This window comes from Carya illinoinensis, chromosome 11 (assembly GCF_018687715.1).
Source record: "Carya illinoinensis cultivar Pawnee chromosome 11, C.illinoinensisPawnee_v1, whole genome shotgun sequence".
Lineage (NCBI taxonomy): Eukaryota > Viridiplantae > Streptophyta > Magnoliopsida > Fagales > Juglandaceae > Carya > Carya illinoinensis.
The window spans coordinates 5,248,458-5,311,344 of NC_056762.1; the positions used below are offsets into that span (position 1 = coordinate 5,248,458).

General features: G+C 35.2%; 3 protein-coding genes across 5 annotated transcripts; 1 reads left to right on the forward strand and 2 right to left on the reverse strand.

Moving 5' to 3' along the window:
- Nucleotides 1-4,236: 4,236 nt before the first annotated feature.
- Nucleotides 4,237-5,708, forward strand: LOC122282995. 2 transcript variants are annotated; one of them, XM_043095108.1, is made up of 4 exons: nt 4,237-4,682; nt 4,803-4,957; nt 5,057-5,112; nt 5,349-5,708. In XM_043095108.1, the coding sequence occupies exons 1-3, from the start codon at nt 4,376-4,378 to the stop codon at nt 5,063-5,065; spliced, it is 471 nt and encodes a 156-aa protein (XP_042951042.1). In that variant the 5' UTR covers nt 4,237-4,375; the 3' UTR covers nt 5,066-5,112; nt 5,349-5,708. The 2 variants fall into 2 exon arrangements, with proteins under 2 accessions (XP_042951042.1, XP_042951041.1); XM_043095107.1 differs by lacking the exon at nt 5,057-5,112 and having other exon boundaries at nt 4,243-4,682.
- Nucleotides 5,709-9,880: 4,172 nt separating this feature from the next.
- Nucleotides 9,881-13,681, reverse strand: LOC122282996 (LIM domain-containing protein WLIM1-like). The gene is made up of 5 exons (XM_043095109.1): nt 13,335-13,681; nt 11,523-11,619; nt 11,399-11,439; nt 11,174-11,263; nt 9,881-10,408 (listed from the first exon to the last, which is right to left on the reverse strand). Exons 1-5 carry the CDS (start codon nt 13,470-13,472, stop codon nt 10,154-10,156), a joined length of 621 nt encoding a protein of 206 aa, XP_042951043.1. The 5' UTR covers nt 13,473-13,681; the 3' UTR covers nt 9,881-10,153.
- Nucleotides 13,682-20,980: 7,299 nt separating this feature from the next.
- Nucleotides 20,981-29,547, reverse strand: LOC122280539 (calmodulin-binding protein 60 A-like). 2 transcript variants are annotated; one of them, XM_043091485.1, is made up of 8 exons: nt 29,387-29,547; nt 29,070-29,188; nt 27,700-27,775; nt 24,215-24,267; nt 23,618-24,108; nt 22,908-23,068; nt 21,943-22,146; nt 20,981-21,849 (listed from the first exon to the last, which is right to left on the reverse strand). In XM_043091485.1, exons 1-8 carry the CDS (start codon nt 29,510-29,512, stop codon nt 21,277-21,279), a joined length of 1,803 nt encoding a protein of 600 aa, XP_042947419.1. In that variant the 5' UTR covers nt 29,513-29,547; the 3' UTR covers nt 20,981-21,276. The 2 variants fall into 2 exon arrangements, with proteins under 2 accessions (XP_042947419.1, XP_042947420.1); XM_043091486.1 differs by having other exon boundaries at nt 29,368-29,530.
- Nucleotides 29,548-62,887: the final 33,340 nt, after the last annotated feature.

The window sequence follows — 62,887 nt, forward strand, 5'->3', positions numbered from 1 at the left end:
TATTTTCTGTACTCTTATTATTGATTTTCCAACTTTTCTCTCATTAAACTACTCAAATCTCATTAATCAGGAGGTTTACTTCTAAAGACTCAATGGCTGGACGCTCCTAACATGACTAGCTTAGCCTTTAATATAATACCGTTTCTCTTCTCTCAAAATAAGATTAATAAAAGATTCTAACTTTATACATTATGAGATTGAAAGATCTACAAGAGTCAAAGTTGTTTGATCTTGAATAATTACTGTCGTTCTCTTCTGGTTGAAGCAGAATCTCTCTCTATTTCCTAGATAGATGTTGAAACTTTCCATGCTCATTGGATTTGGTTGCTTACAACTCCTACTTTATGCTGGTAACCAATTCAAAATGACCTCTTGCAGCTAAGGGGAAAAAGAAATTAAAGTGACAAATCTTTTAAGATATTGAAAAGTACAATTTGGCATGTGGTTAGATTGATTTCACATGGTGCAAGGATGTGCTGGCCATTCTTTTGTTAAATCTAAGAGGTCCTTTGTTTCAGAAGATAAAGTAAAATAATCCCCCACCACCACAACAAAAAATAATAATAATAATAGTGAAAAAGAAAAGAAAGGTAAAATGAAAAGGTTTAATTAGGGAGATCAAATTAAAAATAAATAAAATATAAAGGGAAAGATATTGCTTCAGAAATTTATGATTTCATTTATTTTTTTGATACAACCTAAGATCTTAAAGTTAGTGTGATTGGACATGTGGTGTGGAACAGATAAAAGTGGGACCAAATTATTTTCCAGTCATAAAATGTCAAAGAATTTAGTAAGAAAATTCAAAGTCAGAAAATGGAACAGTGCATGTGGTGGCTCCACCACTTGATCTGTATCTCAATTTGTGTGTCCTGAGTTTGAACTTTGAACCACTTATTATGGAACCAGGGAGAAAATGGAACTTCAGCATTGGAGAGATAAGTCAGGGATGAGATTATAGGAATTTAGAGACTTGGGGGACCATGACTAAATTGAGTGAGTTTTCGGAGAATCCTTCGGGATATAATGAGTAATATTATACATTATATTGTTAGGTTGTTTATACAGTGAGATGAGATGAAATGATTTTAAATGAAAGTTAAATAAATATTGTTAGAATATATTTTTTTAATATTATTATTATTTTAAAATTTAAAAAATTAAATTTTTTATTATATTTTATGTAAGAATTTAAAAAATTTATAATGATAAGAAGAGATGGGTTGAACATATTTCTCAATCCAAGCTAACTATAAATATGGTTTTAATAAGAAAACATTACTTCTATTCAATTAATATTTTTCAATTTTAAGATCCATTGAAATTATAATTTTGAGAAATAATATTTGTAATTGTAGTTGTGCAAGTAACGTGCAATCTCTTTGAAAAAAGAGAATTAATACGTAACTCACACGAAAAAAAATTAACTTTTTAATCATGGACTCCACTCATTTTCAAAATGATTTTGTGACGTTTACACATTCTATAACTGTATGTAACATTACTCTATAATTTTATCACGCATAATCTAGTAGTTCTCCAACGACTGTGTTAAATGGATTTTTGCGGCATTCACTCTCCATTTATTATGTAGACATTTAAACTAATAATCTTGCTTTTAACGAAAATGGAATGAACCCTTGTTTTTAGAAGACAAGTCCTCGATTTACGTAAAAATATTTTATAAAAATAATTTTGATAAGAAAAATGATATTCTAACCAAGAATATCTTCGAAAAATAAATTAAAAAAATGTTTTTTTAATGATTAAAGAAAGATTTTTTTAATAAATTTGTGATTTTTTTAAATGATTAAGAGTTCAAAAAAAAAAAAATGTTTGAAAAACAAATTTGGACATTCGGTGACTTTTTTTTTGTAGTATTGGACGGTGGGTATAGCATCACCTAATTTATAATATTTATATATATTTTATGAAAAATAACTTTACATATATTACAATAAATTATATCGTAAATTATATCTACTTATAATTTCTAAGTTGAGGTTGCTCTTCTCTACTCCCCCTTTATTCTTCTCCTCCTCCTCCTATTCTCTCCTCTTTATGTTCATGGTGCTTTGTAATTGTTTTTTGCACTTTTCTTCTCTACTAGGTTAGAAAATTTCTCAACCACTGTCTTTTGACCACAGATACTCTACATGCACCACACCACCACATTCCTTAGAGGCTTATTTATAAGAAGGGTTAAGAAATGTCAACATTGGATTAGTGTATGAGTCCCATGCATCGTCGTTATTATGAGAATTCAATCTCTATACCCATAATACCAACAAATTTTTTATCATCAAAACCTTCAAAATGCGTCTGATTCCAATTCATTCTTACTGGTGCATGGGTCCCACACGCCTGTACCAATCCTCATACAGTAAAAGTGGAGTTTTATTATAAAAAAATTTTGCTATATGCAAGTACGATTGCGTACTAATTTATAAATTAATACTGATTTATTCGTACATTAGAATAGTCGATTGCAATATCTTTCTACTAATTGTGTCTTAATGCCACAATCAATTGATGTATTTGTTGGATCAAATTAAATTGCTTTTTGCAGTCTCTTCCTTGGCTTTAAGGCAAGGAACATGGGCTTCAATCTATGGTTCGTTGACTATTTCTTTATTACTTTACCCCCATTTCCCCTCGAGCACTGCATACTGCAGTTACTTGTAAAGAAATTTTTGTACATCCCATCCCAGCTCATTCTTTTATGAGTAGTGCTCGTTTAAGACATTTATATTCCACATTGCTTATATATAATTTGATTTTGAAAATAAATTTTAAATTTTATAAATAAAATCTTATTATTTAAGTGGTGAATCTCCTTTTATACATATCTTTAATTTAATTTAATTTAATTTAAGCCAGTTTAGATATCCATCTAAGCTGTACTTTATCTTTCATCTGCCTATCCAAACAGTTCAAAAGAAATTCTTATCTCATTTCTGATTTTTCAACTAACGCTACAATAATGTTATAGTAATGCTAACTATCACATTTTTTTTTTAATATATAATTATCTATTAGAATTTTTTTATTTTATTGTAATATATAATTAGAAAAATATTTCGAATTTTATAAAATATAGTATAATAAATAGGTCTAATATAAAAATATATTTTGGGAAATTCAAAATATTTATGAGTTTTTAAATTAATAATAGATATTACTTATTTTTAATATATTCATAATATTTTCTACCTAATAATTAAAAATATTTTTCAATAATAAGTGGGACCCACCTTTTATCAAATTTCAAAAAAATTAAAACAATCTTATCTCATTATCTAAATACATACTTTTTTACAAATTATATCATCTCATCTTAATTTAAAAATTTTATTGCTATTTAAAAATGTTTTATTTTATTTAAACTCATAATTAAATGATGTCTTAATATTTTTTTGTTAAAAATAAAAAGATTTGGAAATGTAAAGGGGACGCACAAGAAAAAAAGGGACCCCAAAAGGATTCCACACGCGACACGCACTCATTACGTGTCGAGAGAAGCTCTCCGTATGTATGTATGCATGCATTGGGCCCCACCCCTAACCATAATACCAGTGCCATTCTCTCTCACCTTTATTTCTTCCTTTCTTTACCTTCTCTACAACACGAATTCAATGTGGTTTGGTTCGGTGAGGGTTATCAAACGTCTCTCCCTTTGCTTTTTACCACTCTTTCACGCGCCCTCAACTTGTTTCTCTTCGACCTCCTCTTCCTATTTACTTCTACATTGCCTTTTTATTTTTTATTTTTAAAAAAATTATTTTTTTTAAAACTTATTCTTGTTTATTTAATACAATTTTTTTAAAAATTATTTCCCATTTTTGCAATCTGAAGACGTGGCAGTCTCTCAGGCCAGATGGAACGGAATAGCGTTACAGAAGGGTGATAGACCAAAAGAACGTAAAAACGTATCCGAAATTTGGAAGGGCAGAGAAGATGATCATTTCTGGCCCCACTTCCTTTTGTCTCTTCAGCCCACCAACCAATGCTCACCACAGCACCTCACGTTGCACCACATCATCTCCCGTGGGACCAACACGTCTCACTCTCTAAGTAGCTTAATTCCCAAACTACCCCTCATTACCACACTGTTTGTTTGTTTAACCGTGATTAGCACAGATTATTTAATGTTTTTATTTTCGGGATCAGGTTGTTAATTGGCTTAGAAGTTGCAGCTTAAAAAGGCCTGGACTTTAGAATCTAGATGTCATCTGGACATTTACCCATATAGTAAAGCTTGGTGGGTAGTGGCTATAAAAAAGGGCGGTGCATTTCTAATCTTCTTCCTTGTTTTCTCAGAGGTATCTTCTTCTTCTTTTAGAGAGAGAGAAAGAGAGAGTGAGAGAGAAGAGAGATGGGGAATTGTCAAGCCATTGACGCAGCAACATTAGTGGTACAACATCCAAGTGGGAAAGTGGACAAATATTATTGGCCTGTGAGTGCTAATGAGATCATGAAGATGAATCCTGGCCACTATGTTGCTCTTCTCATCTCCACCACCTTATGCCCTTCTAATAATGACAAGGAAGAATGCCAGGTTAAGAATAATGACAGCAACCACAACAGCAAAAACCAGCAGGTTCGTTTGACTAGGATTAAGCTTCTCCGGCCGACAGACACTCTTGTTCTTGGCCAAGTTTATAGACTCATCACCACTCAAGGTTTGTCTTAATTTTCTTTTTCTTTTTCTTTTTTATTTGTTGGGGGAGAGAGTTTTGAGGTATGTGCTTAGTTTAGTGCTTAATCCGAGATGGAAATCCAATTTGCCTTGTGGGTTTCAGAGGTCATGAAAGGTTTGCGGGCAAAGAAGCAAGCAAAGATGAAGAAAAACTATTCAGAATCAGCAGAGAAGCCAGAGAGGGTGGTGAAAGAGAAGCCGGATTCTCGAACAGTCACAGCAGCATCTAGAACATCTGAACTGGAGAAGGACAACCATGTAAAACTTCATTAAACAGTATTTTTTTTTTTTTTTTCCAGAATAATTTCTGTACAATTTTTGTTTAGTTTTTTTAGATTTTATTTTTCCCTTTTAAAGACAAGTTGAAGCAGAGATACCTGATCAGATCCTTCGAGTCAGCTTTGGTCCTGATTGTTAAGTATCTTAACTTATTTTATGGTTTAATTAAAGTTCTTGAGCACAATGTCACCCAGACAACTTACATTAAACTAATCATATTATATTTACTGATTAAATTAAAAGATTAGGAACTCTTGGAACTGGATGAGCATATAATATGATATGCTTGTGCTCCCTTACAGAGGCTAGCTAGATGATTATTGGCTATAATTCCTAAATTTGTTCATTAATTATTGTGAGTAAACATCAGGTGACAACACATGAGAGACAACGATCGAGGACAGCAGTATCAAATACCTCTGCAACAGCCAGGCCAAGAACATGGCAACCATCTTTACAAAGCATCTCAGAGGCTGCAAGTTGACCATGCTTTTAACAAGTTGTTAAGGAGAGAAGGGCAGTGGGGTTACTGCATGACATCTAAAACCTCTGACAAATAATTTTGGGGTATTCTGGGAGGCCAATTGTGATCTTGAGAGATCAAGGACTTCTTTTTCGAATTGCTGATCTGGGTAATGTAATGCATAGCTGTGTATAGCAAAGGGGCACATATCCAACATTAGTGTAATTGAGTGCTTTTCTGAAATGAGATTAGACTCCATTTTATATAGATAATTGCTCTAGTGGAACACTGGATATAATATATATATATATATATATATATATATATAAATTAAAGAAGGCCAGAATTTAAAGAAACCGTTTTTAGTTAGCCGAATCCACATGATGGTTAAACTAAAATCTTCCGAAGAGTAAAAGCAGCAGGGATTAAGCGTTGTTTCTGCTATGGTCTTTTTATATGTCATGTCTGGCTAACCATCTCCAGCATTTGGGCACCCATGCATCCTAAGAACAGAAAGCAGTTGAGTGACAAATAGTTTTAGAGTTGCCGAAAGGTCAGTTTTTCAATGCCAGTGTACGATGATTCTGATATATAGAATCAAGCGAAGAACAAATTACAGATAACCGATAATATGAGGACAAAAGTTCTAATCATTGCTTTGGAAGTCTTAACTGAATATAAATTAGAAACAGGACAGCTGAAAGCAACTGATTTTCACCAACTTCACTTCTCATTTATGACAAAATAGATTCCGTAGTTGTGTGCCTCAAAAGAATTATCAACAAAGTGTCCGTGTTTATCATGTATATTACAATTTGGCTGGGCGCGTGTGCGTGTGTCCTTTTAAAGTTGATCTTCTTCTATGAAGACGAAGTATAAATTCTAGGCATTTTAAAGTGATAAAAAATATATTACATACCCAATAGACCCTTTAAGCCTACCAGCCGAATGTCAGTAATAGTCACTCATTCTGGTTAATTACCAAGAAAAGGTAAAAGATTGGTATGGTCCTATACATGATACTCGCACATTTTCATTTTCATTCTCATGTTATCTCATAAACTATAATGCAAAGAAGATTAATTGCAGTAGTTTTTCTTCAAATGCTCATCCTCTTGAGTGCCTAGTCCAAAAAGGCAAAGGAAAAACAAGTTCTGCATGCGCACAACTCTCGGCAACATAACTAGAACACGCCAAGATACAAAAGATCTTTAGAAGAAGAAAACATCAGCATCTGACTTCAGAAGTTTCTTCCTTGGCAGAAACAGTAAGCTTTACGTAATACCTGCAATAATCATGACTGTCCATTTTTGACCTAGAGAGAGCCATCAAATTGACCTTTTTTTAGCGCACGAGAAGAAGCGAATCTTCGTCACTACCCTTTGCATGATTAATTTCTCTTTGGAGCCTAGAGCATGACACGCCAAATCTAGTAAAGCAAAAGATGGCCTTTTTTTTTTTTTCCTTTCTTTTCTTTACGACTTTCCTTTCTTTACACTTAAGAGATATTACTACAATTTGAGTAGGACAATTGAATCCAGCTTGCGTTTTTGTTTTGAGTTAGAATCCAGGTGCATTGCACTCCTTCAAATTCTGTAAAGTTCATAGAATTCCTTCCGTGCGGGCCATCAATTGCTAGCCTTTGTTTAGCAAATACATAGCATCATACAAAGAAATTTGGCTCGATTTTGAACAATCAAAGAAAATGCCATCAGATTCTTTAAGTTGTGGAGAAGCATCTTCTTTTGATAAAATTGTTTAAGTAAAAAAAATCTTAATACAGCGCAAAGAATAGCTCCTTTTTTCATCACAAACACTAACTTTTCAAATCCGCTTTGGTATGTAAATTGTCCCTACACAGCAGTTTGGATACGATCATATTGTTTGAAAGCAACTTTCTACTGCATGTGTTGCTGACAATGGAAGAAAGATAACAATCAATAGTCATCACAAAAGCATATTCCGTCCAAAAAGTTGCAGGGACTAGAACAATCTCTAACTATTAACTTTCACGTTTTATTTATTTTTTCCTGGGCAGCCATAACTTTAAACTTGGGAGATGGCTTTCAAAAGTTGAATGACAACCAGAGCACCAGTCCACGCGAACACACTCAGGCATTCTATTGAAACTTCTCAGACATTTCCATTTTCCCAGGTACAGCATAAATGGTAAGCACCTCATCGTGATGTGGAAAATTATTCGTGGAGGTGCAAGTCATTTGAAAGAAAATAAGATTCGCGTAAAAAAATTTACTTTTTTATACAATGAATTATATTTTTTTAAAGAGATTACGCCAGGCTTGCACATCCTAACCACTTCAACTGCAACTAGTAAAGACTCTTCAGCTCCATGTGTCTCTGAAATTGGAGGTCATGGAACTGAGAACAGAAGTATCGTAATCAGAGCTCGGGCAGATGACACTATGAAACATATCGTATCTTATCATGTTATTAGCGTAACTAGTACTTTTGTTATTGTAATCAACATATTCATTGTAATCTGATAAGATCATGTCTTGTACAGAACTCTAGGTATACAGACTTACAGTTACTGATACAATTTTGGTGGTAATCTTGACCAAAACACTTCTTCAATTTGTTTCTTCAGCCACAAACAAATCTGATCTAAACCCCTGAATGATTTCCATATACCGTTAATTATTGACCCCAATACAAAGTCCATCACGAAGGTGAATGTGTACTTCATTACTGGCCCACTTAACACTAGCATGCATTTGATGACAAGATGGATAGATTCTTCGGAGTTCTTGTGCTTGGAATAGGCATTATCATGAGGACCAACAACTTTGATCAATAAGATTCTTAGACTGATGGGGGTTGTTGGCGAAGAGGTTCCACTTAATTGAGAAAGATGGTTAAGGAAGGATGAGATGAGAGCGAGAGACAACTTGGGCATGACTTTGCTTGAGGTGACACAGTTTTAGGCCCTGCGTGTGGTCGTTGAACATGAAAGAGGCTCAAGTTTCCAAATGGAAATGGATCAAATGAAAAAGGTATGTAGCTATGGGCCTTCTGATCACAAGCATTTGTGGTCTAAGCAACTGTGATTCAAAGGGGAGATCGGTAAAGGGGACTGTGATTGAAGCACACATTTTTGTTGACGCTGCTCATCAGTGCGTTGATTGGATCGTTACGTCTTCTTAAACCATGATGTTATTGGCTATTCGCCATTAACAAGAGCCAAGTAATTTAAAATGCATGTACTTCTGCATAAAATTTGGATCCTTTCATTTTATTTTTTATTTTTTGGAACTTCCAAATTCAGCTTCATTGACTGCTTTTTCACTTCATAGCTTCCACTGTTGGAGTACAAGACTAGGATATCCCAGTTTCAAGAATGGTGCAGAAAATGTATTGGGTGTCCGTCATACCCATCAAAGACGACTTCGGAAAGAAAAATTCTAGTTACAACCCTCTCATAATTACTTGACGTGGCATCAAGTGATTGGCTTAAAACATAACAGTCTCTAATAATTAAATACCACATTGTTGTTGGGTTTTTGGAGTCTGGTTTATTGTTATGGCGGCTCGACTTGATGATCCGACTTGACAATAATTCGTTATGATTTTTGAGTAGATTTTCAAGGAGGCTTGGCACTGTTTTTGACTCAAGAAGGGCCAAGACAAAAAGTTCGTTTAACTTTCGGCTCGAGCAAACATCAAATAGAAAGTTTGCTCGAGTCTCAATTGACAGTAAGCTCGAGCGAAACACAAACAGAGAGTTCACTCAACAGTGGGCTCAAGTGAAGGCCAGAAAGAGAGTTCGATCAATATGCAGTCGACACTCCACTCGAGTAAATGTTGTAGAAAAGTAAAAATTAGGAATTACGTCGTGTAACATTTTAAATATGTTTATTTTATACAGTATGACTGTTTTGAACAATGAAAATCGCCTCAAAAAAGTACCTTGTGATTCCTCAATATAATAAAATCCTCTATAGCTCCGTAGATATAGGTACATTGTTGAATCATGTAAATCTATATCGTGTGATTGATTGTTTAATTATTGCTTCTTTACTTTTGCTTTATTGTCATCGATTTCGCAACAATCGTGGGATTGTGAGAGGATGGTTGTAAAAAGGATGATGGCTAGCATTACTTCTTTGAAAATCTGCACCAGTTTCAATTTAAAATAAGGATCAAAGCATTTAGCATCCAGCCATTTGGAAAACGGCTGAAATAGGTCAGATCAGGACTATAAGCACATTTTGTAAACATTAATATGCCAACATATCAAGCATTGATTTTCAGGAAGTTTGTGTTGTGCTCCTGTGTGCGTGAAAGATCATAAAGGGAAAAGCCCATCAGCGTTTTGCAGAGCAGTACCAAAGATAACAAACACAAAAATGCAGTCATTAGCAATGAGAAGAGACACTGTAGCTATAGAACGTGAAACCACATCAAGGTTCAATCAAAGATGGAAAACAGGAAAACTGGGCTTGCCACATTGTTTATTAAAAGAAATGAACACCAACTCTAATATATTATCCCTTTCAATCTCACACTCAAAATATCAGCAACATGCTCACTCTTCTACCAAATAAATATCTATACCGGATTAACAGTTATAAATACATATTTATATATAAAAAAACCAAAGATTCTCGTATGCAATAACAATTGCTTCCAACTCTTGCTGAGAAATCCACCATCCGAGTGATATCATATTATACCATGAAATTCTCATATTACTATTCTGACGCTGCATTTTCGGATACCACTTTTTCTTCTTGCGTATCTAGTGGGGGGAGTTTCTGACTGACCACTGTAACTTCTTCACGCCTGTCAAGTTGGCTGAAGTTGCCTTTCGCCTTGAATAGTTGGCTGTGGTGGTGCTTGCAATAGAGACGATGCTCGTGGGCTACATAGTTTGATGGGCTGATCACACAGCCTCCATGAGTGCACCTGAAACAAGCCTTATGGTATGCTGAACCATCAACTGCCACCTGAAAGAAAAGTGAGAAAAATGAAAAACGAGAAAGGTGTCAGGGTAATGCACCATCTCTCTCTCTCTCAGCAACTCAAAATGTGCTGAAATGGATGCCACCTTCTTCAAGCACCAACACAAAGCAATCATTTGGTCCCAGGCAGTACCTTCATTTTTATTAACCATATTGAGCATATGTGCAGTGCTTCATATATACACTTAAAATTTTCTTGAGCTGAGATTTTCCAAGACTACTGTGAGATTTTCCCTCCAGCAATCAGGGATTGTGATTAATGTACAACTTCTATACTTCACACGTCAATGATGTTCTTATGGATTCTCAGATTTAAAAATTTTCAAACAAGTTTATTCATACAATTTCACATCATGTACAAGTTTCAAATCTTTTTCTTAGTTTTTATACAGGCTATTGTTTTTCTTTTGTTTTTTTGTTTTTGTTTTTTTTTTGTCACAATGACCTAATGGTTTCTGGGACTCTGGTTATAGAGTAGCAGGTGCCACAATGTTATACTGCTTAAGTAAGTCTTGTTAAAATCCTTTAATTGACAAAAAAAATCCATCGGACTGGTTAAAAAGTAAGTAATAATGGATCTCTATAAACATCTGCCGTGCACAATGTAATGGTTAAATGAGAACATGAGAGGTATTTGACTCAGGAGAATAAACTCAAGTGCTGAGTAGACACCCAAAAATCTTACGACATTAACGAAATACATCACCTTATACAGGGCTCATAATTAGATATCGAATTGCCAAAATTTACCTTTTCAATTGGGTATACAGTTTTATTGCATGCAATGCACTTTTCTTTGGTTCCACCAAACAAACTTGAAACTCTGCTGTTAGTCTGGACCTGCACAGTTCCATCCCAGTAAAAGACAACTTAAGTATTAAGGCCTCAGTATCAGCTATACGGAGCATTTCCCTCCACTCAACTGGAATTTCTATGACTAGAAAAGTAAAATAAGCAAAATAAGGCTTCAGCTACCTGATTAGCAGATCTGTCAACTCTAACAGTTTTTGGGGTACCTATAGAAGGGAAAACAAAAAAGAACCTATGAATATGCTCATCAAGCAGAAGTGAATATGGATGCTGAATGACAGCCAATTACCTTCAAAACTTTTATCCAAGCTGCCAGTCATCTTAAACAGTTGATCAAAGTGAGGCTTGCAATATAAAACGCCCTCAAAGGAGGAATAATTACTTAACTGCAAAGATATTGAAGAAAATGAGATATAACAGCCAGGTAGAAACAGAAAAAAATGATTTCGATGTACTTTAAAACCTTTTAAGAAACAGTATAGACCAGAATTTCAAGACCTCTATATCATTAACAATAAAAAGTAAAGATAAAAAAATAAAGAGAAGTAAATAAGTGTGTATTGTGACCAATCAATGAAAAGCAGATAATGTAATGACCATCATCAAAATTTTGAGACAAACAGGTTAATAGTAATTAAATTTAAGATTAGATACAAAATACGCTCATCAGTGCTCCAGCTGTTGACCAGCTGAAAAGGTAGAAGAATCTGGAGAAGATTAAAGTGGTACTTATGTAATGATAGCAAAAATTCTAGAAGTTTAAGGACAGCAAAAGATGAAAAGGATAGGGTGTCAATGGCCCAAGGCATTGTCTAGTGGCTAGTTAGAAGCAACTCCTGCTTCTCTCAATCACGAGATAAGAAGGAAATTCCTAATTTCAATTTCCATTAATTGATGTAAACAGCTAAAAATGTTTTACACGATCCCTCTTTATTTGTACAAAAAGCCAATAATTGACCACCTAGATTCAAGGACTTCAATATTATGTAACAATTAATGTCATGAACTCAGAGTACCACTTTAAAAAAATTTTATGCCACAGTTAAATTTCAACTTACATGTCTGAAATGCAATTATTCAACAAAGAAATCTTGCGATATTGCCGGTGATTCTACTCTCAACAATTCATTTTTTCTGTTATTTTGGCTGTCATGGAAATCCAGTTATACAACAGATAATCACAATGTATCATCTTGATCCTTCCACAAATATCACAGTTGTCAGATCAGTACTTGATAATTAACAGATCAATGGTGGAGATGGCACATTGTGAAAGAAACCTTATGAGAATAGCTTAAGAGACCAAACCCAAGGCTGCCATCTTGGCTAATAAGCCTTTAGTCAGTCATGTTCTCTAAACAGGAAACTAACACAAATAAGGGAAAATAAAATTATTCTTTCAAATTGCCTAAAGCATGATTTCCTAGGGCTACTTCTCAACATTCTGACTAAGTTCTACTTTTCAAAAAACAAAAAAGGACAAAGTTCTCTGATTTTTTATATTATTCTGCAATTGCATCCAAAATTTTTAAGAAAAAAATCCCTATCCTCTTTACCTCTTATACTGGCAAGGATTATTCACATATTTGCAAGGATTATTTACATATTTCCGAGTACTTTTCAGGATTTCATAAATCCCAATTGATCCAAAACTCTACATCAAAGTACAGCTCAATTGGGCTCTTGATGCAACACAGACCTAGTGTCAGCTTCTTAAAGAACAAAATCGTGAATAAGTCAAGCCTTCGCTCAAAGAAACTATTGTTAAAAGGATCATTCCAACATTAAAAATTAGCCCAATGATCATCATGACTCATGAACCCATCATCGACCAAACAGAGTATGCAATCCATTATCATAATATTTATTTTCAATACTCCATATAAGCTCCCTGATCGTGATCTCCAAACAAAAACCAGATTAAAAAGATCCATAATCGAGTACAAAAGTGATAAAACAGAGACCTGGGAACATATATGATATTATGTGATGGGATCATGTAAATGAAGCCTAAGAGCTCTCTACAGACCATGAAACTCAATGTAAAGAAGTGTGCCCATGTGTCTATCTACTATAAAAAGTATATTTTTTGGGTTGTCACCTTAAGGGTACCCTTGCAGTGGTGGCATCTGAAGCAGGCCTTGTGGTACACCTTGTTATCAGTAGTAAGCTGTTCAACCAAGTATACTGTTTTCTCACATGCCTTGCACTTCTGGGTAGTCCCTGCAAATGTTGCCATCCCAAAAGATCTTTCACCCCCAGAACCGGAAATTAAAAACCCAAACCCAATAAAATGAACAACTACAGACACTTTCCTAGGGTGAAGACTTTTTCTCTCTCCCCAAACACACTTTCTCTATCCGTTTCAAACTCCCAAGTCTGAGATTCACAGCTCAGAGGTTGTCAGATAAACCAACCAACTAGCCAGAAACTGGTCTATGTTTAGACTTTAGGCAATATATAAATTGCCAGTGGTGCACACCAGGGACAGTTTGGTCTAAATAATGATGGCTTTGACTGACAACTAATGATGTTATTACGATATTACCCTCAAAGGAGATACGTGTATCGCTTACAGCTCAACCGTGAAATTCGTGCCTTCCTACGGCTAAAATAATGGCACAGAGATTCGAACATGTCGCGGTTTTTACGTGCCTGTAGTTTTATACAACTCTCCTGTGCCAGCGCGTGAGTTATTTCCACTGCCAAAAAATTGGATCCAGGAACCTTCCTTTTAGACCATCCATATTAGGCTATACATATATATATATATATATATGCAAAGTAAATTTTACATAATATTAACATAAATTTATCTATATTAAATTATACATCTTCAAATATTTATATAGTTATAAACAATACTTTTACATATTTGAAAATCTACTATCCACTCTCCAAAATATATTTTATTCATTCTTTTTCTCTGTTCCCACTCTCTTTCTACATATTTTACTTTTATATATTTCTCTAAATATTTTATTCATTCACTCTCTAAAAAATATTTTACTCAAATATTTTACATATTTGATAATCAAACCCTATTAAAAAAAAGTAAAAAAAAAATGATAATATTTTATTATTATTTTGTCTTAAATTTGTATAAACCAGTGTGAAAGTTTTGATTGTATGACAAATTGGATATTCAAAAGATGTGATTTTACATATACACATGTATAAACCAATGTAAATGCTCTTAAGACTATCCATTGCATATAAGCTAAGAACAAACTGTGAATTGAAGGTAATTTTGTGGTTGATTTTTTTGTCAAGTGGAGTGTGAAGGCTTAATTTTGGAGTGGTACAAAGAACATATGTTATTTAGTAATCTAAGAGTTTTCGTATAGATAAATTGAGTCTTCTTTACTTGCAACTTTCGTAAGGCTGTATCGGATAAGTTGTTCTTTTAATATTAAAAATTTTGATATTCTTTTTTACGTGCTTTTCTTGCTTGTATTCTTTTTTTGTGTTAAGTTCCTTTTCTTGTAATTTCTAACTTTCTACGGCATTGTATTAGGATGTTTCATGATGTTTTACATTTTAGTTTTTTTTTATGCTTGGGTTTTGATTTCTTATTTATCTGTAACTTCCAGGTATCTCATTGTAACCACGGTTTTATTTCACCACAAGTAAGTATAATTAATAAAATTGAGGTACCTTCCTCTTTTAAAAAAAAAAAGTTAAAGAAAAATTCTAAACATAACTCACACATCAAACACTATACTTTTTATTTTTATTTTTATTTTTATTTTATTTTTTATTTTTACTAAATGTTTAGTATATGAATAATGAGTAGAAAAATTCAATTAGTTTAAGAAGAATAAACCTAGAAACAATTTTAAAAATTAAAAAAGTGCAATGTATAGTATATAGAGATGATAAGTAGTAATGCCCAAAAGTTATATGACTTATTATAATATGTTAGATTGTAAAATTAGTTTATTATAAATAAAAATTAACGTATTATATTAAGTTATATCAATTTATAGATTTAATTTTATAAAATCTTTTACTATGATATTTCTCTAATTCAAATAAGAAATTAGATTTTAAATTTTATAAATACAATTTAATATTAAAGTCCGAATTAAAGTATTTTTATAGGGAGAACTCAAGTTTTTTATTTTTTTTATAAGACGACATTAATTGGCCTATTCGCACGAAGGTGCAGCGGGTGTCTTAAACGCGCTTAAGATATGGTGGAGAGTGGGGTGACGCAAATATACCTTTTAAAATAAATAAAAATAATAATATTTATAATTATAAATTATATAAATACTGTAAGTCTTTTAAAAAAAAAAGTAAATTAATATAAAATTTATATTATAAAAAATTAATTTTTTAATCATAAATTTTATTTTTTTAAACACTTACACAATATTTGTGGATTTTATAAATATATACGTAGGATTATTTATAAATAAATAAATATTAAAAGTGAAAAGCATTGGCATATATTCTTTGTTCGTTTTATTTAATGGGTCCCAGTTCTTGTGACGAAAAAGCTGTGTTTTGTGACCTTATTTATCATCATTATGATGATGAATTCACAATCTTTCTGACCTTATTTATTCGAATCTTTTTGTCATTATTATAACATTTCTGTGATCAGTTCGAGTCCATTCACTATGGACACCTCGACTCAATCATTTCTTTTCCAAACTTCAAAAAATCTAACAAATAAATATAATTATATTTTAAATTAAAATTATTTATAAAAATGTTCTTAATCTAAATTAAAGTTATGTAAATAATTATTAAAAGAGTTTAGATGTATCATTTTTATAATTAATATATGAAAATTAAACTTTATCAAGATATTGAAAATACCATTTTCTCTATTTAATTATAATTGAGATATATGAAAACTCGTATATATAATTATGATTCAATCTCGTTATTTTTTTCTGTAAATTTATTTTTAAAAAAATAAATATGCAGTATATAATAAATAAAATTATTCTTAAAAAAAAAAAATGGTAATCACAAGAGTTGTATTGAAGGAGCTTTCTCCAATTGATAGTAACATTTTCTGTGTTTTATATTATCTTTTAAGGTTCTCTGACTTTTTGGGCGAAAGATATAACTCTCAACCAATCATCTCCCACATTGAATTATTTCCTTTTCTCATAACCCCACAATTAATCAATCAATTTCAAAAGACAAAGAAGTGGTCATATTTAGTTGGGCAGTTGGGAGCCTTTTTGTATAATCTTAGACCTTGCCAAAAAGTAACATAACATTTTCTTCTTCATCCTCTTTTTTTTTTTTTTTTTTCCTAAGGGCATGCATATTTATATCAAGAGGGTGCTAGAAACATAAATAGATCATACAAATTAATATGTCATACTATCAATATATTACGTGTATTTTTTTTGTTCACTCTCTCTTGTCGAGCCTTCCTCACCCCTCAACAACGTTGCTGCCACACTCATCACCTTCCTCGCCCATCGCCCTTCACCCTCGCCTCCATCATCGTTGTTGCTACTGTCGCACCATCGCCATCACCTCTGTCTTGGTTGGGCTAAGGGGGCGGGAAGGGGTTGAGAAATGTAGAGGAAAATGGAGAAGAAATGAGAGGGAAAAAAAATTTGAGGTACAGGAAAGAGAGTAGAAAAAGAGAGAAAAAAATTTAATAAAAAAGACACATGGCGCACTGGTAGTGACCACATCAATGTATGGAATTCCTTTGTGGAATTCATTTGTATGTATATTATTTTCCTTATATCAATAAAGAAGCAAATTGGACACAAAAACAAAAGGATTAACTCCCACCCTTTTCCATTATTTCGAAATAAACCAAGAGGGAAATTACCTAAAAATGTTATTTTGATATATTTGTGGACAGTACTGGATCAGTTGTGTGTGGCAGGTTAGGCAGCAATGCACTTTACTACTTTCGGAGTGGTTGCTTAAAAGACCCACCTCCTCTTTTTCTTGATCCAGAGAATCTTATAGCAAGAGAAACTGACGGGAGTTCATGATCCATCTTGTAAAGCATTGTCCGGAAACATCAACTCTTCCTTTGAAAAGTTTTGAGTGGCTGTCACGTCGAGGGCTAAAAACAAATAAGGAAAACATCACTAAAATGGGTAAGTATATGGTGAGAAAGAGGGAAGATCCAATGGGATGGAAGGGGACTTTGGGTTTCTTTTGGGTGGGTTCTGCAGCTATTATAACGCTTTCAAGTTGCACTTATTTTATTTTCTGGTTAGCTATTAATGAAGTACGAATATTGTTATCCGATTAGCAAATAAAATAGCATGATGGGAAAAGAAATAAAAAATAATGAAAAAAGTAAGTAAACAAGTGTTGGGCAGCCTGTACTTGGGGGGCTCTTCTAATTACCAAACTTGTAAAATAAAAGGTTGAATCATTAGACCATGTGCTAAAATAACAGGGAATACTGTAATTTCCACCTCCTCCTTCCCAATATTTTTTTCAATTCACGCTCTAAATCATCAAATTTTGATAATTTATATCCTACCTATGTCAAAATTCGACTCTCATGATTATACCACATCTTATTTTAGTCAATCCTAATAATCAGATATTGATTGATTGTATACGTTTGGATGTTAAGCTAAATTAAGATGAATTGAGTTTTTTATTTTTTATTTTTTTTATAAATAGTAGTAAGTTGAAATAGTAAAATGAGTTTTGTATGGTCTACCTAATATGAGTTTATATATATTTGGATGTTTAGATAAATTTAAATATTTTTACAGAAAGTTGAAAAGATTGTGAGTCTTGCATGTAAAGAGGTGTTGAGTTGAAAATAATTGTGAGTCACAATTATAAAGAGGTATTGAGTTGAGTAATGTTTAGTAATTTAGGAGTTGTGTATTTAAATATTAGGTTAGGTTTAAATTTGAACTCAACTCAGATGAGTTGAGATGAGATAAGTCATTGTTCCAAACAAAGCATAAATTGTCAAAACTTAATAGTTTAATATGTAAAATGAAACTTTTCATAATTTAGAGCATTCACAATAGTTCATGTAAAATACAATTTTATGTAAGATATAAAGAGAATTGATCAAAAATCCCTTCTCATGGATTTTGTATTTTGATTTTTATTTTACAGTTTACAACACTAACCCTCTAGATGTAGAGAATATTGTTCACAATTCTAAAATATTTTAATTTATTTTCTCTTTCCTTTATTAGTATTTCATTTCAACCCCTATCTCTCATCTAGACGTTAATTGGCTGTTTGAAGGTGGTGAAGAAGAGAAAAACACTTGGATCAAAACCTTGTAACAGTGGTTTGGCATTTAAATTTGGATTAATATGAAATTCAACACAATTATATAATATTCTATATGGAGAAATATTGTAAATATTAAAAGATATGAAGATATTACAAATTTATTGATAGTTAGAGGAAATATTTGAAATAAATAAAAATATTAAAAAAGAATATTTAAATGATATAAAGAAAATATAGATAAACTAATATATGATCTATTCTAAAAATCAGTATGTAAAATAGAAAAAATAAATTTTGATGATATATTTTGAATGATAGAATGCTCTTATGATGCAAATTGATAAAAACATTGGTCGTTTTCCGAAGGGTCCAGAATTAGTAATCTTTGGCACAAGACAACCCACCGATCCATCGGTCAATAAAAAGGCAACCGAATACTCAAAATATTTATTCACTGCATTGAAATTCTCCTCCACCCAATCAAATAAAGGGGGCCTCTCCTAGTACTAGTATCTGTATTAAAAGGTTTCTAATTAATTATCCACCACCGAGACTAACGTTACCTTGGCTTGAACACTTCCCTGATTGGGTCCATGGAAAATAAGTACTTCAGAGTTGTTACGCTTTCATCAAACACTTCCGCTGGCAGCCCTTGCTTGTTTGCGAGCTTCTGCCCGCATTACCGCTTTAACGTATATTTCATAGCCGCAGCCTGAAACAAGCACACGTCAAACACAAGAAATTAAAATTTTGAAAGTAGAAACAAGTAAAACAAGACTATACTTCCTAATGGTTTGATTAATGTATGCAGGTGTCTTTTATGCTGTTTATCTAAAAACAAACCACATTGATTCACAATCACAAATAAAGCAGCAGTCCCTCGTGTACTGGGGCTTTGAGCAATGTCTAGATATCTCTTGTCAACAGATCAACATATTCCATGCGTAGAGAATGATACAATTGAATTTAAAATTGAAGCATAAAGATAATTAGTGGTGATAGAAGACAACCTAGAACCAGCAGATTACAAGCTCATGCATAATGTTATGATAAAAACATTTGAGCAGCTGAGGGATGAAGTTTTGTCAAAGGATGAGGTCTAGATTGTGCTTGCTTAGAACAATGGTCACAACCCATTTCCCAGAAAGAGGTCAAAATGTTTGTGCCATAATGATATAGACTAGTTCCCATAACCAATTTATCACTTATAAAAAAAATATCCAATTTATCAGTTAATTAACAACCAGAGGCGTCCATATGTTGTGTGAACGTGTGCAACAACTTTCAAAAGAATCCCAAGCTTTAGCAACAACTTGGACAGGCTTCCCAACCCGCATCCTACAGGGGATTACAATTTCTGAGCTTAAAAGTGGCCGGGCAGAAGCTCTACCAATCTAGCCATAAATGAAATTCTGCTAGAATTGCATTTCCCTACGAGATGCAATTCCCTGCAAGATGCTTGAGGTGGTCACTTGCTCGGCTCGGTTTGGCTGTTGGTTGTTCAAACATGTGCCTGCATAGTGAAATACTCACTGAACCAACCAATCACCACCTGGGTCTGCATTGCGCTAATGCTGACAGTTGTCAGTTGGTGATTGGTTGGCTTGTCAGTAGACACAGGAACCACTCACACCACCACCACCAAATTAGGCAATGGGAGATCAATCGACTGTTAGTTTTTTGACACCCTATTTCTGACTTTCGACCTGATAGATATTGAAAATCTATTTATTATTATTAAATAATAAAAACTTACAACCTTCCATCTCAAATTATAAATATAGCGCTTGAGAAGACCCAATGTAAGCCTTGTATGGCTTATCACAATATCTCTCTTTTCAATTCCTAACTTTCTCGTTGGACTAGTCCATTATAGGTGACACGACTCAAATTCTATATTTCTAGTTAGAATTAGCTCATACATCATTTGCTACGTCTTAATAAAAGGTCTAAATCACATGACATACACTCTAAAAAGACTAGTAAAATTCTTATCATATGAGTTATCATAATAAACATTGTTAGGATTATAGTGCAATTCTTTGTAATGCTTAATTTTATATTTTGTGTTATACAAGTGGCTTATATATAAGAGACCAAGGGCTATAGAAATGTCTAACTTAAGCAATGTGGAACTACTATTCACACATTGCTTAAGTGAGACTCTTGTATAGCCCTTGACCTCTTACATATAGGCCACGTTATATAACACAACACATTATATATAGCCTTTGATACCACGTTGTAATACAATTATTTATATTGTTCCCTGTGTTGTGCTATACAATGTAGCCAATATATAAGAGGTCAAAGGCTATACGAGAGTAGAGTCTCACTAAGCAATGTGAGATTACCATTCACACACTAGCAAATAAAATTAATAATTTTGAGGTTCAACGACGGATGTACGATTTGCTTACACAGAAATTTGGAGGACGAAACCAAGTGAGCTATAAAATCCAAGGAAAGAAAGTGTTAACAATCCCATTATTAATCAAATCATTTCATCCAAAACTATATTCTTGGCATGCAACCTGGAAAATACTAAGCATCCTGGCATTACTGCTTTCATCTTTGAGCAGCAAACAATGCCAGAAACTTTATTAATTCTGTGACAAAGATCTACATATTTACTTCTTGAATTAAACAGAAAGATATTTCTCTAATCTTTCAGCATCTGAAGAAGATACTGGGAGCTATCTCTGTATATACATCTATTGAGACTTACAAATATCTCTCTACAACTGCATGCAAAATTTAATCGGCAGCACTCACCAACACTATTTTCCAAACTTACAAATATAATCAAACCATTTTGTTGTCACTTCTTTTCATAATCCAGGAATTTCCCGAATCGGGTTTCTTTTTAAAGCCACAATTCTCCATATTGAGAACCATTTTAGCACACTGAAAAGCTTTGTCCATCTCCTCTGAGCTTTACCAACAGGTGTAGAATGTGGCAACAGGAAGTTGTCGACAGCAGTGAGATCAGTATCAAAAAATTGTAGATGATCCTCATCACAGAAAGCTTGAGACATAGGCGCTGTGTTGCAAATCAGGGAGTTGGTGACTTGGCCTGGGAAACACAAAGCCTGGTCATATCTCAGACCCATGCCATCAAGACTGGGCAAGGCATAATCATCCAAACCACTTGTGCCCCCAACGGAATAGATGGATGAAATGATATCAGGAGAAGAGGCGCTTTGCTGTGTATAATCAAAGCCTCCAATCTTGTGAGAAGCCAAAAGCTTGCTCCCATTGGAACTCTCTGTCCTGGGTGAGCTCACGGCATAAAGAACATTGGTTAACTCTGAAGAGCCACCCACAAGAGAGGCTTCATCATCAAAAGTGATGACTTCCCCCCGGTGTTTGAGTGCAGAAATCACCAAGTTGTGGGCCTCAGCCTGAGGGAAAAAAGTTGATTATAAGAAGTCAGACATGACCAAGAGAAAGGGAGAAATCAATGAAAAATAAACCAGATCTGAGGTAATAAGTGCCTTCTCAGTTTCTGAAAGCTTATCAACAGGAACATATTGGCCTTCTGAAAATAGTCCCATCACTTGTCCCACAACATTAAAAACCACACCAGTTTTTTCTTGAGAATTTGGATGGTACACGTGCATCCTCTTATCAAGTACACACGTCCGAGCATGCTCCACGGTGACTTCCCACATCTTAGCTGACATACCTGTGCCAAGTACCTACACATGTCCAAAAAAATTGCCATAATTACTATATTCAATGAGAGGAGACTTAATCCATTTTTTCTGAAGCTTTTGAAATTCTCGTGAAAAGCACTCAGTGCTGTTCAATTTGTCTGCAGAAGCTCAATGTCTGAGCATTGGTTCATGGGTTTAACTGAGAACACTGATTAAGTCTTGATTCTAAGAGACAGAACATAACCCTAGCTGCAGACTTTACTCTAGAAATACACGCACACATGTTGTTGTCTGAACCATCAAAGAAGGATTCAACAGACCAATCTCAATTGAGACATTTCTATGTCATCCACCATGCCAACGTCAAAAATAACTGAAGATGCAACTCTAGCCATGTCTATTCATGTTCAACATTGACACACATCATGATCTGACTAAAACACAGACGCTAAAATCAAAATCCCTTTATCCCACTGGTGCACCAACAAAATTTTCCCTTGGAAAGCACCCAAGTGTATTCATTATCCTCAATAAAACAATAGGGCTGTTAAAACCAGCAAACTCTTTCTTGTTTTCAGATTTTTAACATGTATAGAAAAGTAAATCAATAGAACAGTACGCCATCCTTCACAGGACATTTAGACACTGGAAATAATACCTTTAACAAAAATTATGGACATTAAGTAGTAGATAGAGGTAAGTGTGGTTAAAGTGGTAGATAAAGTAGTACTTGCAAAAAAAAAAAAAAGTAGTAGATATTTTTCGAAAGGAAAATTAACAGAGGTAAGTGTACTTATAATTACATTTCGGAGCCTTGAAGGATCTATGAAGAGTAGGATCAAAAAATCCTTCACAGTGTTGATGTTTTCCCGACTCAAACGCTTATGGAAAGCTCCATCTTTGCCAATCTTCTCTAATCTCCATACTTCATCGAACAGAGAAGGAGGATGATGTTTCTTGTACACTGCAACCAGAATCAGAAGTTACAATGGAGTTTCATTTGATCTCTTCCTCTTGAGTTACTTTAGAAACCTAAGATGCTCACTATTTTTGTCAACTAAGTTTAGGTGTATACTTCATAAGCTATAGAAGAAATTCATGGAAGACACGATAATAACTTGTTCAAATCACAAGATCAAATTAATGGAATAATTTAACTTGCCAATTAGACTATATACATAATGATGTGAATTCAATATTTTTGGGTAGCTATTTGATACGCTGCATGAATCGATAGCACTAATGAGCAGAGAGCACAAAAGGATGGGAAAGTAATATAATTGAAAATAGTCAAACAAAGAACTTGTACATTCAAAATAAAATTACATCATGATGAAAATATATTTTCTTTTTGATAAGTAATAAGAGATTTTTTTTTGTGGCTGGTAATGTATATATTTTCATCATGATGAAAATATATACATTACCAGACATCAAAAAGACTAACGTTATACATCTTGAAGTTGGATTTTTGATAAATCAAAGCAAAAGAATATTGAAAACAAGTACTCACATTCTCCACGGTGATCCCTGACAACAAAGGATTCTGTCTTTGCTTCTCTTACTCTTATTCCATTGATGTTATCAACAACTCTTGCACCTAGCCTGAACTTCCGGCTTCTTGTCCAGCTTGAATTATCTGTAAAAGATATCTCACTCACTAAACCAGTGCCCTCTTTAAGATTTACAAACGCATCTCCTGTAAGTAGGGGTTTTTTTCCTTCCCTTTCTCTCACGATGTTGTTCTTAAACTCTTCACCTGTCCAATTCTCATTCTCATCACCATCAAAGTCACCCTCAAGAACTACAATTTCCACCTTAGCAGAGGATTCTGACCCAGATTTTACAGTTTGCCCAGTAAGAATATCAACTAAAGCCACTTGTATGTTCGAACAATCATATCCTTCGATTCGAGCTCCAGTAAACACTGGAAGAGAGAGGTTGTTGACGAACTTTAGCTGTAGGCTTCTTGACTCTGAGACATGAACATCATCCCCACAATTCCTGAACAGTTGGCAGAAATACATCATCTATCGAATCTTATTGCTTAGGGAAGTTGACAATATAACGTTTGAAAAAAAATCTTAATCACCAGAGTGTCATTTCTTACTGTTTCATGCAGTTCAAGTGCTTTCTTAGGGCCAATTCAACTTCCTCTCTGACCTGTTAACACATAACATCATTGAATATTGACCAACTATACAACCAACTAGGGCTAAGCAAAAATCCGACTCCACCTCCAACTCTGCACCGACTCCGCTCCGGCTCTTCTCCGATTCCAACAAGTCGGAGTCGGAGTTTTTTTAACCAAAAAAGTTGGAGTTGGAGGTGCGATGTACCGACTCCGACTCCGACTCCGATATTATACATATTTTATAAAAATATATGTATTTTTTATATATTAATAATATATATTTTAAATAACTATAACTTATATAATTAATTAAATTCAATAATATACTAGTATGAGCAAATAATATGCTTATACTATAATATAAATTGACTAATTATAGTTTAGTATAAGTAAACACCATACTATTAACTATCTACCACATAACACTAATGCATAATAACAACTAATATATAAACATTAATGTATAATAACATGTAATAAATAACTAAAGTATAATAACATATACTAGTAATGTATAATAATCAATGTATAACAACATGTAATACTAATGTATAAACATTAACATATAATCCTAATGTATAATAATATTAATTTATACAGTGATTTATTTTTTCAATTTTGATTATGTTTTAATAAAATTGAAATTGAAAAAATATTTAAAAAAAAAAACTGAAATCTGGAAGCCCAAATCCGATTAGTGAGAACCCAAGATTGTCAAATTGAAATTTCAAATGGGCTAAGAAAAAAGTCCAATAAAAAATCCCAAATCCGACTCCAACAAGATCGGAGGCTATGCGAGTCGAAGTCGGAGGTCGGATTCGACGTCCAACAAAGTCGAAGTTGAAGGTAGGGCACTCGGACTCAGACATTGTCGGTGCTCAGCCCTACAACCATCAATTGAAACTATGACCAATATAAATTTAAAACATAAACAATCGCAAGATAAGGGAGCTAACAACTCAGAGAATTGACAACTTAGGGCTTGTTTTGACACTTAGAATATCTCAAATTATCTGTGAATAGTAGTGAAATGGTTTGTAATAGCAGTGAAATGATTTGAGTTAAGATGTTTTATTGGATTTTGGAAAAGAAGAGAAAAAAAAAGTTGAATAAAAATATTATAAAATAAAAAAATTGTTTGAATATAATTTTTTAATTTTATTTTTGTTTTGAAATTTGAAAAAGTTGTATTTTTTTTTGTTTTTTATTTGGGAGTATTGTTTTTTGTTTTTTATTTGGGAGTATTGTTTTTTGTTTTTTATTTGGGAGTTTGGGAAAGTTGTAATTATTAGGTCATAATTAAGGTGTGGTTTGGATAGTGAGATGGGATGAGATGGTTTTAGATGAAAATTGAAAATTGAATACAATAGTGTTAGAATATTATTTTTTAATATTATTATTGTTTTGGGATTTGAAAAAGTTGAATTGTTTATTATATTTTGAGTAGAAATTTAAGAAAGTTGTAATGATTAGATGAGATGAGATGGGATATTTTCACTATTCAAACGGGAAAATTTTGCAGATTTGAACTTGAAAAAGTGTTTTGTGTTTGAGTGATGTTTGAAAATGAAATATCTTAGAATGGCTAAGAACACTTGTGAACTAGCCCTTAGTGCTTCAATTCACAGAATGATTTCCAGTCACCTCCATACCCCATAACTTAGAAAGGATACAACATTTGCAACTGATTTTAGAAACAACAGCACACATAAAGAACATGAACACGACTTGGCAATAGTTGGTCATAATTTCTTCAGTAGATCAAACAATTATTTAGAACCATGTGATTCTTTATGGCCACAACAGTGCTCTTGTGCTACAGAAATCCTCAAACTCACAAAGGAATCATATTAAATTGAGCTCTGAGTTCTTTTTAAATGTGCAGTGTATGTGTGGAAGGTTGCAAGTAAAACTAAACTCGTAATAATTGCAAGAAAGGTGTGAGTGAAAAATTAAACAGCTCAAACGACATGAATTTACAACCTACAGAAAATTAAGAAATAGACTAGAGAAAAACAGTACCATCACACCTCCTTATTATCACTATTTTAACCAAGAATATAGCAAACAGAAAACCAATTGCCAAGGCACACAGAGCTGCAGCAGTCATCACAGTATGGTTCTGACATATTTAAAATCCTTAAGTATCGAGTTAGGAACCTTTGGGATTTATGAGGTACTGATATGCACATAAGCTTCACCATTCTTGAAGGAAAGGAAATTTATGTAAAATTATGTTAGATGAAGTTCACTGAATCTAACATAGAATCCGGATGTATGTTAGAATCCCAAACACTGAATTCATAAGCTCTATAGCTTCTACAAAATTAATGTATCCTCCATATAGGGTATTGCATTATACCATGTAACTCAATCTCATAAAAGTGGCAACCATGACTGAGAATATGGACCAATTAAAAAGTTTGCTTAGTAATAAGAGCAAAGTCATCAGACAATGGAAGATACCGGTGGGCAGCCTATAGTGAGTGCCATCATAGAGTGGGCTGACATGCATGTTAGCTGCAACTTGCAAAGCCATGGTAGTAACTTACATCAATGATGCTTAGAAGGGTCTATACAGATGACTTCTATCAATATTAACTTGGGGTTTATCAAATTCATTTAAAAAACCAATTAAATATTCAGAACTATACTTCAAATGAATTAACAGAGAAATGCATGTTAGCTGCAACTTGCAAAGCCATGGTAGAAGGGTCTATAAAGATGACTTCTATCAGTATTAAATTGGGGACTATCAAATTCATTTAAAAAACCAATTATATATTCAGACCTATACTTCAAATGAATTAACAGAGAAAAGAAGTATTCTAAAACAAATTTTAAGTTCAATATATACAGTCCAGCAAATTACCAAAGTTGCTTTTTTTATATAGACTTCCTCTGTTGGGAAAATCTTGACGACGGATAGTTTGAAGAAGCGTGGTTTCATTGTTATGGATTGGTGTTCCATGCATAAGAAGCATGGGGAATCTGTGGATAGTTTTGCATTGTGAGGTGGCAAGGGTTTTGTGGGACGAGATTTTTTGTAGAACCAGGCTGGCTTGGGTGATGTCTTTGGGCATGATTGATCTTCGTGCATGTTGGAACAGGCTATATGGTTGCTCTCAAGTGGATGCGGTTAGGAAGATGGTTCATTTGTCTCATGTGGTGTATTTGGACAGAAATGAATGAGCTGTATTTCCATGATAAGGAGTGTACTTTGGAGGAACTTTGGAATTTGTTTGTGCACTCTTTATTGCTTTGGTTTTCTACTTTATTGATTAACGGAGCTTCTGCTCATGATTTTTTGTTGTCGTTTTCCGCTTCTTAAAATGTATTTAGGTGTTTTTTTTTTTCCTGTATATTTCCTGTGTACATAGGCATAGCCTATTTCCTTCTATTTAATAAAAATGTCTTTCTTACTTATAAAGAAGAAATGTATCTAAAAAAGATAACTTTACCACTCTACGAATCAAAGGCTCTAGAATCGGCTCCAGCAAATGGACTGATTGCATCCTCATAACGTCCAAAGCCACACTGAATGTCATTAACAAAATCATTAGCAATTAAATTTATGGGAAACACGGCCACAAGTTTCATCCAGTGTTATTATAAGTTAGTCTGGTCCAGTGTATCATCAAATTCACAGAAGTTGCTAGCAAATTTGCTAACATCAAAAGTAACCCACTTCATACTCAGTACATTTATCATCAATAGCTCTCTCATATCTTATTTACTGCTCGCCAAAATTTTAAAACTTATTACCTACCTATAAATGGCGATCCTAAAATAATGTATCCAAGACATTGAGCAGAAAGCACTGACATCTAAAGGGAAAAGCAATTTTCACTAACCATACTCAACAGAGCATTCTTCAATCGGAGGCCATTTTTCTACAATCTTCCCCAATAATTTATAGTACTCATAACCCATTTTTCTTTTCTTTTCTTTTTTTTTTCTTTTTTTTTTTTTTTTTTTTTTTTTTTTTTTTTATGTCGGGGAACCTCTCCAAGGCAGGGCCCTTTGGACCCACCCCTGCAGAATAAACCCCGGTCCCGTGCACCGCACCCTCAGAAGTTTCCCTACACGGAACTGGTTAAATCGCTGGCTTTTCACTAGGAAGTGTGGCCCCAAAGGATTGTTTGCACTCATGAGGTGTTGAACCTTGGACCTTGAAGGGAATGAGACCCCAAGACCAAGGCCTTCACCACTTAGGCCAACCCCTTGGGGTTTCATAACCCTTTCTAGAAAACAAAAGAAACAACATTAGTATTCCAAACCCACACCTGTACAGGACTGGAACTCCGACCTTACCCTACATCGTTTGTTTTAAAGGGAAGAAGGTTTAATTTGGTCGAATGATCATTGGCATAACCCTCAGTTGGTCAGGCATTGGGTTTGCTCCCCAATAGTCATCAGTTCGAGTCTCTTTAGGGCCACTGGAAGTTTACCCGCCCGTTAACTTCAGGGCCATGTGGGATTAGTCGAAGTGTATGCAAACTGGCCGGACGCCCATGGTTATAAAAAATTAAAAAAAAAAGGACCATTGGCATCACTTCTCAAGAAAACAAAGCCAGCAGCAATCAAATTCCGCATGGACAAGACACATTTAAGCAAACTTTCCACAAGAGAAGAAAACACAGCTCAGTTATTACCAAACCCAGTTCGGTTCACACCATATATCACAGTAATGAATGACACCGGTCAACAATTTTCATTAAAGAAGCACAACCCACTTCATTTCGCATATAATAATCCGCTTACCATGGCATAGCAACAATAGAGAGAGAAAAAAGAAATCGAAAGCCAGTATCAAATAAGTCTCTCTTACTTCTTCAAAGTAGGAAGCCTCCTACGCTTATCCTCGGAAGAACTCCCTTCTGGCGGGGCCTTCACGTCCTCTTGCTGCCTCTTTTGCGACATCATGAAAGCCCAGCAACACCCACAACACTGTTCGGTGGGTGTTACAGCAAACCATGAACATCAACAACAAAAAACAACAATATCCAAAGAGACACAACATGCGGCGCAGCAATAATAAGCAGACTGGACAGCTATATATATATACACACACAAAAACATACTAATAAATGACAATTAAGAAGTAAACTCCAAAATCATTCAAGTACTTGTGTGTCATCTTTCTACCCAGAATCCATTTCTAAGTTTGGTTGCGTCCGGGATGCTTCTCGGCCCTGAGGCTCTCCCATAACCATTCATCTTCTTTTGGCTCTTTGGGTCCAAACCAAAACGCCTCAAATGGCTTTTTGGCATTGCAGGGTGGAAGCGTTGAGGATCGAGCTTGAGAGATAGATTAGGGAGGACTAAGGAGTTTGTGGGGCCCAATTCAAAGCGCGTTACTGGTTTAGAGACGGGCCCCACAGAAAGACGCGGGTTTTGGTAAGTATATATCTATCTATTAGGCGCGTTATACGTGGCCAAACGACCCATCTTGACTACAACACTACATCTATTGCCAAACAATGGGTCCACCTTCATTCGATTTGTAACATCGGATTCTAAAATAAAAAATTATACTAATTTTTTATATGCAATTATTTTTATATATTTTTAATTAATATAATTAATTAAAATAATTATTTTATATTAAAAAAATAACTCAATCAATCACATTAATAAAATATATAAAAAATATATAAAAATAATTTTACATAAAAATTTTTAATCTAATAATAACGATAATTAAATATTTTCATTCTTTCTTAAGATAGCATGTCATTCAAATTGTTTGCATAAGTATTAATTTCTAACCACATAACATCTTATAATACAATGAAAGTAATACTTACTTATATTGTGAAATTACGTAATAATTATTGCATATTCGTGACTCTTTGTATTATAAATGTCTATTTCACACGTTTGATGGCTCGAACCATCAAATCTAAATGAATCAAATTATTGTGTAACTAGTTAATCAAACAAGGAAAAAAATACTCACAAAAATCAATTGTTCTTATCAGCACCGTTTTGATTGATAAGAAGAGAAGACAAATGGGTAGGGCTTGAATTGTTGGAGCACTTGCTTTAATATCATAATCAAGCTTTGAAATTTAAGTTTCGGAAATAATTTTGACACGCAAAGGGAGAATAGGCCACACACTAGGGCAAAGGACAAAGGGAGCATGGTCGAATGAAAAACATATTTCAAATTCTAAACCGAACACATAAATTATTCATATAATTGTTTTCTTTTTATAGATATAATTCAAATTTGGACAACACTAATCTTGAATAATATATATTATTTTATTTTATAATTTAAAGCTCAGATGTGATCAAAACATATATACAAATAATGTGTCAAACACAATAATCATAACAATAACCATAAGACAATAATCTGCTCGTTGCAAGGGGAAGCCTACTACCTTGAATGGCTATCTAATATTATTCTAGTGAAAAAAAAGCAAACGGAAAGTGGAGACTATGCGTGAACCTCACCGATTTAACCAAAACGTGCCCAAAAGATATATATTATATTCATCTTGCAGCGAATTAATGTGATCGTAGAAGTCACGTCTAGGCACAAGATGTTGAGTTTTATGGGCACATATTCAAGCTATAACTAAATTTGAATGCACCCAACAAATGAAGAGACAATCTCATTTACCACAAACCGACAACTGTATTACTACCAAGTCATGCCATTTGGTCTGAAGAACGGGGGGCAACCTACCAAAGATTGGTCAACCGGATGTTCAAAAACCAAATAGAACGGACTATGGAAGTCTATATGAATGACCTCCTAGTCAAAAGCAAAGACCCGCCCAACACTTGGCTGACTTAAGAGAATCATTCACAATACTACAGAAATACAAGATGAAGCCGAACCCATTAAAGTGCCCGTTTGGCGTAGGGTCATACAAGTTCTTGGGGTTTATCGTGTCTAGGGCTAAGAACCGGCCACTAAAGAAACTGGCTGAACTGACCATTTTTGGACCAAAATTGGTCCGGTCTAGTCTAATTTTCAAGAAACCGAACTCATTCGATTCAGTCCCGATCTAAGGATTTTTCATCCCATACCAGGCCAAATGGAATTTAAAAAAAAAAATATTTATATAATAATTGTATATAATTAATTATATAATTATATATGGTATAAAAAAAGTACTAATAGTCTAATATAGACTGTAGTTATACTTATACTATATTAGTATATACTAAATCATTATAACTAATGCTAATATATAGCTATACTAATAGTATACTATTAATACTAATATACTATTATATAATTTATGTAGTTATACTAATCATCATAATTAATACCATGTAGAGCTATATAGTATACTTATCACTATAATTAATATAATTTAATTATGACTATACTTATATTTAATTAATATAATGACCACTATATTATAATTTATATAGTTATACTAATCACTATAATTAATACTAATTCCTATAATTAATACTTATATAGTTATACTAAATTACTAATTCACCATAACTAATATTACTAATATATAGCTATATTAATAGTATAATATTATTATAATTTATATAGTTATACTAATTATAATAAGTTAATAACTAAATCACTATAAGTATAACTATATATATTTAGTATGAATGTATTACTATATTCTTTAATGTATAACTATAATATGTAGTACTAGTATATATTAATATATTAACATATTATAAGAGTCATAGTATAAATTATAATATACTAAATCACTATAACAGTATGACGAATACTAATATATAGCTATACTAATAATCTACTATTAATACTATTATATAGTTCTACTAATCACTATAATTAATATTAATATATAGCTATACAGTATACTTATACAGTTGTACTAATACTATTAGTCTATTATATAGTTTAAGACTTTCAATTATAATATAAGCTGTATAGTTATAACTAATACTAATATTTATATTAATACTAATAGAATATAGTTATACTAATTGACTAATTCAACGTAACTAATATTACTAATGTAATATAGCTATACTAAATTATTCATAGTCTAATACTAATACCATTATATAGTTATACTAATCATAAATTCATAATAACTAAATCATTATAAGTCTAACTATATATATTTAGTATCAATGTATTATTATATTCTTTAATGTATAACTATTAATTATAATATATAGTACTAGTATATATTAAGATCTTAAGTATAACTTATAATATATCATATATGTATAAATTTATAATAGTATTAATATAGTTAACTTAATATGTAATATGTTAGTATTAAATCACTATAACTACATAGAGTATTAGTAATATAGTATTTAATATAACTACATAAAGTATTAGTATAACTACATAGAGTATTGGTAATAAGAGTATTATACTATGATTTAATTAGTATTACATAGAGGATTAATAAATGTATGGGGTTTGAAGAGATATAGTAATACTAGTATATTACATAGAGTTATTAGTTATAGTATTAGTACTAGTATATTATTAGTTATAGTAAATAAGTCAATAACTATTACTAATTTACTATATATTAATAGACTAATAGTATTAGCATATTACTAATATATATAATAGTATACTTATATATTAAATATATTACAATATAATTACATAAGTATTAAATAAAATGTCATTGGATAATAATAAAAAAAAGGGTCTAGGGTGGACCGACCAGACCGAACTGGTCCTTAAGGAGTTTGGTCCAGTTTAGGATGGGAAAACGCTGGACCAAATTGGTGGTATCCGATCCACAAAACCTCACGAGACCAAACTCCCCCTAATCTTGTCAAAAAGAGGAATCAAAACCTCTCTGGAAAAAATTAAGGCAATCATGAACATTAAGCCACCAAAAAATCTGAACGAGACGCAACGGCGAGCTGGAATAGTAGCGCCCTTGAACAAGTTCGTATCTAGATCTACGAACAAATGCCTTTCCTTCTTTACAGTATTATGGAAGATACATCTCTGGAATGAGGAGTGTGATGATGCATTCTAAAAGCTGAAACAACATTTAACCAATCTACCACTCTTGAAGCAACAAGGGAGACACACTCTATACATACCTAGCGACATCCCCCCCGTGCTATTTCAGCGGTCCTCGTCAAAGAGGAAGGGGCATCACAAATATCCATGTATTACACAAGTAGAAGTCAGATATCAGCCAATAGAGATGTTTGTGTTTGCCTTGGTGATGGTGACCATGAGATTGCGCCCATATTTCCGGACCCACTCAATCAAAGTACTTATAGAAAGCCCGCTGACAAGGGTGTTGCAAAGAATAGACATCTAGGAGAGACTAGTCGGGTGGTCAATCAAACTTAGCGAGTTTGACATCGAGTATCTGCCAAGAAAGGTCATAAAAAATCAAGCATTGACAAAATTTGTTGCCGAATTCTTAGGTTTTTCACCAGGAACGGTCACCACCACGATAGGAAAACTATGAACTTTTTTTGTGAATCGCTCCTCTTGTCATTCTGGACAAGGGGTAAGAATTCACATAGTCAGCGACGAAGGGCAAGAACATTGCTTTATGATGAGACTCACGTTCAAGACTACCAACAATGAAACCGAATTCAAGACATTTATAGTAGGGCTCTCAGTGGTTAAAGCACTGGGGGTGACTGAAGTCGAGGTGAAGTCAGACTCTAATAGTCAACCAAGTGTTGGGAACATACGCCATAAAGGGAGAAAAATTAAAGAAATACTTGAGCCGAGTCTGAGAGGCACGTGATCGATTTTCCTATTAGCATAACACAAGTGCCTAGAGGAAACAATGTCGTGGCGGACAAGCTGGCACAAACAACCATGGAGGATGATAATATTGAATAGATTATCCACAACTCGACTCATGTGTTTTTGATATATTACATGTCATGTTTGATTATTCAATGTCCAGTCTTGTCTCCGATTGAATCTATGACCCATGAATTTCACACTCAATACACCTCACATGCTAAATCTGAAATACACTACAATTAGGCCAAAACAAACATTATTTTCACGACTAATCTACTACTTAGAATTCACCACATGATAAAGGAAAAAACTAGAAATCTAACAAGTAGGGATGAAACTAGGAATCAATCTTCTTAATAAAATAAGAAAAATGAACCTTCAAATGTATGTTTTCTTTTCCTCCAATTTTGTTGTGGGGCTGACCCTCAAACCGTCCTTAGATTCAGCACTAAAATTACTCTAAACTAATTGGAGACCTAATCAAATAAATATATCATTTGAACTTTGAAAAGTGCATTAGAAGGCCTTTGCTACTACAAAAAATGCAAATCTAGGTTAAAAAAAGAATAGTCTTGTTAAATCATCTCAAGTTTAAGCAGTTGCGTTTGGTTTATCAACTCATCTCATCTCATCTAATAATTATAAATTTTCTAACTTTTAACACAAAATATAATAAACAATTCAATTTTTTTAAATCTCAAAATAATAATAATATTAAAAAATAATATTTTATTCAACTTTCAATTTTTATCTCAACTCAATTTACCATCCAAACCATCCAGAGAAAGGGAAAAAAAAATCATCTTAGGTTGTAGCTCGTGAGTCTCTAAATCCACTTAAGTTTTCAATACACATACAACTTGTTTTCATAATTTTGTAGACAAGTACTCTATCTTAAGTAGAAGTAGTGGTGTCAATATGTTACACGACCCATTAACTCAACACGAACATGACACAATAATAGTGGGTTAGGGTTTAGTCTTAATGGGTTTGGGTCAAAACGGGTTGACCCGTTAAGACACGATTGCTTAATGAGTTGATAACCGGTCAACCCATTATGACACATTAAAAAAGTTAAAATTAAAATTATATCTTTATAACTAAAAGTAAAATTGTTAGAATTTTAATTTCAATATTTTATTATTTGGATGGTAATTTTGGACTTATAGTTAGTTTTATAATTTTTATAGATATTGTGATTTCAACATTTATATAAAATTCTACTAAATTTAATCGAGTCAAACTGGTTAATTTTGGATCTATTTAACCTATTTATATAAACAGTTTGAAACAAGTCGTATTGTATCGTGTTAACCTATCTCGTAATATTTGCTAATGGGTTAAAACGGGTTGACACGACACGACCCGTTATGTTAATGAATTGTGTTAGGGTTTAGGATTTTGACACAATAAGATTAACGGATGGAGTTAGGGTTGACCTATATAGTATAATATACATACTTTGACATGATACAAATAAGACCCGTTAACACGATTTGACACCCCTAAGTAGAAGTCAGTTCGGTAAGATTTTAAATAATAATAAAAAAAAATAGTATTTTTTTTAAATAAAGTAGCACTAGCACATTAATTAGCTGATGGTAAAATGAGTTGTAAAATAATTATATGAATATTATTATTCTAAAATATAACACAAGGATTATAATTATAAGACTTGGGCGCGTGACATCAACATATTTCAATCTACAAAGTTGATGAACACACAATATACTTAATAATCATATTCTCCAAGCCTACACGATTATATAATAATAATAATAAATAAGAATAATGTTACATATAGTCGTGAAATGTGAAAGTGTTGTGCAGTCTGTTGATAATCAGATGAGTGCTCTGGTGATGAAGCTTGATGAGAGAAAGGGAAAGTGAAAACAGAGTTATTGCAGAATAAAGCTCTGATAAAGTGACTGTATTAGAGAATGAATTACTGTACATTTACATTGACATAGTCCCATTTATATTACATTTACAAGTAAAATAACAATATAATAGAAATAACAGATTATTTCATTTCAAGGACTTTAACTCCTCTATTTTTAATTTCTCTTCTTTCCTCTTTAATTCCATATTTTCGATGTGAGATGCAACACTCCAATACCCCCCTCAAGATGAACATGTATATTAATAATGTTCATCTTGCGGAGGTTATGATGAAATGGTAAGGATCCAAGTGGCTTTGTGAACATATCTGCCAGCTGAAGTCTTGATGGAATGTGAAAAATTTTAATAACCTTCTGCTGCAATTTTTCCTGAATGAGATGGCAATCAATTTGAATGTGCTTGGTCCTCTCATGTTGAACTGGATTTGTGACAATAGAGAGGGCAGATTTGCTATCTGTGTATAATAAAGTTGACTGAGTATGGCTGACACCAAGATCTTGTAAAGCATATAGAAGCCATTGAATTTCACATGTGGTTGCTGCAATTGCTCTATATTCTGCCTCTGTAGAAAATCTACTGATGGTAACTTGTTTCTTTGACTTCCAAGAAACTAATGAATTGCCAAGGAAGATTGCAAATCCAGTGACACTCCTCCTAGTATCTACACAGCCTGCCCAATCACTATCTGAGAAGGCTTTTAATTGTAAATTAGATGAGGAGGAAAATAGCAGACCTTGACCTGGGGTTGCCTTAAGATATCTTAAGACTCGGATTGCTGTTTGATAATGAGCAACAGCAGGTTTTGCCAAAAACTGACTAGGTACCTGGACTGAATATGCCAAATCAGGTCTTGTAATTGTTAGGTACAATAGTCTACCAACAAGTCTTCTATAGCCTAAGGGATCATCATATAAATCTGTATCCATTGCAGACAACTTCATATTAGACTCCATAGGAAAAGTAGCAGGTTTTGAGCCAATTAAACCAGTATCTTCAAGGATATCAAGTGCATATTTTTGCTGACAGATAGAAATACCAGTTTTAGACCTTGCAACTTCCAATCCAAGGAAGTATTTGAGTTGTCCAAGGTCTTTAATAGTGAAGTTATCATGTAAGAAGTCCTTCAGTTTCTGAATTTCCAGAATATTATCACTTGCTAGTAATACATCATCCACATATACTAGCAATACTATAAATGAATTCTCAGACTTCTTAGTGAATAAGGAATAATCAGAGTTACCTTGAACAAATCCATAGGCAAGAAGAGCACTAGACAACTTGGCAAACCATTGCCTAGAAGCCTGTTTTAAGCCATAGAGGCTTTTTAGAAGGCGGCATACTTTCTTTTCTCCTTTGACATTCATACCAGGAGGTAAGTCCATGAACACTTTTTCATGCAAATCTCCATGCAAAAATGCATTATTTACATCTAGTTAATGAAGATGCCAATTTCTAATTGCAGCAATAGATAGCAATAACCGAATAGATGTAATTTTGGCTACAGGAGAGAAAGTGTCAAAAAAAATCTAATCATTCTTGCTGAGTATATCCTTTTGCCACCAACCTAGCTTTATGTCTTTATATGGTTCCATCGGCCTTGTACTTAACTTTGAATACCCATTTACAACCGATGGTCTTTTTGTTTGTAGGAAGAGTAACAAGCTCCTAAGTTTTATTTAACTCCATAGCATTAATTTCATTTTTCATGGCAGCTTGCCATTCAGGTATTTGAGAGGCTTGTTTGTATGTTCTAGGTTCTAAGGTATTTGAGATGGAAGCTAAAAAAACCTTATGTGAGGCAGACAATCTAGTGACAGAAAGAAAAGAGTGAATAGGATAGAGATTACCTTTATTTGAACTACAATCATCCGAAGTAAATGGCTGAGATGCATTCTGAGATGAAGAGACAGTACCACAATAATAATCCTGCAGATAAGTTGGTTTTTGTTTGATTCGAGATGATTTTCTGAGCTGTAAGATATTTTGATTAGTATCTGATTGAGAAGAAGTTGGTTCACAACCCGAAATCTCATCATCATTTAGTGAATCAAAGGAAATGAGTGAATCTGATTGTATATGTAATTCTGGTTCATAAGGGAGATTTTGACTTAAATGTGAACCATTATGGGATGTGTCTTGGAAACTTTCTGAAACAGGAAATAGAAAGGAATGTGTTTCAGAATTTGAGGGAAGAATCTTGAAAGGAAAACTTGTTTCATGAAATATTACATTTCGAGAAACAATTATTTTGTTAGTGTTTAAGTCTATGAGTTTATATCCCTTAATGTCAGAAGGGTATCCTAAGAATAAACATTTGGTAGCTCTTGAATCAAACTTCTGTCTGTGATTTGTGAAAGTAGATGCAAAGCAAAGGCAGCCAAAAACTTTGAGATGAGAAAGGTTAGGTTTCTTGTTAAAAAGCATGTCAAATGGGGTTTTGTTTTGAAGAAGAGGGGTAGGGATTCTATTGATTATGTGTGCTACAGTAAGCACACAGTCACTCCAAAAACTCAAAGGTAAATTTGTTTGAAACATCAAAGCTCTAGCTGTGCTTAATAAATGTTGATGTTTTCTCTCCACAACACCATTTTGTTGTGGAGTTTCAACAAAACTTTTTTGATGTATTATTCTGGTCCATTGTCAGATCTAATGATTTTAACAGAATCAGAAAATTGATTTGCTACCATTCTACAAAAGTTTTTAAGTAAGAAAGAAACTTCAGATTTTGTTTTGAGCATATAGACCCAAGTGCATCTTGTGAAGTCATCAACTATAGTTAAAAAATATCTAAAACTAGAATATGAAATGGTACCAAAAGGACCCCAAATGTCACAATGTATCAAATCAAACCTTTTATTAGAAAAATTCTGTGATATAGGAAAATGAAGCTTTCTTTGCTTTGCTAGAGGGCAAATGTCACAGACATTTGTACAATCAAGAGTTATTGAAGATTCAATCTGTCTAAGAGAAGGTAATCGAGAACTAGATACATGTCCTAATCTATAGTGCCATATATCTAACTGTTTATGAGTGACAGCTGAAGCAAAAGATGTAGAATCAGTAAAGGATGTAGAATCAAACTGAGAAGTATTGCAGGTTTGTGCTTTTGATGAAGCTTGAATTAGGTGGTAAAGTCCCTCTTTCTCATGGGCAATCCCAATCATCTTCTCCATTGATCGGTCTTGTAAAAGGCAATAAGAAGTAATGAAAGCAAGACAAAGATTGGATTGTCTAGTGAGCTTAGACACGGATAGTAAGTTGAATGAAAAAGTGGGAACACACAAAACATTATATAGAAAAATGGAATTGGAAAGACATACAGTACCAATGTGTGTAGCTGGAACTGTAATTCCATTAGGAAGATTTATAGATGCACTAATAGGTTTAGGTGTAGAGTGGCAGAAGAGTGGTGAACAGATCATATGATCTGTTGCACCCGTATCAAGTATCCAATACAAATTGGAATCTAAGTTGGAAAGAACTGAATTACATGAAGCAGAATAGGGATTAGGTCGCATTATACCAGAAAAATTGAATTTGCTGCTTGAATGGGAGGTAGTAGCAAGGTTAGCAGCTGGTGGATTTTGCTGGATATTCTGAGTTGCAGATTGTGTTAAATTTGCAAGTGCCATTAGTTTATTAAATTCCTCTGGAGTAAAAGAAAACTTTTGTTGGTTGTACTCTCTTTATTGTAGACTTCTCCGATTGTAATGGCAGCATGTGCAACAGCTACATTCCTTTTCCCCTTTGGTCCAGTCCAACCAGGAGGATAGCCATGCAGTTGAAAACATTTATCAACTGTGTGGCCATTATAACCACAATGTGTACAATGCAAAAAAGACTTATTGGACTTATCTTTGAAAGATTTTGACTGATAATTCTGCTTAACCATCAAAGCATGTGTCTCATTACATGTGACAGAATTGGTGAGTTGTCTTTGACTTTCTTCTTGAAGCAGTAGAGAGAAAACTTTAGCCATGCTTGGCAATGGAACCATAAGCAATAACTGACTTAGGATAGAAGCATAAGAATCATTTAGTCCTACCAAGAACTTGAGTACATAATATGATTGTTGTCTGAGTTGCAAAAAATTGAAAAGCTCACAGGTACATGATGCCATCTTCCCACATGTAAAGGTTGGGAATAGTCTATAGCTAACATATTCATCCCAAAGAGTCTTGAAAAGACTGAAGTATTCAGTAACAGAAAAACCACCCTAATTAATGCAACTCAGAGATTTCTCAAGATGGAAAACCCTAGGCCCATCACTCTTGAGATATCTAGTCTTAAGTTCATTCCATAGATCAACAGCAGATGCAACAAACAATAAGCTATTTTGTATTTCTTTAGAAATAGAATTTATCAGCTAAGAAAGTACCAAATTGTTTGCTCTTAACCATGCCGTGTGTTTAACGAATTGATCAGTAGAGGGAGGAAGAATTGTACCATCAATGAATTGTACTTTGTTCTTCACTGTCAACGCGATAACAATTGAGCGACTCCATGCAACGTAGTTCTCGCCATTAAAGACTTTTGATACTAGCAGAGCACCCGGATTGTCGCTAGGGTGTAGATAATACGGACTCGAAGAGTCATCGAAGGGATTGATAAGAGGAGATCGATTTTCTGGAGAAATTATTGGAGAATCTTCAGAACTCATTTTCAAGAATTCGTTCTTGAGAAATGTAAGATTTCAAGAAGTAGGGTTATAGAATCGGGAAGAAATTCCAGAGCAGAATTTCGCAAGGAAAGAAGTAGAAGATTAAGAAAAGAAATAGAAGATTAAGAAGTAGAAAATAAAAGAATGTTGCGGTTGCGGAAGCGTGAAAAAATTTTCAATCTGATACCATGTTGATAATCAGATGAGAGGGTCTACAAGCAATTTGCATAAAAATCCTCCAAAAATAAGTGATTTTACTAGATCAAGGACAAAAGGTATGAGATTTATTTGTTTAGCCCAAAATCACCAAGAAATCATTTATATAAAAAAAGAAAATCGGAATGAAGCAAAATGAAAGAACAATCTCTTAAAACTATTTACATCTTTAATTATAATGAGTTAATATAATTATAATTTAGTTTATTTATAAATCATATTTAATTAATAGAAGTCGTCACGATTACGGGTTCATAATTTTTGAATAAATAGTTCTTAATAATATTTTAACCTAAGATTATTTCTAAATTTTAAATTTACAATTATTGTTATCACCACAACCATAGTTTGATTGTTAAAAAAGGATTTATGATACAAATAAATAATTCCAAAACTTTTTCTAAGCAAGATACAAATATCATTATTTTGAGGAGTTTTCACTAATATACTACCATACTTGTTGTTTGTTGCGGCCCTTTTCACAACTTGGGAATGTACTAACTCTGGTTAGAACGAAAGTTTTTATTGCTGGTTTGGATAATAAATATCCTATAACAGCCCGCTAGAAATTTAATGGTGGAATTTCTATAGATTTTAGGAATCTCGTAAAAACTCCATAAGTTTTCAGGAATCGACTAATCGCAAATGTTTTAGTCTATCAACATAATTAGTGTTATCACTCATTATGATGCCAGAAATACGATTTTAATTGTTTGAAGTAGTTAAAAGTGTCAAAATACATTATGGTCTACGCCGCTAGATTCAGTTGAATATTTAGGATTTTATAGCACAACCTATTTTCATAATTTCGAACAAAACAGCTGTTTGAAACTGTGAATTTATTTTGAGGGACACTTCAGGGTTGAATTTTGGTAAACAATTTTCACTGTAGGTTAATATGAATATTTAGGATTTTTTAGTACTAACTTTATTATGCATTTCTTTGGAATGAACAGTAACCTCGATAAGCGTACTAAGTACAGTGTTTTCAAAATCACAGTGTGGAATGTCCAAGGTTAGAGAAGTTTTATTTAGATACTTGGTAAGATCTTAGCCACACATAGTGAATAGTATTAGACACTTGGCATAAAAAGGAATCATTAGATGGATTTGTGAAGGAAATCAAGGTGTGAGATCATGCCACCTAAGCTTTACGTTTTTCATCTGATCAACCAAATTGAGCAAGATCAAAGAGGGTTTCAACCCTAACGAAACTCTAAATGGTTGGAATCCAATTAAAATCCTAAAAGCTTGGTTGAAACAAAAACCCTAAACGGTTTCCCCAAACCCTAAAGTTGGCTTTCATACCCTTTTTTATCCGATTTCTAGCATTGTGTTTAATCACTTCCACATGTTATTAATTTCTTAAATTCTTGTTATGATATCATTATCCAATCTTTTAAACCTTGAAAATTTGATTGGCTAATAAAAATTGGATTTGGACTTGATAACAACTCAAAACCTAACCAAACCCCCTTTAAACTCCAAATTGAAGCCCACTTGGTTGAGGCCCACCAAGGCTCATGAATTTGGCCACCTTGGCAAGGCTTCTTGAAGAAGTTTCTTCCCCCACATGGCAGACCATCCATTGCCCTTGGCTGCACCCAATAGTAGCTTGATGAGATGGAGAAACCCACCCCATCAACCCCATACCTCATAGCTTCTACAGGCTATCCTTTGCCCTTCTCTATTCTCTACTTTATGTTACATAGCCACCTCCAATCAAGGTCATTCAGGTCCATATATTTCCCCTACAGAAGCCTTGAGTTGTGCAAGACACACTTCCTTCCCTTTCATCACTTATTCACCCTGTTCTTAGAGAGAAACCCAAAAGAGCTCTCTCGGGTCGATTTCTGGGTCTTTTTGTGTGGAGCTTTTGGCCCTTTGTAAGTATTTTAACATAATGAATCCTTCATAAAAGTTGTTCATCTTTGATTTTAGTTTCCATAGATATATTATTCGTATCATTCAATGGTCATTTGGTTGGTCGAAAGTATTTTTAACCAAGGAAACGTCATTATGAGCGTGAAACTGGAGAATATGTTATGTTTTGAAGTTTTTGACCAAGCTAATGAACATATCTTAGTCTGAAAATTTTGTGGAGTGTTGTTAGCATGTGTTTAAGAGTTTTAATTGAGATTTTGTTGCATGACTAAAGGTTTTTATGATAGATTTTCTTAGATCTAGAAACTTGAAAACTGGAAGTGGCTAAATAGTTTTTATTTGGAAAAAGTTTGAATATTTCGTGGTTTGATCTTACTCTAAAGGGTTTGACATTTTTATATGATGATCCCTAGCATCTTATTTTCATGTTAGAATGTTATTTTGAAGATATTTAGTATCAGTTTCAAAGATATGATTTTTCTATACAAGAGGATTTCAGTTAAGCCTAAGATTTGATGTTTTTGGGTTAGATAAATGTTTTATTGATTTTTAGCCATGTGATTTTAAGTTTTATGGTTGGATCTTCTTTAGGACACATTTTAAAACCATGTGATCAAGAAATTTATCAAAACTAGTTGAAGAAAAAGTTTTCGTTTTTGTACTGAGTGTAAAATTAAAAACTCCAAGTGTTAATTTGTGATTTTGGTAACTTTAGTTTGATGATTTAAAGCATGATTGATCTTAGGATGATGTTATAAATATGTTAGAAGTAAGATTTTTTTTTTTTAGAATTTTTGGAGATGTTTTGATTTAGGGTCAAAACTTGTAATTCAAGTGTTTGGATCTTTTTTAAAAAAAAGTTTGGTATTGATTATTAGCTTTTTCTAAATAGATGTTTTAAGTATTGTTTTAAACTTAGGATAGGAAGACGTTTGTTGTAAAATTTTAGTTTAAACATGAGTTTTGAAGTTGGAAGGAATGACAACAAAAATCAAGAGAAATGACTTATGGATGTTTCGGCCATAGTATGTTTTCCATAGTTGTGATTTGTTTTAAATTTTTATAAGTTGATATTTGAGTTTAGGACAAAATTTACATGAAGAATGTAAATTTTATAAATTTTTAGGATTAGGATGTGAAATCCTTAACTTAGGGGTAAAATGGTCATTTTTCCACATATAGAGGGTAAAATGATAATTTTACTCTAAGGTGTCTCTTATACACCTTTCTAATTGTTAATAATTAAATTTTTAACTTTTAGAATACCCTCTTACAGGTCCTCGTGTTTCGCGCTTTATTATCATAGAACACGACGATCGAAGTAAATTAGCTTTTAATTTACTATCAGTTTACTGTGTATGTATGATGGATAAGGAAACTATAATTTATGTATGTATGTTGTCATATATGTCATGCCATGACACGTCATTACATGTTTATCTGTTATGCATGATTTATTCTGTCACAAATATTTATTTGTTACATAATCTATTCTGTCATGTATTATTATATGTTATAAGTATGCCATGTTAAGTATGCCACATGTTACATGTATGTTATATCATGTAATATTCACCATTACAAGTATGTTATGTTAAGTAAAGAAGTTAGATCAAGTTTATGTTAAATCAAGTTTCAGATCACGTTTATGTTAAGTTATTCATGTCAATCATGACCCTAAGTACTAGGATGGGGTAATATCCTAGTGGAACTCCATTGTTCATGCTGGAATGTCTAAATAGGTGTGAAATTCCTTGGGTTGAGAAGTACAGTCAATAGGTTTCAAATAGGGCCTAATTAGCTGGTCATCGGAGTGCGCCAGGCACTAATGCCGATTATGCCATATTTTATTTTACGTGTGTTTGCAGCAAGTGTGGCATAAAAAATTCATGGAGCCACAATAACTGTGGAGCATACACTACGTGAGACACATCAATTGTGACATGTAGAATACGTAGGGCCACAACAAATGTGGAGTACGTATTAACTCACTCACAATTGGTGTAGACACTTGTGTTTTGATGAGGTAATCGGCACGGACACACAGCTCAAGGGGACTCGTGTAGCACCCATATGGTCACGTTATTAATTAAGTCTATTGAACAAGATTCTAAGTTTATGTAATGAAGTTAAGAATAAGTAATATGTTATGGTCAAGGATAATATGCGCTGCCTGGTACTGTGGTCAATGCTATGCGCTGCCAAGTACTATGATGAAGGAGTATAATTTGCCGTACTACAGAAGGATGATACGTGCTGCCTGGTACTACGGTCAAGGCTATGCGCTGTCGAGTACTATGATGAAGGAGTAAAATCTGCTGTTATGTTATGTTCAAATTCACGTTCAAGTTATGTTATATCCATGTTCACGTTAAGTTTCAAGTTCATGTTCATATCATGTTATGTTCACGTTTATGTTATGTTCAAGCTCATGTTCATATGGTGTTATGTTCATGTTCACGTTATGTTTCAAGCGTTCATGTCATGTTATTTTCACGTACATGTTATGTTCAAGTTCACGTCGATGTTATGTTACGTTCATGCTCACATTATATCTCAAGTTCATGTTTATGTCATGTTATACTCAGGTTTATGTTAAGTTCAAGTTTATGTTTATGTTATGTATGTTCACGTTCATGCTATGTTTCAAATCCATGTTATGTTTCAAGTTTACGTTCTTGTTATGTTGATAATCAATGTTATGTTTTAAGTATAATTTCATGTCATGTCAAGTCAAGTTCGGTTCATATTTCAATTCAGGTTATGTCAGTTATGCCATGCTATATATCAAGTTATATTATGCTTACTTACGACTTTAATTATGAATTTATATTTTTACTGCCATGCATGCATCTTTAACCTGTGTGGGAGTTTCTTGTTAACTTACTAAAATTTGTAATCAAATCTCATCGTAGTAGTCCCAACTACCATTCCTCCCGAATGGTAGGCGATGTGTCAGGATCAAAGCAGAGAGCAGACACTGGTAGACTGGAGGAGGTTGACAAGACGCCGCAGACACGATGCGGAGCTTACAACTTCCATAGGTAGTTTTTGGGCAGTATTCTGGCCTCGTTAGTCAAGTTACATGAGTTACTCGACGAACTTCCTCAATAATGTATTTTGGTAATGTAAATATGGAGTCTGGCCTCCCATGTTTTTGAGATTACAGTCTTTTGAGACTCGTGGATGTTTATTTTTGTTAAGTATGCTTGGATTACGATTTAACTATTTGAGATATTATAAATTTGGTATATAGTATTGCTAAAAAAAAAATTATCCACTATGAATATTGTATAATGCTAGATGCATGTTAAGAACATTGCATCTTATATGTCATGAACGGGAGCATGTAACATTGTGTTGCATATCCCGACGCTTTGGATGTCCGTCCCATCTCAAACAGAATTTGGGGGCGTCACATATCCAAATTCAAACTATCTCATCTCATATAATCATTACAATTTTTATAAATTCATACATAAAATAAAATAAACAATTTAATTTTTTTCAAATCTTAAAATAAAACTGATATTAAAAAATTATATTATAACAATATTTTATTTAATTTTTAGCAAAATATCATATTTTATCTCATTTTATCTGAATTGTATAACCAAACTAGATTTTAAATAAACTAAATTTTAAATGTTCTAACTTATTTGAAATATTAATGAAAAGTGTTTGGTAAGTCATTCGCAATGATTCGATATGGTATTCATCGGATATTTTATCATGAAAAGTATTTATTAATAGTGAGTTGAGTGTCAATAGCAAATTGAAACCCATTTGATAATGGACCATAAAGTGAGAGAGGCTATGGAGTTTTGGCAGCAAAATCAAAGGTACAAAATGCAAACATAAGAAGATACCCATCAAACAACTCATTCTACTTCCTTCTTGGAATCTTCCTTCCTAAGTCAATTTTATTTACCTTTCCGATAAATTTGTCAAAAGTATGCTACCAAAATAATATATTATTCAGACCCCAATTTGTTATTAAAAAAATAAAAATTCAAATATTCACCTTCCCAAAATCTTGAGGATCAAAATCCTCCTGCTTCCAGGTATCTTCCTTAGCACATCGATCTTAACATCCCAATTAATATTATGTTTCATTAAAAGAAAAAAAAGAGAGATGGAAAAACAAGTTTGTCTTTAGATATATATATATATATATATACTAGTTGGCACTCAACGTGCAAGGCACATTTCTCTAGTGAGAAGGAAAAAAATATGTTCATTAGATACAATATTACCAGAAAATTATCAAAATTTCCTAAAATAAAGATTAATGCTTGAATAAATAAAATGCATGAAAAGATAGTAATGATAGTAATAATTACTTTCTATTATTAAAGTATTAAGTCAAAGACAAATAAGTTAAAACTGATACAAGTTTGAAGGAATTGAAATTACAATTTTATTGAAATTACAGTTTTTTTTTCCAACAGGAGCATATATAATGAAGATGTTTTTTCCATCAATTGATCAAAATAGAGAACCTGAATATACAACTCTCAATTACCATGCATAAAAAACACCCAGATTTATCTAAAAATTATTTCTCATTATTGAAATTGTAGCGCCCAACAACTAATTCAAAATCTTATACTTTATTATAACCCTACCTGTCTGTATTGACCAACAGAGATCTCAAACCAGAGCCACCACTACCCGTTAATTATTAATCAATCATTCAATTATAGTATTGGTATTTAGTGTTAACAAAAAAATATATAAAAACATTAATACTAAAGTATTAAGTCAAAGACAAATAAGTTAAAACTGATACAAATTTGGAGAAATTGAAATTAGAGTTTTATTGAAATTACAATTTTTTTTCTAACAGGAACATAATCAAATAATTAAACAGTCTCAAGCACGAGCCAAATAAGATGCACTAATAACAAGGTTGGGTATAATTGTTGATACTTGGGGGTGAATGCGACCACAAAGCTTAGCAGCAAGTTTTCGTACATCATCAAATTCAAATTTATGAAATGCTCTAAAATAAAGAACAGAAGAAATAAGTACATCTCATTCAGTATACTGAAGCAACTGAGATTATTCATGTAAATCAACCTGTTTAGAAGGAGAGCAGCAAAACTGTCATTATTGTTGATATCTTGATCCATTGAAATTTTTTCAAATAACAAGAAAAGATTTTACAAGTGAACTGTAACTAAAAGATTTGTAAAATGAGAAGTTTCAATTGGGATTTAGAAAACATTCATGGGGGAAATGAATGAAATTATTAGATCTAAAATATCATCTCTTAAATACAATTAGTATTTCAGATTCATATTACGGTTTTGTAAGAAAGCGTGCATTATTAAAGGAGAAATAAAATGGAACACATAGAAGATCTAACAGAAAATATAAACACAAATATGAATATTTGTAAAGTATTATTTTATTATTTCGAAGCAAAATTATAGAAATTACAGATCGATCTTCTTTTGGAGACTATTATATGGGGAATAAAATCTTGGTCTTGAGGATTTATGTGAACATTAGGAACAAATCATTTAGAGTTAGAATAATTGATAACTCATGATGGATAGAAGAGTTATGATAATCATAAGAGAGAAAGTCTCAAGTTTAAGTTATTAACTGGTCAGTTATCGAAGTACCACTTAGGAAGAGGACTGATTGTTGCGATTATAAAGAAGTAAGTTAGTCCTAGACCAGTAGAACTCCTTGAGGTTTTTATTAACTTGAAGATTACCGAGAGTTTGGATATGTATGATTAAATGCATATTTATATGAGTCATTGGATCATGTCATATATATGAAAATCACTGAAAGAAATAAAATAGAGCACATAAAACATCTACCAGAAGATAGAAACACAAATATGAAGATTTGTGAAGTATTATTTTAGTATCACAAAGCAAAATTACAGAAATTTGAGGCTCTTTGTCTCAATCTTTAAACCCTCTTGCTCTTCAAAAATCTGCATGTCTTTCCTATCTAAAGGAGTAGCCAATCGAAAAGAAGAGTTAAGCAAAGATTTTAAATCTCTGTTCTCTCGCTTTAGTGCTTCTATCTTCATGTTGGACTCCATAAGAAGCCGCTGAAGGATAGAAATATTCTTGTGAAGTTTGTCAACCCCACCAGTCCTAGATTGTAGTCGCTGAGAATATGCGACGAGGGTTGATGAGTATCGGGTACCAAGACTCACAAGCTCGTAGATAATTTCATTATCTGACTTATTAGTCAGATCATTATTGGATTACATTATAGCACCTACGGAAGAAGCAGAAACAACTGGTGAACGAGGTGCAGAATATCTCATATATTGGTAATGAGAAGATTGCTGAGCCATTGCAAAGTGAGAAAGCAGAAAGATATTACAGAGTAAGAATGCAGACTAATTTCAGAAAAGTGAAGAAGATGAGATGCAAAAAAAGATGAACTGAATAATTCTTTTATAGAGAAAATTATGACGAATCATCTCTCGTGAAGCATTTTTCTACAAGAGACAAGAGTGATGTAGTATCATAGTTGCGGCGCCTGACAGCTACAGAAGAGCAATGTAGTATCATAGCTGCGGCGCCTAACAACTACAGAAGAGCAATGTAGTGTCATAGCTATGCGGCGCCTGACAGTTACAGAAGACCCATAAAAATCCTATGGATCAGAGTTGTGACGCCCCCAAATTCCGTTTGGAATTGGATGGACATTTGAAGCGTCGAGACATGCAACACCAGGTTACCTGCCCCCGTTCATGACATATAAGATGTAATGTTCCTAACATGCATCTAACATTATGCAATATTCGCAGCGGATAATTTTTTTTCTTTAGCAATACTATGCACCAAATTGAAAATATCCCAAATGCTTAAAATATACTTCATACATAAAGATCCATTGAATAACTAAGATCACAGCACTAGTCCAAAATAGTTATGATCCAAAAGTACTGGAGATGCAACTCCATCGTACAAGTAGTAATTTAACTACTATATTAACATTAACGACGCACCGTCGTTCAGTCGACTGTGTCTAGTTGGTCAGCTCCTGATCCTCCTTCAGGTCCTGTAACAAGATCTACCATTCGGGGGGAAATGGTAGTTGGGACTACCACAGTGAGATTTGATTACAAATCTCAGCAAGTTAACAAAACACTTCCACACAGACTAATGATGCATGAATGACAGTAAAAGCATAAATGCATAATCAAATTCATAAATAATTAAAGCATAACTTAGCGTACAACATAACATAATTGACATAGCTTAAATTGAATCATAAACTGAACTTGACTTGACATGAACTTGATCTGAAACTTGAATTAACATGAAAAATACATACTCCACAGTTGTTGTGGCCCCATGTATTCTACGTGTAAATACATACTCCACAGTTGTTGTGGCCCCATGTATTCTACACAAACTTGACTTAACATTAAAAATACATACTCCACAGTTGTTGTGGCCCCATGTATTCTATGTGTAAATACATACTCCACAGTTGTTGTGGCCCCATGTATTTTACACATCACTGTGCAGTTAAATACATACTCCACAGTTGTTGTGGCCCCATGTATTCTACATAAACTTGACTTAACATGAAAAATACATACTCCACAAACTTGACTTAACATGAAAAATACATACTCCACAGTTGTTGTGGCCTCATGTATTCTATGTGTAAATACATACTCCACAGTTGTTGTGGCCCCATGTATTCTACACATCACTATGCAGTTAAATACATACTCCACAGTTGTTATGGCCCCATGTATTCTACATAAACTGAATGTACTCAAGATGAAACGTGACTGGAATATGAAAGGACTGAAACCTTGACGTAACATAACGTGACTTGAACATAATTTGAAATACATAACTAACTTAAGATAGTAACATTTCGTAATATGGCATAACATATAACAAACAACATATTTAACATGACATATTTGTAATGTATAGTAATACATGACAGAATATATTATGTAACAGATAAAAATTGATGACAGAATAAATTCTGTATAATAGACAATTACATGATAACTTGGCATGGCATGACATATATGATAACATACATACATACACTGTAGTTCTTTTACTTAGCACACATACACAATAGACTGCTAGTAAGTTAAAAGCTAACTTACCTCGATTTCCGCATTTCTTATAAAACCTCAAGCGCGATCACGAGGAATTGTAATTAGTGATTCTAAAAGTTAGCACTAAATCACTAATAACTTGAAATATAGAAAATACTAACTTAAAGAGTAAAATTTCCATTTTACTCTCTACATGTGGAAAAATGACCGTTTTACCCATAACTTAAGGATTTTGCATACTAATTCCAAAAGTTTCCAAAATTTACATTCCTCATGTAAATTTTGTCCTAAACTTAAATATCAACTCAGAAAAATTTAAAACAAAACACAACTATGGAAAACACACTATGGCCGAAACATCCATAGGCCGTTTCTCATGATTTTTGTTGCAATTCTTTCCAACTTCAAAACTCATGCTTAAACCAAAACTTTGCAACAAACATCTTCCAATCCTAAGTTCAAAACCATACTTAAAACATATATTTAGAAAAAGCTAATAATCAACACCAAACTTTTTGTAAAAAGATCCAAGCGTTTGAATCACAAGTTTTGACCTTAAATCAAAACATCTCCAAGAATTTCAAAAATCAAATCTTACTTCTAACATATTCATAACATCATCCTAACATCAACCATGCTTTAAATCATCAAACTAAAGTCACCAAAATCACAAAATAACATTTGGAGTTTTTGGTTTTACACTTAGTCCAAAAACAGAAACTTTTTCCTCAACTAGTTTTGATAAATCTCTTGATCAATGGCTTAAGAAGGTGAGATCTTCGAAATAAAGCATCACATGGTTTAATGATGTGTCTTAAATAGGATCCAACCATCAAACTTAAAATCACATGGCTAGAAAAAAATAAAAATGGATCTAATCCAAAAATATCAAATCTTAGGCCTAACCGAAATCCTCTTGCATAGAAAAATCATATATTTGAAACTAATACTAAATATCTCCAAAATAACATTCTAACATGAAAATAAGAAACTTAGGATCATCATATAAAAATATCAAAGCCTTTAGAGTAAGATCAAATCTCGAAATATTCAAACTTTCTCCTAATAAAAACTGTTTTGCCACTTCCAGTTTTCAAGTTTCTAGATCTAAGAAAATCTATCATCAAAAGCTTTAGTCATGTAACAAAACCTCAATGAAAACTCCTAAACACATGTTAAGAACACTCCATAAAATTTTTGGACCAAGATATGTCCATTAGATTGGTCAAAAACTCCAAAACATAACATACTCTCCAGATTCACGCCCAGAATGACCTTTCCATGGTTAAAAATACTTTTTACTGACCAAATGACCATGGAATGATACGAAAAATATATCTACGGAAACTAGACTCAAAGAGGAACAACTTTTATGAAGGAGTCATCATGTGAAAATACTTACAAAGGGTTGAAAATCTCCACGCAAAAAGACCCATAAATCTGTCCGAGAGAGCTCTTTTGGGTTTCTCTCTAAGAACGGGGTGAAGAGATGATTAAAGTGAAGTAAATGTGTCTTGCACGAATCCAGACTTCTGTAGGGGGATTATTTGGACCTTAATGATCATTGAGTGGAGATATACATGTGATATGAAGTGAAGGATAGTGGGGGGCAAGGACAAAAGCTATGGGGCATGGTGCTTGATGGGTGGGTTCCTCCATACTATTGAGTGCAGCTTGAGGCAATGAATGATCTGCCAAGTGGGGGAAGAAACTTCTCCAAGAAGTCTTGCCAAGGTGGCCAATTTCGTGGCCTTAGTGGGTCTCAATTTGGTTGATCAGATGAAAAATATTTTGCTTAGGTGTCATGATCTCACACCTTGATTTCCTTCACAATTCCATCTAATGGTTTCTCTTTGTGCCAAGTATCTAATACTATTCATTATGTGTGATTAAGATCTTGCCAAGTGTCCAAATAAAATTTCGCTAACCTAATTTGGACATTACACACTGTGATTTTGAAAACACTGCGCTTAGTACGTTTACCGAGGTTACTATTCACTCCAAAAATAAACGTAATAAACTTAGTACTGAAAAATCCTAAATATTCAATTAAGCCTAGTGGTGTAGACTTTAATGTATTCTGACACTTCTAACTATCTCAAATAATTAAAATCGTATTTCTGGCACCATAGTGAGTGATAACACTAACTATGTTGACAGGCTAAAACCTATGCGATTAGTCGATTCGTGAAAATTTATGGGGTCTTCACGAGGTTCCTAAAACTAATAGAAATTTCAAAATTGAATTTCTAGCGGGCTGTTACAAGAGTTGTCTGGTCTAAAACAGAGGGTCACCGTTTTTGTTGAGAGAAAGAGAGATTGGTTAACAGCTTAATTTTGATGAATTTTTTACTAAGTAGGTTATTTAGAAGAACACTTAAAGTATATCATTTATGTTTTTCTAAAGCAATCGAGAGTTTACCACTGAAACCGAAGATATTAGACATGGGTACAATTGAAAAAATCCCGGGAGGTCGAATCCGCACCGTTTTCCATTAGAAAACCCTCCAAACAGAGCAAAAAAGAGAGAACCAAAGAAGACAACGACCAAAATCTCTTCATACTGAGCTTTATCAACAAAAACGGAAACCCACATGCAAATTCTATGAGATAGGGCAAAAAAAATAGAGAAAATAAGTGAGAGGAAAGAGAAGGTGAGGAGCGAAATAATAGGAGTCGGGGTGGGTCAATGGAGAACAGTTTCATTTCGTGAGAGGAATGTGGGAGGTTTGTGTACGTGATAATATACACAAGGAAAACCCACATGCAATGCATTTGTGCTGAGAAGTGAATTCTCTCCCACCAAATGAAAACCAGGTGTTCTTAAAGCGATTTTCGGTTTTGTTTTTTGGTGAATTACGACTTGTTTGGATGCTCGACTAAGTATGTCTTCGACCCGTTAGATCCCTAGATTAACTACTCTACTCACAACACCATTAACATGATATAACATCATATTTAATACATTACACTACCCGTTCATTATTAATTAATCATTCAATTACAGTATTGGTATTTAGTCTTAACAAAAAAAAAAATATAAAAATATTAATTATGATTGATTAAAGAGAGAAATTTAATGCTCCAATGAAGACTTTGTACAAAGATTTTTGTTCGAAACTTTTGAAACATAGAAGATGATTTAGTGAGAAAATGTTATAGTGAAAGTAGAGCCTAGTGGGGTGGGTGGGTGGGTGAGTTAATATAAAAAGATATATATTAAGAAGATATATTGAGAGGGATATGTACCACATCATACCAGTTAATGATGATTGGACGTTGGTTTTTCATGGACATATAATTATTGAAGGGTCAAAATCCCAAACACAGCTCAGCACCATTAAAAAACTAATCAACATGCTATGTTGTGGGACCGACTTATTAGAGGCTGATTTTCTTAATCAAGGGTTAATCTTGTGATGACCCGCTTTTAAGTGTATTTTCGCTGAAATAATTGTTTTTATTTTAATTAATATATCAGTTATTTATTTTAATTTATTTGCGTTTTAAAAATTGGTTTTTAATTTAATTTAATTTATTTGAGGTTGTGTTTTATTTCTTTTAGTTGTTTTGTGGTTTTAATCTTTTTGCGGCGGTTTATTTCGTTTTCCCGGAGTGAGGATTGGACCTCATTTCTTTTCACATCATTTTCCTTTTTTCTCTTTTTCTTCTTTTCTTTTTCTTTTCTTTTTCTTTTCTTTTCCTTTTCTTCTTTTTCTTTTTTTTTCTTTTTCTTTTCCTGCTTCCCGCTCGACCGAACCCCCCCCGTGCTCTCTCTCTCTCTCTCCTCCCTCTCCCTCACGCCGGCGTCCCCTTCTTCAGCTCAGACCGCCGCCATCCGGCCACCGTTCGGCCTCCCACCAGTCCCATTCTCTTCCTCTCCCTCCGGTGCACCACCCCACCCAAGCTCACCCCCAACCGGCCGACCATTTGGCCGGAAAAAGCCCAACAAAGCCGCACGGTTTTGGCTCCGATCCGCCGCCGTCGCTCCACCTCCGGCCACCACTTCTTCACCACTTCATCACCGACTCCCTGCCATCCTAACCCACCCATTTCCGGCCTCCAACGACCACCGGAACAGCTCCTACGAGCTAGCTTTCCGTTTTGGGTAATCCGGCCATTTTCCAGCGATTCCGCCGCCACCCACGGCCAACCACCACTTCCAATAGCTTCACAACCATCCCTAGACCACCCCCTATCAATCTCATGTCCTAGTTTGTCCCCGTTCAAAAGTGGGTTTTTCAAACCCACGGCCACAGTGAATTTTTACTGTGACGTTGCTGTTTTTCCGCCGTTTGTAACGCCGCTTGTTTTCTAAAATTGCCATATAGCGCTGTAAGTATTTTCCAAACCCTATTTTCAGATTTTAATATATATTGCTCATTCAATTATTTACTGTTGTTGGTTGTTGATTCCGGACTGAGTCCGAGGAGTTTCGGAGGTCGGATGGATGGAGGACGGAGTTGCCTGTTTATTTGATTTATGATTGTTGGATTATTTTATTTTGCATTGTTATGGCATTACATGGTGCATGCACGTGTGTTTGTGGATTTATGTGAAAAGCCTGTGTTTTGGCGTAAGTGTATTGCGGGTGCGTGTGTATCACGAGCCCAAGCCGGGATGGGTTATTATCTCGGTAAAGCTCCTCTGGTCACTCGGGAGCGGAATAAACTGAGTGATGTCCCCTGAGTTGTCGAGAGAGATGACGGGAGCGGGGCTAGGGGATGCTTGGCTACGAACGCGCCGGGCGCGGAACCGGGCATCGCCCTACTCACCGACTCCGTGGCCCTTCGCTGGCGAGGGCTAGAGGATGCTTGGCTACGCACGCGCGGGGCGCGGAACTGGGCATCGCTTGTTAGGTGTCACATGCGTGGTGGTACTCTACGGTGTGACACTAGAGCCAGGGTGTGCGGATGACCCCTAGGGGAGGTCATGGTGCACGCGGTTAAAATTGGATAATGGTTTGTGAGGCCAAATGGGACTTTTGGCGTGGGCCAGATGGACTTCTGGCGAGATATTGGGCCGGATGGACTTCTGGCGAGATATTGGGCCAAATGGACTTTTGGCGGCCAAATGTGACTTTTGGCGTGTTTTTCGGAAAGGATGTGTTTTTGGCGTGTGTGGAAAACTTGTGTTTTATGGGCTTTGTGCATTGGGCATGTATCATGCATCTTGTTTGAGTTTTATGTGTTTTTATCTGGTAGTGTTTGGGTTTTACTTACCTGCGGTACCATTTTTGGTTCCGTAGCCTTTGGTGCAGAGTTAGAGGACGAAGAGGAGGAGGCTGAGCCCGAGGATGCGGCTCCGCCGGGCTGCTGATGCGGTGTTTTATATTTGTCAAAACTGTATTTGTGTTTTGTAATATTTTATCTATGTATGTTTTAAACAGCTTGTATTGCGTTAAGAAAAAGTTCTGGTACTTAGTTACGACTTTCGTTATCCGCTGCGTGTTTCTCTGTACACATATGTTGCCTTGCACACACTCGGCACCCGTCGATGGGATGGTGACCCAGGTTGTCACCATCCGGACGTCTCAATTTCCCCGTGTTCGAGCGTGGGGATTTGGGGGCGTCACAGGTGGTATCAGAGCAGTTTGGCTCTGGGTAAAACCACATGTCCCGTAGGTAGTACCAGAATGTTTTTAAAGTTGTGTTTTGAAAATTATGTTAAGTATAATTGTTTTATTTGTGTGAGCTTGTTTGTTTGTTTTTATTTAATTAATTATGTTTTGGCATGCTGGTTTCCTTTTGTTTCTTGCTGTGTAGTGCTGTTTTTGTTTTTGTTGGTTTTATGATGGTTTTATTTGTTTTCGTAAAGGAGGGTCAAGAGTGGTGTTGTGGCAGGAATATGGGGAGACCAGGGAGACCAAGGAAAAATACTTAGGAACCACAGGACAATACCTCTAGGGATGACTCCATAGCCGAAGCAATTCGGCAGATGACGGAGTTTATGCAACAGAGTGCGAGGTCTCAACAGGCAGGGCCTTGGCCACCACAAGGACCTTGGCCACCACAAGGGGGTCCTTGGCCACCATCAGGAGGGCCTTGTCCACCATCAGGAGGGCCTTATCCACCGTCAGGAGAGCCTTGTCTGCAACAAGGAGGGTATTGGCCACAACCAGGAGGTCCCTGGCCATATCAGGGAGGGCCTTGGATGTATCCAGGAGGGTCCAGTAGCATGGTGCAAGCCGGATGCACCTATGAGCGCTTCCTGGCGCATAGGACTCCACACTTCACTGGAAATGAGGATCCACTTCAGGCTGGAAAATGGATCAAAGATCTGGAGAAGACTTTTGAGGTGTGTGGGTGCACTGAGGCACAGCAAGTACTTTACGCCAGCTATCTCTTGCAAGGTACCGCTTCTGATTGGTGGGATACCAAGAGGGTGCTGTTGGAATCTGAACTGGGATCTTTCGCTGCGGTGACCTGGCAGCATTTCAAGAAGGAGTTCAATGACCGCTTCTTTCCCGCATCGGTAAGGAAGCAAAAGGCAAGAGAGTTCTCCAATCTGGTCCAAGGGGGCGCGACAGTGGAGCTGTACGCCCGGAGGTTCATAGAACTTGAGCGGTTTGCTCCTCACCTTGTCGCCACTGAGGAGATGCGAGCAGATCGTTTCTAGGAGGGGCTGCATCATGACATACGCCGTATGGTGGTCAGCCATCGGATATCCACTTTTCAGGAGTTAGTGGATGTGGCCACCCTTATAGAGCGGGAAAATAATCTGAGTATGGGCTCCCCTCCAGGGCAAAAGAGGCGGAGTTTTTCTGGTGAAGGAAGCAGCTCGGGTTCGCCTCAGAAGTTTGTTCAGCGGACCGGAACTCGACCTCAAGCATCCTCAAGTGTTCGCATGGGAGGACGTATGCCTGTTTGTGGATCTTGTAATAGAGCTCATGAGGGCGAGTGTCGGACGAGTAGCGGACCCCAGTGTTATCGGTGCGGCCAAGTGGGACATATTGCTCGGGATTGCCCCGTCAGAGTTCAAGGAAGCCGTGGAGGTAGACACGGTAGAAGAACCAACCCGAGACAAGCAGTGCAAGCCCGGGTTTATGCTGTCACACCCGGAGAGGTGGATAATGAGGCACCAGCGACCCATGATGCTGGAGTAATCACAGGTACGGATTAATTTAAATTTTTAAGTTGGATTTAATTTTTGGTGCATTTGGTTTCTTCGTTGTTTTTTTGGATTTCATGGGTTGTGTGTTTGGTTCAGGAAGAGTCCGTTTGTATGAGTTTTATGCTTGTACTTTGTTTGATTCTGGTGCTTCACGATCGTTTGTGTCTTCCACGTTTACTCGGGTGTGTAATTTGGTCACGGAACCGTTGCCGAAGGCTATGGTAGTGGCTCTACCCGATGGCGAGATGATGTGGTGTTCCAAGGTTGCTTTGGGATGCCCGTTAAATTTTGAGGGAAGATTCTTGGATGCTGATTTGGTGGTGTTCAAGCTGTTGGGTTTTGATATCATCCTCGGGATGGATTGGCTATACCGATATTCTGCGAGTATTAATTGCAGAAGTCGGATAATTAGCTTTCAGCTTCCAGATGGTGATTGTCTGGAATTTGTGGGGAGTAGATTAAAAGAGAAACCGATAATTATATCGGCGATTCAGGTAAGACGAGAGATTGCATGGGGAGCGGATGCATTCTTGGTGCAGATGGTGTCCACGCCGTCTGAGAAGAAGTCTTTGGCAGACATTCCAGTTGTGGAAGAATTCCCCGATGTGTTTGTGGATGACTTGCCCGGACTACCTCCTGTTCGGGAGATGGAGTTTGTTATAGACTTGGAACCTGGAGCGGCTCCTGTGCATAAAGCTCCTTATCGCATGGCACCGGCTGAATTGAAAGAGTTGAAGACTCAGTTGCAAGAGTTAGTAGAGAAGGGATTTATTCAGCCTAGTACGTCGCCGTGGGGTGCACCAGTTTTATTTATTAAGAAGAAAGATGGAACCCTCCGTATGTGCATTGACTATCGGGAATTGAATAAGGTGACCATCAAAAATAAATACCCTCTCCCGCGGATTGATGATTTGTTTGACCAGCTTCAAGGAGCAGCCGTATTCTCTAAGATTGATCTGAGGTCGGGATACTACCAGTTGAGAATCAGAGACCAGGATGTGCCTAAAACTGCTTTCAGGTCGAGGTATGGGCATTATGAATTTAAGGTGATGCCGTTTGGGTTAGCTAATGCCCCTGCTGCCTTCATGGATTTAATGAATAGGGTGTTTCAACCTTACCTGGATTCCTTTGTGGTAGTATTTATTGATGATATACTGATTTATTCCCGAGATGTTGAAGATCATGTGTATCATCTTAGTCTGGTACTTGAGAGATTGAGAGAACACCAGCTATACGCCAAGCTCAACAAGTGTGAGTTCTGGTTGGAAGAGGTTAAATTTCTTGGGCATGTAATTTCCCGGGGCGGAGTGGCAGTTGATCCTAGTAAGGTAGAAGCCATATTGTCATGGCAGCGCCCGACTACAGTGCGCGAGATCCGAAGTTTCTTGGGGCTCGCCGGTTATTACCGAAGATTTGTAGAGGGTTTTGCTCGCCTATCCGAACCTCTCACAGCTTTGACTCGGAAGAATACAGAATTTGTTTGGTCAGAGAAATGTGAGAGAAGCTTCCAGGAATTGAAGAACAGGTTGACAACGGCACCAGTGTTAGCACTCCCAGAACCGCATAAGCCATTCGTAGTCTTCAGTGATGCGTCTAAGTTTGGTTTGGGTTGTGTCCTTATGCAGGAAGGACGGGTTGTAGCCTATGCATCTCGTCAGCTAAAGGACCATGAAAAGAATTATCCGACGCATGATCTAGAATTGGCTGCGATTGTTTTTGCCCTTAAGATCTGGCGGCATTTCTTGTATGGGGAAGCTTGCGAGGTATTTACTGATCATAAGAGCTTGAAGCATTTGTTTTCCCAGAAAAATCTGAATATGAGGCAAAGGCGTTGGCTGGAGCTAATCAGTGACTATCAGTGTGAGATCAAGTACCACCCGGGGAAGGCTAATATAGTTGCTGATGCTTTGAGCCAGAAGTCTCATTTGGAAGATGAAGCCGAGTCGTCAGAATTGGAATCGTTGCTTTGTGGGATGAGAAGGCTCCTTATAGAGAGTTCGCAACAAGTGGAGATTTTATCTTCAGTTCTTGATATTCGGGTAACTGATTTTGAAGAATTGAAGACTCTCCAAAGAAAGGATCCGAAGCTGCTGATCATCAGAAAAAGAGTCAGAAAATCTCGAGGACCGTTGCATTATAGCATGGACAATGATGGGATACTTCGGTTCCGAGATCGCAGAGTGGTCCCCAAGGACTCTGAATTCAAAGAGCGGATCATGGCGGAAGCTCATGCGGCCCCTTATTCAGTTCATCCCGGCAGTACAAAGATGTATCGGGACCTGAAGAAAAATTTCTGGTGGGATGGAATGAAGAAGGACATCGCCTTATATGTTGAGAAATGCCACACATGCCGACAGGTAAAGGCCGAGCATCAGAGACCTGCAGGTATGCTCCAACCCCTCCCAATTCCTGAGTGGAAATGGTATGACATCACGATGGACTTCGTAGTGGGTTTGCCGAGAACGCCTAGTGGAAAGAATTCTGTTTGGGTGATCGTGGACCGGTTAACGAAGAGCGCCCATTTTCTGCCTGTAAATAACACCGACTCTTTGGGTAAGTTGACCCGTTTGTATGTCAAAGAGATAGTGCGACTACACGGCGTACCAAAGAGTATAGTGTCGGATCGAGACCCGAGGTTTACGTCGCAGTTCTGGAAGAGTTTGCAGGCAGCTTTGGGTACTAAGTTGAAGTTCAGTACTGCTTATCACCCGCAGACAGACGGCCAGTCAGAGCGCACCATACAGACCCTGGAAGACATGTTACGAGCATGTGTCCTGGAATTCCAAGGGAGTTGGGAAAATCATTTGCCGCTCATCGAGTTTGCCTACAATAACAGCTACCATGCGACCATTCAGATGGCTCCCTATGAAGCTCTTTATGGGAGAAAGTGTAGGTCGCCCTTGTGTTGGGATGAAGTTGGGGAGAGTAGGGTAATTGGACCTGAAATAATTCAAGAAATGCAAAGCTAAGTCCGGATCATTAGAGATAAAATGGCGGCAGCTCAGAGTTGCCAGAAAAGCTACGCTGATACCAGGAGGAGAGAATTATCATTTGAAGTTGGTGATTGGGTTTATCTTAAAGTCTCTCCCATGAGAGGTGTTAAGCGCTTTGGTAAGAGGAGGAAACTAGATCCGAGGTACGTCGGCCCTTTTCAGATTCTGGAGAGAGTAGGGTCCGTCGCCTATAGAGTTGCTTTGCTGGATTATTTTGGAGATGTTCATGATGTCTTCCACGTATCATCCCTGAAGAAGAGCTTTGGACAGCAAGAGCCACGTTTTGTCGACCCAGCAGGTATTCAGTTGCAACCGGATCTCACTTACGAAGTTGTTCCGTCGCAGATTTTGGATTGGAAGGAGCAACAGTTAAGGTCCAAGACGATACCTTTAGTTAAAGTGGCTTGGGGAGATCCGTTAGCTCAAGACTTCTCTTGGGAGCGAGCAGCGGACATGAGAGAGCAGTATCCGTATTTGTTCGAATGATGAAGGTATGTATTTTAATCTTGATCTCAGTCGGTTTATGAGCGTTTATGTGGCTTGCTTTAAGTTGGTGGTTGATTTGCAATTTCGAGGACGAAATTGTTTTTAAGGAGGGAAGGATGTGATGACCCACTTTTAAGTGTATTTTCGCTGAAATAATTATTTTTATTTTAATTAATATATCAGTTATTTATTTTAATTTATTTGCGTTTTAAAAATTGGTTTTTAATTTAATTTAATTTATTTGAGGTTGTGTTTTATTTCTTTTAGTTGTTTTGTGGTTTTAATCTTTTTGCGGCGGTTTATTTCGTTTTCCCGGAGTGAGGATTGGACCTCATTTCTTTTCACATCATTTTCCTTTTTTCTCTTTTTCTTCTTTTCTTTTTCTTTTCTTTTTCTTTTCTTTTCCTTTTCTTCTTTTTCTTTTTTTTCTTTTTCTTTTCCTGCTTCCCGCTCGACCGAAGCCCCCCCGTGCTCTCTCTCTCTCCTCCCTCTCCCTCATGCCGGCGTCCCCTTCTTCAGCTCAGACCGCCGCCGTCCGGCCACCGTTCGGACTCCCACTGGTCCCATTCTCTTCCTCTCCCTCCGGTGCACCACCCCACCCAAGCTCACCCCCAACCGGCCGGCCATTTGGCCCGAAAAAGCCCAACAAAGCCGCACGGTTTTGGCTCCGATCCGCCGCCGTCGCTCCACCTCCGGCCACCACTTCTTCACCACTTCATCACCGACTCCTTGCCGTCCTAACCCACCCATTTCCGGCCTCCAACGACCACCGGAACAGCTCCTACGAGCTAGCTTTCCGTTTTGGGTAATCCGGCCATTTTCCGGCGATTTCGCCGCCACCCACGGCCAACCACCACTTCCAATAGCTTCACAACCATCCCTAGACCACCCTCTATCAATCTCGTGTCCTAATTTGTCCCCGTTCAAAAGTGGATTTTTCAAACCCACGGCCACAGTGAATTTTCACTGTGACGTTGCTGTTTTTCCACCGTTTGCAACGCCGCTTGTTTTCTAAAATTGCCATATAGCGCTGTAAGTATTTTCCAAACCCTATTTTCAGATTTTAATATATATTGCTCATTCAATTATTTACTGTTGTTGGTTGTTGATTCCGGACTGAGTCCGAGGAGTTTCGGGGGTCGGATGGATGGAGGACGGAGTTGCCTGTTTATTTGATTTATGATTGTTGGATTATTTTATTTTGCATTGTTATGGCATTACATGGTGCATGCACGTGTGTTTGTGGATTTATGTGAAAAGCTTGTGTTTTGGCGTAAGTGTATTGCGGGTGCGTGTGTATCACGAGCCCAAGCCGGGATGGGTTATTATCTCGGTGGAGCTCCTCTGGTCACTCGGGAGTGGAATAAACTGAGTGATGTCCCCTGAGTTGTCGAGAGAGATGACGGGAGCGGGGCTAGGGGATGCTTGGCTACGAACGCGCCGGGCGCGGAACCGGGCATCGCCCTACTCACCGACTCCGTGGCCCTTCGCTGGCGAGGGCTAGAGGATGCTTGGCTACGCACACGCGGGGCACGGAACTGGGCATCGCTTGTTAGGTGTCACATGCGTGGTGGTACTCTACGGTGTGACACTAGAGCCAGGG

Coding starts and splice junctions, on each gene's coding strand:
- LOC122282995 (XM_043095107.1), top strand. CDS start 4,376: ATGGGGAATTGTCAAGCCATTGACGCAGCAACATTAGTGGTACAACAT. Junction 4,683..4,802: donor TAGACTCATCACCACTCAAG/GTTTGTCTTAAT, acceptor TGTGGGTTTCAG/AGGTCATGAAAGGTTTGCGG. Junction 4,958..5,348: donor AACTGGAGAAGGACAACCAT/GTAAAACTTCAT, acceptor AGTAAACATCAG/GTGACAACACATGAGAGACA.
- LOC122280539 (XM_043091485.1), bottom strand. CDS start 29,512: ATGCCAAAAAGCCATTTGAGGCGTTTTGGTTTGGACCCAAAGAGCCAA. Junction 29,189..29,386: donor AACTTAGAAATGGATTCTGG/GTAGAAAGATGA, acceptor CCCACCGAACAG/TGTTGTGGGTGTTGCTGGGC. Junction 27,776..29,069: donor AGGCTTCCTACTTTGAAGAA/GTAAGAGAGACT, acceptor AATGACATTCAG/TGTGGCTTTGGACGTTATGA.
- LOC122282996 (XM_043095109.1), bottom strand. CDS start 13,472: ATGGCAACATTTGCAGGGACTACCCAGAAGTGCAAGGCATGTGAGAAA. Junction 11,440..11,522: donor CTTGGATAAAAGTTTTGAAG/GTAATTGGCTGT, acceptor TCCCTTCTATAG/GTACCCCAAAAACTGTTAGA. Junction 11,264..11,398: donor TTGACAGATCTGCTAATCAG/GTAGCTGAAGCC, acceptor GGAACTGTGCAG/GTCCAGACTAACAGCAGAGT.